The following is a 52,500-nucleotide window of genomic DNA, read 5'->3' as shown; positions in this document are numbered from 1 at the left end:
CGTGTTGGAGCAATGCCAAGTACTACTAACAAAACAAAAGATGCACAGGGTAAAAAAAATAATCATAAACTCAAGCCCAACAAAGATAACAGATGGGCATAACTGTAACATTACATAGTAATGATTACTAGTACTACCAAAATTTCTCTATTTTACTTTTCAACTCGAACTTGAACTATTCATCCCCTTTTTTCAGCAGCCATTAAGACAAAAAGGATGACACTTATGCATTGCATCAAACTGTGATGCACAAAATAAATTAAATTAAATCAAAACAATAAATAAAGTGTGCATTAAACAGGGGGCAGTGCAATACAGTACAGGACTCAACTGATATAGTGCAGTTAGGCAGCATAGCCTATAACAGCTGCTCAGCATCCATAGTAATCCACAGTCAGTGCCATAATCATCCAGTCAGTGTCATATTCATCCATAGTCAGTATAATATATATGATATCGTGCAGACCCTCGTCCTCCACCACATTAATTGGCCTGCAAGCTGTAGCCACACCCATTTAGCCCCCGCTGTTGAAAGTTGGCGTGTGGTGGACGCGGCCAGTGGTCTCCGTGCCACACCATCCAACGTGGTTGGACTGCTCGTACTCCGGTGGAAACTAAATACAGCTTTACAGTAAATGCATATCACTTTTGTCCTGTCAAGACTGCCATCTGGCAGGGTTTTGAAGTGGAACTTTCCATTTACAATTGACGCCTTATCCATGTTAGTCCTTCCTAGTGCTCATCTACGCTCAGTGTCTTTTTCTTTTTTTTTGTTGTGCTTACAAGCCGGCTGCAAGCGTGTGACTGTGTGCTGTGAGTCAATTCATTTCCCGTTTGCACAATCTACAGAGCGGCCAAAGGTTCAAAAAGCACTTTAATTAATTAATTGAATTAATTAACTATGTGGCAGGTGGGTTTGCCCCCAACTTCGCGTCATCAATCACACCTGCGCCGGAGTGCAATCTTTGCGTCCCTCAGTGCGTTTACATGGTACTAGAGAAATTTGAATTATTGCCTTCGTCCGATTATGATCGGAGTTTGAGAACTCCGATTGGGACACCCAGATAATGCGATTGGAATTCTAATTTCTCGGCCATGTATACGCCTTAGTCGGACTATTAACTGGACAACGTAAGTGCGCACGCGCCACCGCACAACTAAGTCGTCTAACAAAACAGACGACGCGAAACAACCAGCAAACGCAAATAAGAATGTTGACATTTGGAGAGAGGATGAGACCGGGGCGATGCTTTCTCTTCTAAAAGAGATGGACATATTAAAATAACACACAACAGAGACCTTTTTTAAAAGGGTAGCGCATCAAATGCAGGGCTCCGGCTTTGCGCAGCCCTGAACAAATACATATTCGTTCGTATTTATATTTCTACCTTTTCGTTCACATTTTTTGTAAGTTAGAAGAATTTCAACTTTGTAAATAAAAGCACAGCAAAGAGATGTTTTTCTGATTTGTTTTTATTTCGATAATTTTGCGGTTATTCTACTGGAAACGGCGTGCAGCGGCACGAGCTTCCTCCACGCTCGGCACTTTAATGAGCGTGTGTATAACTGAAGACACCGTTCCTTTGCAAAACCTGTACACAAACTCTCCCACCAGTCTGCTCCGAACCCAAATCCAACAAGAACGAGAGTTTGGGGTCCGTGGCGACGGCACAAAGCGTAGCATCGAAGACATTGTGTTGTTGTAGCCCTTTAATTTAAATGTTCTGCCATATAAACGAAAGCACCATAACATTTATCGTGCAAACACCATCAGCACTTTACACAGAAACATTTTTAATGTAAATCTAAAGTTAAAAAAAATGCAAATCCAAAATTAAAGCTTATTGCCAATGCCAGGGCATTACTGTTATCCTGTTCCTTATGAAAAATAAAAAAAATCTACCTCCAAAATCCTGAGCCACAATAATAACAGGCAATTTCTGAGGTAACAGCAGAAACATTTTTCTTTTATCAGGGAGCAGCATAACCAGTCTGCGTTCCCTTGCAAATGTCCCAGTTAGAAAGGGTGAGGCACAAAAACGTTCACTTTTGGGTTTTTCTTCACAGGGGACTAGAATGTAAAGTCCACATTTATACTGGAGTTCCTTTGGAGAATCTCACTCAACTCAGTGCAGTTTGTCAGTTCCTGGAACTTGACGGCCAGTTATTTTAAATGTACTGCCATATGAATTAAAGTGCCATAACATTTACTGTGCAAACACACTTTTAACATCAGCATTTTTGAACAATTAGCAGCTAAGAAAAAAAAAATAGTGTAAATTTAAACTCAACTTAAACAATGTTATCAAAGCAATACAAAATTAAAGCTGTAAGCAGCGTTTGCGGGACTGAGCCCACCTGGCCACTGCCTGCTGTGACGTCCGCCACCTGGCCACGAGTCCCCGACACCCGCCAACGTTTCCCAACGCCTGGCGATTCCGCCCGAAACCCGTCGATGCCCCATTATTGACGCCGACGCCTGCTGATGACACATCAAGCACTGACTTGACATTACTGACTTGACATTTAGAAACATTTGATTTCTAAATGTGATTGATTACTGTATCATTTTGGAGATAATAAGCCTTAAAGTTGGCTTTTTGTTTTGTTTTGCGACAGCTCCAATATTCCATTTTTACTGTACAATAACATCAAATTGCTCCATAAGCTCTGTCAATGGTTGGTACAGTTGACTTCAGGACAACCTTGAATATATCTTCTCTTAATATTCTTGAATATTCTCACTTAATGTACCAGCTCCTTCCTGTAGACATGATATGTACAGTTAGTTATTCTTTGTTTGACGCAAGTGTTATATTAAGTTCCTTCTATCTGTACCGGTACTTCTTGTTAATTTGAAATAAACACTAACAGCATAATGTCAAAACAAAAACCGAACAAGTCAAACAGGAGCAGATCACAAAACAAGGAGGCTTTGTACTAAAATATGGATAAAATATAAACAGGGAGTTGTCTAATGTCGTCAAGGAAGCCAACATTACGTTACCTGTTGATCAGCATGTTGACTCAGAAAATCCTCAGGCTCCTGCTGCGACATTTCATTTGGGGCGACGGTTGTGACTTCACTGCTGGTCCCGTGAGAAACTCAAATCGGTCCTTCACGTTTGTGTTGCGTGGCATGGGTTAGGACATTGAGAGGCATTATAGTGTGGTAGTGTGCACCAAATCGGACTCGGCTTCTAGCTCGATAGCCGTGCATAATTTACGCAAACGCAATGCTCTGTTTATGTGAACTCACGGAGTCCGACTCCGTGCACGTGCTCATCTCGACTCAATGGATTTATGAGCTTGATGACAAGTGTGTATTTTGTATTGGATTGATGTACTGCAATTCTAGTCATGTGAACAAGCAATTAGCATTCCTAGTTATATGTGGCATGACGAAATACTGTACTACCAAGTTTGTATTGCAGTATCTTCAGTTTATGGGGTAGAGGGTGCTCAAATTGGATTGATTGAAGATGTAGTTTAGGTACAATTTGCTTGTTTTTTATCAAAATTTAAGTTGATTGCAGTTCAAGGTGGCACAATCCTATCAGATGTTGTCATTTGGTCACAAAGAACACTGGTATTTGATGATTATTACCATAAGTACCACCATGTTGCAGGCATTGTGGTTACAAGTTTCACTCCAATTTTGATTGTTGTCTGTATGACTAGCAATCCGTTGAGCTGTCTAGGGTTATCATTCAGATAAGGTGTCACAACTTTTAATTGCATGGGAACTTTGGGATCCATGGCAGATGGGCATTGTAAAAAAACGGATCTTGAGCCGGAAGGCCAGCTTGTCCTAATTGTGACCTTAATATGATGATTTTTTTTTCCCTGCCAGATTGAGGAGAAATGAAATGGACATCCAAACCGGGGCCAATAATGGATGAGCTGGATGATGTCACAGTATCAATTTTAAATGGTATGTCATGTGTAGGTATGAAAAAATTTCCATTACTGTGATTTGTCCGCTAAGTAATTAAAATAAGTGTATGCTGACACTGATTTCAAAAAGAAGTATTTTACAAATTTGAGACAAAATGTCTAAACTGAATTGCATTTACAATTAATTCTGATAACAGAAATTGGCACAAAACAAACTTGGTTTGACTTGTCAAGTTGAATTAAATTCATTAGTTAAAAAAATGTATGAGTTGTTAAGTCTAAAAGGTTTGTTAATGATTGGACTGTCTTTATAGCTGCCAACATCAATGAAGTCTTGCTCCACACCCTCCGTCGTGATGATTTGAGAGACCTTTTTCCTGGACCAGAACACTTTCTCAGGAGGAAACGGATTTGGGCCCTTATTAGTGTAGATGTGATTGGTTACCTACTTTGCTCTGAAAACATCGAGCATAACACTTTTTTTTTTTTCTTTTTTCCTAATTGTGTCTATTGTTTCTCTCTTGTTCATAATGTTTTGGATCTGGTTTCCTCTCGGCTGAGAATTCCACCGTACCAAGACTGCACCGAATGAAGCCAGGAACTGTGTCTTCATTCTGCATCCATTTGACTGATTTACTGATTTGTCTCCTCCATTTCATCAGCCAAAGATGGTCTGACAGCACAGGCCAGACATTATCAGACCCTGCAGGAGCTGTACAAGAAACCAAAACCCAACCAAGATGCTGTCTCCCAAATTCTTGACCTGCAGTTTCAAGCAAGAAGATCCTTCATTGATAGTGATGTTCTGAAAGAACAGGACAAGGCCAACAAAGATCCTGGATGCATATCCATGTGTCAAGGATCTTTATCGTGTAAGTGATTAACTTGTTTTGGTTTATGATGAAAAGCAAGCATTGTTGCAGATTTTAACACTGACTTGCATTAATAGGCGATGAATGAGCTGCGGCGCATTCTGGATAAGGGCAACAGAAAATTCATTGATGAACTAAAAAAAGAGATGGGAAGACTTCTGCACCAATGTGTAATTTTATGGTGTTTGGGAAAAAAATGAAGTGATGAAGCCACGCATAACGCTGGATGTAGGTGAGTCATTTTGCTGTGTCTCTAATTGACTGTGTAGCTGTTTCCTTGGACATAGGATGGTTTATGTTGCGCTGAATGAATAGATGCAGAATGGTAATACTCTTCATGCTGAAAAAATAAGATTTTTTTTGTGATCAACACAAACCTAATAAGACTCATTTTTAGGAAGACTAACTTTGAACTCAAAGTTGATTTGTTCTATTCCAGTGGAATATTCCATCGCGCTGCTCAGGCCACTCCCCACACTCTTTCCTTCACCAAGTCCACCACCGAAGAAGCTGGGACATGCCAGTGAGGCACTGCTTCATGTCATTCAGGTGAAAGTTTGTTCGCATTTTCTCACATTCAACACTTCATAGTTCCATGCATGGATGTGGCGTTTCCTTCTTCTTTTTCTTTAGCCAACAGAAGATCCCACAATGTACTCGCAGAAGAGGTCTTTCTGCAGGCCTGTGTTGCTGTTTGATGGGACCCGCTGTCTCATCTGTCTTGGAGCCACTCCCGCCACCACGCTTGCCAAGGAAGACTTGAGTGACGGTCTGCTTCATCTGATGGATTACTACTATGCCCTGCACCTCACATATCCAAAAGTGTGTGGCAACCCTTCTCTCTGTCATTCAGACAGAAGTGCTACAGGACACTATCCATGAGTGAGACACCACAGCCTCATCCAAAAAAGACCATGGCAGAATGGAAAGATTTTATTGGGGAGTAGAGCTGTGTACTAGGCATAGGTAGTGATAAACTCTCCTGGTAGTTGTAACTTGAGGGTGGGTGGAGTCTGTTGGAACAAACATGTTATCAGTATATATCAACACTATATGCTGTCCCCATGCTGTTTTTTTGTTTTTTTTTGTGTAACTGAGTGTCATCTGAATCAATATTCAATAATGATGACGGTGAATATTGTAACAATTGTTACTTGCGTTCTAGAAATGATTGCTTGAGATTGTTTTAAGATGCAATGCCTTAGTGACGTTTTTATTACAAGGCAGTGAAGGCACTGTCAGCAATTTAAGTGAATAAATAGTTGTTGACAATATTAATTCTGTTTGCTGAATAATTTTTTTTGGGGGGGAATGGGCGTAGGGGGGGTGGATGCTTTGTCTCATTTTGAGAAAAAAAAGCTAATATTGTGAACACTTAAATTAAGAAGAATTGCACTGTTAGTAGGTCTGGTTTTAAGATCTTTTCATTCAAATTAAGAAAGAAGCAAACGTGAAAAAAGAATTGAGAAGCTAGTATCAAGTTTATTTGACTTAGTACAGTCCTTGGAATGAGTGCTTTACTGTTTATTTCAAGAGTTTTTCCATTCTTCAAATGCCTAGATATATCGTCTTATTTTAAGAAATCTTACCAAGTCTAAATATCTTACTGCATTGGCAGATAATTTGACTTGTTTCTAGCCTGTTCTTTCTCAAATTAAGTGTTTATTTCTTAGATATATTTTGCAGTGTGTGGACACCGAGGGGAGCTCTAGAATTGGCTCATTCAACCGACCAACAAGCCAATCAGCAGCGGCGTCACAGGCCCTCCTCCTTCTTTGTTCTCTCTCTCACTTTGACTTCTGCACTGGACAGCCAGGTTTGTGGAGGGAAGGTTGGAACAAGGTAAGGACGGGGTACCCCATATATTCATGTACGTAGAGTCACTAAGTCTTAAACTCACCAGGTTTGTATCGCTTATCGATAACCCTAATGCCATACAAGTCTATGAGGGTCAAAGGTCAACTTTGTCCTAAGGGACATGGGGCCACTTTCAGGTTCATCAGGATCCTCCTGGACACACCCATGCCAAATTTGGGGCTTCTAGCCCATGAGGAACCCCAAAACCCTCACTCTAATTCCAGCCTTATCGCTAAACCCTAATGCAGTGCAAGTCTATGAAGGTCAAAGCTCAACTTTGTCCGAGAGACATCAAGTGTTTTTTCATGAATCATTCATAAATGTTAAGAGTTTGCTTTGTGGAGAATTCACAAAAAAAATACATTGACACTGTCAAGATGGACTCAAGCACTATTATTGAACTATACTGTATTTTTTGAGTGATGTGAAGCTTTTGACAAGCGCTGCGCAAAGGAGGCCCATTTGTTTTTGTTTTTTTTCAGGGGGCCCAAAATTCCTGGCGGCGCCCCTGAGCGTTCATCTCCAGCACTAAGGCAGTGGAGCTGCCGGCCACGAGAGAAGAATTAACCAGTCCATTGAAACCATTTGTTTGGTCTAGTGAGTGGCAACAGTCCTTTGAGGATCTTAAGTGCCTTCTCAGCTGTAACCCTTTTGCGTCTGCTCCAAATTTTTCCTCATTGGCTAGAAGCCCCAAATCTAGCGTGGGCGCTTCTTGGGGGCTCCTGATGAAAAAGCAAGTGGCCCCATGTCTCTAGGACAAAGTTGAAAATTCACCCCATAGACTTGCATTGAATTAGGGTTAACAATAAGGCTGAAACTAGGGTTAGGGTTAGGGTTAGGGTTATCTGAAATTAGGGTTAGGGTTTCAGGGTTCCTCAAGTACTAGAAGCCCCAAATTTGGCGTGGGTGCTTCTTGGGGGCTCCTGATGAAAAAGCAGGTGGCCCCATATCTGTAGGACAAAGTTGAAATTTCACCCCATAGACTTGTATGGCATTAGGGTTAGGGTCCAAGAGTAGACATACACATTTTCTTTTGCTTTATTGATTTAAGCTCATCGTCTCCAGCTGCAAAGGTACAGAAACCTTTCTGTGTTTTGATGTCGTGTGTGAGAAAACATCACTTTTTTCTGTAAACTTGTGTTATCATTGTCCTTCATTGAAAATGACACAATCTTTCATTTCATTGTTCAGATGCCGAACACCAAGGCATTCCGTCGCTCTCTGGCCATGAAACGACGCTTGGAGCAAAAATGGGATTGGACACCTTTTCCACCTCGGAAGGACTTTGAACGTCGTGAGTACTTCCACGTTCATGATTTCATGTTCTGCCTGTGTTGTTATGTTGTATTCCAAATAAATCTTACAAAAACATATTTAGATTTTTCTTTTTTGTCAATTTACACAGGGCGCGGTACTGGTCAGCGACCTGGGTGCGACGATGGCCCGTTTTGCTCCTGACTGACAAAACAGTGCAAGTTCGTTCTTAAGGCCCAGCAACCAGACAAGAAGGTATGGGTCGTGATTTTGTCAAGCCACGAGTTTCTTTATGTTTTTGTTCTGGTGGTGGGAGACTCACATCTCTGTCCACTTGTGGATGGTTTTGTGTTCTCGGCCCGGGCAACAACCTTGAACACGGGCTTGTAACAGACTCCGCCCAGGATTTTGCTGCGCTACTGGCAACTGTGTTGGACCGCTGGCCCAAGGTTTGTTTATCTGCTGTGACAAACAAATTTGAACACATGAATGTCATCGCCACTTTGTTTTATCAATATCAAGTAATTCCATGATCCATAGTTCAATAACAAGAATATTCATGAATTTATTTTGCATTTTTATGTTTGTTTGGTTTTTTTTTTTTTTTATACAACTATTTTGTAGGTGTTTGTGCTTGACTTTCCACCTCACCTGACTGTCAAGCCAGAACTACAAACAGCGCTACGTCAAGTATATCATCGTGTTGCTGCACGCATGGGTGTGTAAAATACATATTTTTGTTGTATTTTTTTCTCTTCAGTGACACTGTGCTAACAGATATTTCTTAGAATTGTGTGATTACATAATTGATTATGTGACACTTCTTCCAGGTTTAACATTTGTGTATATGGCCGATCACCTCCCCCTTCGTCAGCTGTACATGGTGGTGTTATGATGGTGTAAGTTTTGCCTTCTTCAGCCTTACTTGCTCTTCATTTGATATGACAAATATGTGTTAACATGTTGTTTTCTGTTTAGGTGCACCTCAGGACTGATTTTGGTGGAGCGTCTGCATGCTGCATGCTCCATCAGCTCGCACCCCCTTCACCTAGGCCAGGGGTGTTGTGCCACAACCAATCATCGCCCAGGATGTCTCCCAGAGTGGTTGTGACAGGTCCTGTCCACATGCCAGTGTATGGACCTGCTCCTGAATGGACTTTTGTTGGACAGGAGGTTGAGGTAACCTGTTCATCCCTCTTTTTTTTTTTCCCCCCCCAATCGTGTATTTGTCAAACTGTGCAACTTTTTATTTTAAAAATGAACACTTATCCTAAGTTGACTCTGTTGACTTTATAGACAGTACCAACAGCTGTTGAGACTGCATTTCACACAGACATCCCGTCCAATCCCGTGTGGTTCAGTGAGGCTGTGCTGCTGGACCACATGGAGACCGTCGTGGAGTCATCTGGCAGGGTTTCCCCAGCTGCCACGGTAACATTCACACAATTATTCATACACTTATCAACTAGGGGTGGGTGAAAAAAAAAAAATCAATATTGCAATATATTGTTGTCCTTTCTGTTGCAATAAATAATCGATACACTGACTGCAAATATCAATATTTTTTTCCAAACACCACCTGTCCACCTGTCCCGGGAAAGATAAAATCTCTCCCGGGACACAATTTGTCCCGTTTTTTATGGAAAATGACAAAACCTCATTTAATTTCCGTCTGTGGTCTAGATAGGGTTGCCAACCCTCCCGTAAAATACGCGATTGTCCCATATTTGGCAACTAAAAAGCCTGTCCCGTAATGAACTGATGGGGGACGCACTTCACTTTGTCCCGTATATTTTGGGGACGCGGTTATTTATTTATTTATTTTGTCTGCATCATTTTTTATTGATTTTCAGAATCGAGGCAGTGAAAGGATTCTTTTCCCTCTCTCATCTTCCCGTCGGTTTGTATATCCCAAGTCCCCAAGTTGAGATAAAACAAGTTGCTACTGACTTTACATTACCAGAAAGCACTGTCCTTGTTTACATGAAAGTTATTAATGTTCATGCACTTTAATATGTTTGCTTGTGCAGTGCACGTTTGTTTGTACATTATACAAAGTTTTGGAATAAATGCAAGATCACAGGCATTTTCCTTTTTATGGGTATTCTTTTCTTTTTCAGTCACATATCGTCTGCAAAATTTCGAAGATATCGAAGATATCGTGTGTCGTGATGTTGTCATTATCGTGGGCCAAATATCGTCACAGTATCGAATCGTGGGTTAGCCGTATCGCCCCAGCCCTATTATCAACACAAGATCACATATGTACAGTACATGTACAGTTTAATTAGTGTGTTACTTTTGTAAGACAGTCAAATCCACATCCTGAAGTGTTTTCTCTAACAATGGAAGTTCTTCAAAGACGGGGGTTACAACTGTATCAATCTCACCTATTGTAATTAACTAACATGATTTACATGTCGCGGGAAAGGAACCCCCGAGGGCCAAAAGGTATCTCCTTGTGTTTGTTGGATTTGCATTCAGGGACTGTCTCTGCCTTTTGTTTAGAACTTTCCTTTGAAATGTTGTGAGTGTCAGTGCGAGAGGTATGAAGGTCTTGGTGATCTATTGTTGCTGTGGAAAATTACCCCTGATGACCAAAAGGTTCCCGAGTAGGAAGAGTTGATCTGATTTGAATCTTTTAAATATGCATTTTAGCAGTGTCTCTGTTCTGGGAGGATATTTAAGGGAAGGAACAAGAATCTGAAGGTCTCTTCTTTTTTCTCTCTCCTTTTCTGGGACCCACTCTCTCTCTCTCTCTCTCTCTTTTTCCTCTTTTTCACTCTCTCTCTCTCTCTCTCTCTCTCTCTTTCTTCTTCTTCTTTTTCTTTGACTTCTTGATTTTTTTTACCATCATTTTTACACAACCGGTCTGTTACATTTTTGCTGCATTTTTACTCTGGACATCGCAATAAACTGGTATGTTATCCATTCCCCTTCAATATTAACTTGTTGAGACTTTTGTTTCTATGTGGAGAGCAATCTGACATCAGATATTGATTTAGTCTTCAGTTATATGGTAAATTCATTCGAGTAATGCTTGTACTCTTTACCTCTGAGTTGAATAGAAAAGATTGAGTGTCATGTTTTTCTAACTATTGAGTTGGAAGATATAAACCTCTGAACATCTCAACCTAGATGTCTGGGCTGTTCTTCTATGTTAAGAAGGTCACTGAATGCTTTGTCTATATCTGCCATCACTGAACTAAGATAGGGATTAATCAGAATCCCAAAGACCTTAGTTATATGGTAAGTTTCACTGGACATTATTCAAACCCTTAACCTCTGAGTTGGTCAGATAAGATTGGGTATCATGTTCAATAACCTCTGAATACTCCAACCCAGACATCAGGCTATTCTTCCATGTTTAATGAACAAACTGAATAGTTTTGTTAATTTATAGAAGCCATCCCTGAACTGAAGACTAATGTCAGATCACGAGAATTTTATTATTATTGAGTCTATATTCTTAATTATTAATCAAGTCTTTCTCTCAATCAATGTATAAAAGTAAAGTTATTATTATCAAATGGAGTCAGATTAAATTAATTATTATGTATTTTACTTTGAAATTCTCACCTTGACACCGGAACGACGGAATACGTATTGGGGAGATATTACTATTTGTGTCTAGATATTTCCTCCCCTACACTTTGTTTATGAATTAATTTCTTTATGTTCTTCCAGATGTCCAGCCTGAGACGTCGATCAGCACGCGTTGCCTCAAAAACCAAAACAAACAAGTGACATGTTGGTATTTGGGATATGTGTATTTCATTGTGTGCATCTTTGTGATAGGACAATAAATGCAGTTCTTTAAACGTTACTTTGTGTCCTTGTATTTGCAGGTGTGGGCAACACGTTCAACTGTCCACATGACTGAGTCTGCCTCCAGCAATGTCACAGCAGTGCAGCAGGTTTGTACTTATTCATTTCCACTTCATCACCTGTGTGTGTTTTCTAGGCTTTACACCGATCTTATCGGCTGTATCGGATCGGCCGATATTTGGCATTTTTAGAAACGTTCATGATCGGGCGTCATGTCATGAATCTCCGATCAATGACGTCATGGTCGTGTTGAAACTTTTTTAATCTGTCTCATTTCCTCCAAAGTAGTTTCACAGCATCGACATGTTTATTTGTTTGTATCCGAGAGCTAATGATTCATGATTCAAAAACCTTCATTTTCGTCTTCGTGCCTCTTCCTGTTTTGAGTACTGTCGCTATGTGACGGACAATAAAGTTTCTTTGAATCTTCACGACAGCAACATCCATGGGCGACACAAACAAACGTGTCGGGGGTGTGGAAGTTTTTCAAAGTGAGAGAAACAGACATGGCACAAGCTACCTGCAATATATGCAACGCTACAGTACCTAGCGGGGGAACTTTGGTAAAAAAATTCAACACCGAGTGTAACAGAGTGTAACTTCTCTCCCCTTGATGTTGATGTTTGTTTAGACCTTTGCAAAAACTTGAAGATTCATTTGGACCGTGCGAGTTTTCCAATTTCTGATTGCAAAGGCCCATTAGGTTCGCCGTGTACAAATGAGAATGTAGAGGCTGATGGAAACTGCTTCTTCAGAGCCATCAGTCAACCTGTGACTGGTTTATAGACACAGAAGTGGAAATTCAGGTTGCAGCAGATTGTTTACGATTAGATGTGTACACTTTTATCGATGGTCATGGGTTGAAGTACAGCTCTTGCAAGAAACAATTCTCACATTGTATATATTTATGGATGTATTTGTTTTATATGGAAGCAGTTACCATAATCCAAATTAAAATAAGAATATAATAACAGAAATGCTTTTTCATTTTAAGAACGAAACTGCATTATTTGACTCATAATTAAAATCATTAATAAATATTCCTCTATGCATTTTCATTTTCTTATTCGTGTCGCACCTTTTATGACACAATCAAAAAGAAAACTGAGGGCATTGCTTTTTAATTTTCGTGGTCCTGCTCTGCACAAGAGTTACCACAACTCGAAAACGAAATCGCAATCTCAAAGTAAGCGCGCGGCGCAGGAAAGTGACGTCAGCAGCTCTCCAGCTGTGGGTATGGCGGTATGACGCCAAGTGTCATTTGCCTCCTGTTATGTGTAAATTCTAATGTTTGTGAATTTAATAAATGTATATATATATACTGTATATTTAAAAAAACAAAACAAAACAAAAAAAAGGTATAGCGGTATGACACCACTTTGCCATCGTTACTTTTCACGTCATTGAAGTTGCCGGTAAACAAGATTTAAATCGCCGAAAAACGTGGACCACTGACGGATCTCGTTGGTCGGACAGATTTGAGCATGGCGCACATTGACACAATTGTTCAAACCCTGCTGGATTTAGCTTCCCAGGTGGAGTTGAATAGTGTATCTGAATCTGATGCTCGGGACCGAGTTGAGCAGGTATTCTGCCGTCCCAGATACGGACGCAAACAAGGTTGCCCTAGCCAACCTGTTGTCAGTTATGGAACACCTTGATGCACCAGCACAACATCAAAGCTAAAGCTATTTGTTACATGGGTGGAGTAACAGCTGTTCGGCGTCGGCCACCAGTCCATCCGACGAAGGATGCGAAGCAACAGATCAATCCGTCGACTGGTGGCAGATGCTGGTGCGAGATCTGTCAGTGGTCCACGTTTTTCTGCGATTTAAATCTCGATTACCGGCAACTTCAATGACGTGAAAGAAGTAACGATGGCAAAGTGGTGTCATACCGTCATACCTTTTTTTCTTTTCTTTTCTTTTTAAATAAAAAAAAGAAAAAAAAAAAAATATATATATATCTATATATATATATATATATATATATATATATATATATATATATATATATATACATATATCTTTATTAAATTCACAAACATTAGAATTTACACATAACAGGAGGCAAATGACACTTGGCGTCATACCGCCATACCCACAGGTGGAGAGCTGCTGACGTCACTTTCCTGCGCCACGCGTTTACTTTGAGATTGCGATTTCGTTTTCGAGTTGTGGTAACTCTTGTGCAGGGCAGGACCACGAAAATTAAAAAGCAATGCCCTCAGTTTTCTTTTTGATTGTGTCATAAAAGGTGCGACACAAATAAGAAAATGAAAATGCATATAGCAATATTTATTAATGATTTTAATTATGAGTCAAATAATGCAGCTTCGTTCTTAAAATGAAAAAGCATTCTGCTATTGCTTTTTCATTTTTGAATTTTACATTTCATATTGAATTTTGGTAACTCTTTGCTGGTGCATGTTTTGAAAATTAAATCTCAAATGTGTTTTCCTTCATTTGAATTAAGTACAAGAACGAGCAGTCATGAATAAGAAAATGAAAATGCAGTTTGGATTATTTATTAACGATTTTTTTTATGAGTCAAATAATGCAGCTTCGTTCTTAAAATGAAAAAGCATTTCTGCGGTCATGTTTCACCTCCAGTCAACACGCAGTGGTTCACATGAAGGTCCAAGAGGCCTACAGACCTACACAGAGTCTGGATGTGGCAGCACAGTGGCATCATTGTCTTTGTTGTGTTGTTTGGTCATTGTGATCCAATGTAATGTGAGAGAAGGACGAGTGCAGTTCTATTGGAGTGAGTTTCTTACAAATACAGATCGCACGATTTCTATCCCAATTGTTAAGTGGGAAAGAGACCTGTCTCTCCAGCCTCACTCTAATTTCTGGAGAACAATCTGCCTGAACACCTTTTCACTGATAAAACAACCTATTCTACAATTAATACATTTTAAAGTACTCCACAGGATCCACTACACTGGACAGCGGATGTTTCAGATGGGCATGACCGCCTCTCAGACCTGCTCACACTGCACAGTTAATGTCCCAGATAATTACCTACACGCTGCATGGCATTGCCCACCAGTAAATAAATTCTGGCACGTAGTATGCAATGATCTATCAGCACAGGTTGGTTACAACATCACAGCCACTCCTTCTTTTTGTCTCTTAGGGGACCTCAGTGATATCACATCAGATAAGGCAGAATCTCGCATGCTGATCACCTCCTTATCTATCGCTAAGAAAACAATCCTCACAAACTGGAAAACAAAACAACACCTGCACATTGCACAATATAGGAACTTACTGTTAGACCACACCTCCTTGGTAGGAATGTCTGCTTCATCCTATAACTAACTAGTAATCAATCAATAGCTGAGGCTGCTGGTTGATGTGGGCAGCCGTGGTGGGGGGTCGGGGGTTGGGTGGGTGGTGCTCTGGTCTGGGGGCCCCCTTGTTGGTGGGAGGGCTGGTCCGTCCCTGTGTCTGGGGACTGGCGCTGGATCGTACGCGGTGGGGTCGCATGCCTGGGGTGGGGCTGCGCGTTCGCCGGCTACCGCTCCTGTGTGCCCGGGTGGTGCGGTGCGGTGGGGGGCGGGCCCCCTTTGGCTCCTGGATCCCTGTGGTGTCCCCGGCCCCGATGTCGCTGAGGGGGCGCCCTGACCGGGAGTCCCCCCTGGTCACATAATAGGTGTTTTTTTTTTGTTTTTTTTTCCTTAAATTTTTAATTAATTTATTTATTTTCTTCTGTTTCAGGGGATTTGTGTCTTGGGTGGTCGCTGCCCGGCCTTCTGGCCTTAAGACCCTCTCCAATCTTAATAGCATTATAGACACTTAGGGCCTGGGGGGGTGGTTCGTGCACTGCGGCCGCCGCCCTGCTCAGCAGCAGTGTGGTTGCCCCAGGGCCTTACCACCCCTCCATTTTAAACGCACCATAGTTCAACACACCAGCAAGTGCACATATACACACACTGACACCCCTACACACAGTGGGGTCGGCCTGCTAGCGGGGGCGGGATCCGGCATCTTTCCCACTCTGGATGGGCCCTGTGCAGTCCGGTGCCCCTGGGGTGCGAGACCGGCTGGGCCTATGGGGACCTCGCCACTTGCAGCGATGCGCCATACTGGGTCCGTAGGGGGGGGGCATCTGGGTGCCCGGGCCTGCCTTGGGTACCGATCCTCCCGGTGGGTGAAGGGGATGGGTCCTGTCATGGGGATGAGTCCGGTCTCACTTGCCCCGGGGGGCCCCGTCCGGAGGACGGGCTCTGCTGCCTGTCCGCCCCGGGTGGTGTCCCTTCTCCTTGGGGTATCTGCCTCCCTGTCATCTTGCCCTGGCTCCTCGTGGGGCGGGTGCCCTCCGGTCCGGGGGCCTGCTGCTCCGGGCCTCTTCCTGGCCGGCATTGCAGCGGGTGTGCCGTGTCCGGGCCCCCCCGCCCTGGACTCGTCGCTGGCGTGGGGCGGTTGCGGCCTCGGAGGCCGCACTAATTGGCAGCCTACTTCCAGTGACGTACTTAAACACACCCACTCCCACATTCAGGTACACACACCACCACATCCACACACACACACACACACACACACACACACAAACACACACACACACACACGCACGCACGCACGCACACACACACACACACACACACACAGGAGCAGCAGCTCTAATTGGCTGAGAGCTAAATATCTTCTTATCTTACTGGGTGTAAATGAATCTGTCCATTTTTTAAATGTCGAAATTTAACATTTGGTTTCTATTTTTTCAGATATTATTTCCGTCAAATTCATTTGAATCAACAGAAGAAGAAAATCAGTGTGTAGTTCAAACTTTGTGCGTCTTTGTGTTCAGTTTTTCTGCTGTAGTTGTGCTTTTCTTTTCATTCCAGATGAATTCCACTCAATTTCCTTTTCAAACCTTGTAGGTGTTGAGTGAGCTGCAGCGCCCCCTGGCTACAAGTTTCATACTGTGACTCTGCCGACCGAGGTAAAAAACCAACAAACTCTGACACTTTGCTGAGGACCTCCTGGAGGAGCTGAAGGTGCAGAACCTTCTCAGGCCTCTCTGAGGAGGAACTTGCGGCTGTCGGTCCTCTGCTGCCCCCTGCTGGTCACACAGGCCTCTTACACCTCCGTTTGTCTGTTCAGCACATATTACATTTTTGAATGGCTCTATAAACGTCACTGATGAGACGATTTTATGATTCCTGCAGTTAAATGTTTTTAATTCCAAATCTGCAAAAACCTTTTGATCAATGAAGACAGAGTTGATTAAAATGATTTCAAAATTGACCCGTTTGAGAAAAGCTGCACTGTGGCATTGTTTGCATGTTGTTTTAGCTCTCAGTGGCTTCATTTCGCATTTTTCTTAAAAGCTTCGTTTAGTGGTCCATTGTGGTCAATGGGACACTGAACATCCGATTTGTGTGCCCGAGTTTTAAGAGGATCAGGTGCGGACATTTTAGCATTTAAATTATTATGGCTTATTAGCATAGGTACGTAGTACCTCACCTGTCCGTTCTTTTTACAGTGCTTCCTGAACACCTCACCGGCACACTACAGCCGCCTGCGAGCACAAAGCTGCGCAGAGCCTCCTCGTTGTTCTCCTCACCTGGAGGACGCTTGGTGATCAAGACCTGTGGCCCAAAACTCGGTCCTATAAGATAAGTGCAGGAACACTGCCGCTTTGCCCGCACTTTATTGTGCTAGTCGCCCCGTACAGACGGTGGACGGTGCATGTTGCTTCCGTCCCGCCTTGGTTTTACTTGTTGTTTTTCCGTTCTCGTTGTGTTTTTCTTCGTTTGCTTACGTCGCCACTGCTGACCCTCAGACAGCAGACGTTACACTATCAAGTCGCCGGTCCAGCCACAGTGGTGTGTGTGCGTGTATGCGTGTGCGTGGTTGGTGGGAACGTGTGTGTGTGTGTGTGTGTGTGTGTGTGTGTGTGTGTGTGTGTGTGTGTGTGTGTGTGTAATTGCATTGTTTGTTTGTTTTTCTTGCTATTTCAGTACATGTGACAGATTTTAGGGAACTTTTAGTAACCAACTGTTTATCTTTTCTTTTGTAGTCGCTGAGAGCTGCTGGTGGTGGCGGTGTCCCGGGTGGTGGGCCCCTTCGAGTGCTGTGACCCGGGATTGTGGTTGTTTTCTTCTTTTTTTTTGCACTTCACTTTCTTTGCAGGTGTGTCACGTGTGAGTGGGGTGTTCCTTGTTTTCTTTGGTTCCTCCCCCGTTTGGCCCCCTCATCGGTAAGCCTCAGTTTCTACACCAAGAATAAGGAGCTCAGTAGCTCTGTTTTAAGTGTTGGTCTGTTTGTTCCTTTTATTTTTAAATGCTGAATAAAAGTTGGTTTGATATTTTAAACATTCTGAACCACGTCTCCTACTCCTTCCTCGTAGAACTTACCTGTGTGCCTAATTATTACTTTTGTGTTTAGTAGAACTCCCTGGGTGAAATTCCAAGAGGGGCGTTGTCGGTTCCTTTTCATTTTGTTAAATTCCCAAGATTAAATCTTGCTTTATCAGATAGCCATAACCACTCTCATCGCCACAGGATATTTGAGTCAACTGAGTCAAACTGTCGTGTCTACTTCCCAGTCTCAATAAACATGTTCACTACTGCTTTGTGCGAGCTTCTTAAATGGAGGTTTGTTGGGGTTTTTCCCTTTTTAGAAGCAAGCCACATATTTTGTGTCTTTCCACCACAAGACATTGGCTTTTGTCACTCTCATTGGGAAAAAGTGGCATATCGGTCTTTCCCGCCGCGAGGCGCTCGTCAACATACTGCTGTGAAAGAGGGGTGACGTCACAGAACGCGAGGTGCATTTAGGTGCTGCTGCGTAAAACGCAAACATTTTCCTGGGCAAATATTCATTTGACAGACGTAAACGAAGTGAAATATGACTTCAATTTAAGTTTGTTTTAGTTTGTTTTTATAAACACACAAAAAAGTTTGAGTTAGTTATCGTTTTTGAAAAAAGTTCTTGACTTCTACTTTAGAGATATTGATGACGAGTTGTTGTATATAAACGGTGTGACAATGTGGTTCGGCAAGCGGTGGTGCTGTCTGTACATAGCTTAGCAAACGGCTAGCGCTAGCACCCCCTTTCAATGCCAGAGTGAAAAGATCCACACGGAGTGTTATGACCCACGGGTGGGTCTAGGTGCCTCTATCTTTGTGTCTGTGTGTGTGTCTGGATGTCGGCTGCTGATTGGACGCGCCACGGCTGAGAAGGAGGAGCAGTCGAGCGAGCCTGACAGTTGTCCCTCCTCCGCTCCCAACTCTGCAGTTAGTCACTTCTGAAATGGTGTTAGAGCACGCAGCCGTAGGTAGTGATGGCCGATCGAGGCTTTGTTGAAGCTTCGACACTTGTTTCAAAAAATGGTTCATTACTCGAGGCTTCAATGACACAGTGCTCGAGGAGGTCATCTAGTGCTCAATAAAATGAAGTGCAATGGAAACGTGTTCATCGTTTCATAGGTTGTTTGGGATTTGATTCGCCATGCATTCTTGTTGGACAACACTACATGCTTGTATGGTTCAATGCTGACACAATAAAATAAAAATGAAAAATAAAGACAATGTCTCTTTTTTGGCACGACTGATTGTAGTAGACTATAGCTCTTATACTTAGCCTGACAGTTTGTGCAATGAATTATATTATATCCTAAAACAAGACTAAATAGCCCATAGTTTAAAAATATGTTCAATAGTAAGTGTTCAGTGGGTCAGATGTCAAATGTGATCTATTTAAAATGTAGAATAGATGAGCTAAATAACACATATATAATACACATTGATGGGAATTGAACCGTCGCCTCAGTCTTGCAAGTCCAAGATTGTCATAATGTATCACAAACCCAAATCACACTCCCTTTTTTTCATCTAAGCTGTTTGAGTAGCGTTAGCACACCGTGATTCCTCATCAACTACAGGCCTACACTTCAAATAATTATGAGAAAAATCCAACGTAAAGAGAGCACTTCCATTAGGAAATAGTCAACATGAAATTTCGTCCTCTACTGACACCTGCTGGTCAAATTGAATAGTTGCAAATATTGTGAAGAAGTTGTCATCTAATTCTAATCCTAAACAATATGGCCATTCGAAGTCAAGTATTAAGACAATTAATCAGGTTTGTACTGCTTGATTGAACACATTCATCCCGTTCCAGTGCACTAAAACCCACTTCCCTTCAGGACCGTGTCAGCGAAGCCAAAACTTCCTTGAGTGACGCTGTTTCCCAGCATGCAATGCGAGCTAGCGATTCATAATACTATTTCATCACAAACATGGATGTAAAAAATAAAAAGGGAAAAAGGGAAAAATGAAACTTCAGGAACAGCAACCATTGCAATACAAGCAGAACTGGGCCGAAGTTTTATATTATGTACACCATAATACAGCCTTCTGGTGGACAAGCCATACTATTTAATCCGTGTCCTCCTATGGCACTTCCGTGGGTGGAAGCTCATCGTAGAGGTCACGTGCTGGTTGTGCGTCACTCCTCGGGGCCCTTGTAAGGGGATCTGCAGGGCAACTGATTCATGTGAGTATATGTAAAATATGGGTTAATGTAGTCAGTTGGAACATGAGAAGCTTGCTGGTGAAAATAATAAACTACAAGTGAATGTCACACTTTTTTTTTTTGTTTTGTATGAGCATTTAAAAAAAACAACAACATACTAATAATATGGATTTTGACCATGTATGTTTTGGAGTTCAATGAAAGAGGTTAATATATATTTATATGTATATATATATATATACATATATATATATATATATATATATATATATATATATATATATATATATATATATATATATATATATATATATACATATATAAATATATACATATATATATATATAGAGTTAGCTGCTTTCAGTTGACATATTAAATCTATTATGATATGGAACGATAGTTCATAATGTACGTGTTACTTGCTTTGCAGATAAGGTGTATCCTATTTCTTGTGCTCCTGGTTATTTTAAAAGGCAGACAAGAACGTTGTTTGCTGTTGGAGGGCTACAACAACACTTCGATGCTACGCTTTGTGCCGTCGCTACGGACCCCAAAATCTCGTTCTTGTTGGATTCGGGTTCTGCGTAGACTGGTGGGAGAGTTTGTGTACAGGTTTTGCAAAGGAACGGTGTCTTCAGTTATACACACGCTCATTAAAGTGCCGACCGTGGAGGAAGCTGGTGCCGCTGCACGCCGTTTCCAGCAGAATAACAGCGAAATTACCCAAATAAAAACAAATCAGGAAAACATCTTTTTGCTGTGCTTTTATTTACAAAGTTAAAATTCTTCTAACTTACAAAAAATGTGAACGAAAAGGTAGAAATATAAATACGAAGGAATACGTATTTGTTCAGGGGTGCGCAAAGCCGGAGCCCTGCATTTGCTGAGCTATCGTTTTAAAAGGTCTCCGTTGCGCGTTATTTTAATATGTCCATCTCTTTTAGAAGAGAAAGCATCGCCCCGGTCTCATCCTCTCTCCAAATGTCAACATTCTTATTCGCGTTTGCCAGGTTGTTTCGCGCCGTCTGTTTTGTTAGACGACGTAGTTGTGCGGTCATGAGTCGCGAGAGCGAGGCGTGGCGCATGCGCACTCGCATTGTCCAGTTAATAGTCCGATTAAGGCGTATACATGGCAGAGAAATTCGAATTCCAATGGCATTATCTGGGTGTCTCAATCGGAGTTCTCCGATTCCAATCGGAGTTCTCAAACTCCAATCATAATCGGAGTAAGGTGTTTACATGCACGTGAGTTCTCCGATCATAATCGGACTAAGGCAATAATTCGATTTTCTCTAGTGCCATGTAAAGGCACTGAATGTAGTGGTTCAGACCTGACGCGAACAGCCGCGCGGCTCGTGCCATTCATTTCAATGGAAGCGGAAGCGCCACGCCAACGAATTTCACGAGCGAGGCTCCAACTGGTTCACACCAGACGCGAACAGCTCCGCGACGGTCGACAAGCGCTTCTGCTCAGCTGCACTCTTTTTTTCACTCCCACTTTTTCACTTCTTTTTTTTTCTTTAAAAAAAAATTAAAATAAATTATCGACAGGTGCAAGAGAAAGGGAGGAACTTTCAAGATCGTTGAGTTTTTATTTTTTATTTTTTTAGTTCTGATGAAATAAATAGACCAATCATTTTATTACTTTGTCTGCTTTCCAAAGAGGTTATTAGTTAAAAAAAAATATGTGTGGCAGTGCTGTTATGGTCCATAGAGAGTTGCTTCAAAGAATTATCATTTATTATTCAGTGGCACATTGCTCACTTGTTTAATACACAAATAATAGTATATTATTATAATAATACTATTTTATTAATATAATAATAATAATAATAATAATAATAATAATAATAATAATAATAATAATAAAATAATAATAATAATAATAATAATAATCATTATTATTGATAAAATTTTGAAACAACAATCGTCAGTTGTTCTGTAAAAAATACATTCATTTCCATGTTGAATTTTGTACTGTTCGTGAGCGCGCACGTCTGTCAGTGACGATCTCCACACTGACACAACTGCGCATGCTCTATTATCCCATCAATGCGGAAGTCAAAAGGTTTTTGGGAGCCATGCGCTGGGTGAGCAACTTCATTGAAAGGAATGGGACGCCATCTTGGACTCTGGTTGTGACGTAGCGGGCCGGCGACGCCGACAGGTATGATGTGAATGATTGATAGCTACCATTCGTTCCCGTTAGTGAGAGGATTAAAAACAAACAGACACCATAATGGCATCAAAATGGACTTATCCCAGCGGTGCGGAAAAACGGAAGGAAAAGAAAACTGATCAAGAAAAACTTGCAAAGGGGAAAGGTAAGTTATTTGTTTGTGATGTGGGCTGGAGAGGTGGAGGTGAAACGCTGTTGTCCCCCCCCACCCCCCAAGTTTGTTTATTTGTCCTGCTAGCCAGCTAGCTAGCGTCGGATAAATGTTACCTGGCTGGCTAATATTTGTTTGTCATGAATCAGCGTTTTTGTTTGTTTTATGAAAGTTGACCATATCCTGTCAAGTTGGCCTATCCTGCCATGGGAATGACTGATTGACTCCACACCCGTTCATTCACATTCTAACAGGGAGGGAGGGAGGGAGGGCATGTTGTAGTTGTTGTTGTAGTCAGTCCCCTGTTATTGTTCAGTGGAAGTTGTCTCTCACATATTTGACTCTTAATGTTATTTTAGCCTTAACTTAGGATGAATTTACTAAGCTTAGTTTGTATTTTGTAGGCCCTTCATTAGAAATGTGCTACTGTTTTATAATTCAAAGAAATATTTTATGGAAATACTTTATTTGGCGGCCCTGCGATGAACTGGCGACTTGTCCAGGGTGTCCCCTGCCTTCGCCCTAAGACGGCTGGGATAGGCTCCAGCAGACCCCCGTGACCCTGACCTCGGGACTAAGCGGGTATGGAAAATGGATGGATAGATGGACTTTATTTGGCATGGTGTTGACTATTTTAGACTATTGTGGTAGTGGGTCATTTATCTCAGTTTTATTACTTTAACTAGTACAGTGTGTAAAGTAATGCCAAAAACTCTTAAAAGTGACACTTTTGTAATTGGGTAAAAGCTTTAAAGGGACACTACAATCATAATGTTTAATTTAAAAACAAATAAATTTTTAATTTTCCTATATTACTGCAACATCACTGTAATAATAAAATAGGAAAATGTGCTTCTGATCTGTTTTGCTTGATGATCGAGTGAGCTTTGTCTCTGCAGGAGCAATTCTAAAATATGTTGGCGCTGCAGACATTGAGCCCGAGGGATCTCCCGAACATCCTGACCAGGAAGCTCCAGGACCAACACGTTCCTCAGAACCTCCTTCTGTCCAGGTGAATAATGTGTGTTATTCTTAGTAGCTAAGCTGATAAGTGTGGGACGAAGCTAAGGCAATTAAGCATTATTTTGATTGTTGGTTTGCTGGATTTTCTTATTTAAAGTAAGCATTTTTTTTTTTTATGAATACTCAATCTGTTGTATTTATTGACATATAGACGATTCTTTTCCTAGTATTATAGTGTTTGTTTGTTTTTAAATCACTTTAAATTGCCTGAGTTGCTCAACTGAAGATGTTTAATTTTACCTGTAGCCTGTTTTGCTCACGAGGTGTAATAGATTGTGGAATCTTAGTAGACCTTAGACTCACGCTGCTGAGAGTGGCAGCGATCAGCTCCGATGACCGTGGAGCTTGTAAATAACGCATATGCGCCATCTAGTGGGACGCAACATGTTTACTCGTGTTGGAGCAATGACAAGTACTACTAACAAAAAAAAAGATGCACAGGGTAAAAAAAATAATCATAAACTCAAGCCCAACAAAGATAACAGATGGGCATAACTGTACTTAATAATGATTACTAGTACTCCCAACATTTGTATATTTTACTTTCAACTCGAATTTGAACTATTCATCCCCTTTTTTCAGAAGCCATTAACACTAATAAATTAAATTAAATCAAAACAATAAATTAAAGCTGCAAGCAGCGTTTGCGGGACTGAGCCGCCGTGGCCGACGCGATGCCCGATGACCCCCGATGACGCCTGACCCCTGTCGACGCCCGCAATTGACCCCCGTCCTCTGCCGACGCCCGGCGACATCTGCTGAAAGAAGTCTATGCAAATGATGCAGATTTCTCACCTCCATTTTTTTTTTTTTGGAGGATGCTGTCAAATGCTTTGATGAGACAAACACGTAGGTATTTGAATGATGTCTGTAGCACTTTTCTAAAGGAAACTGCAGGCATTTGTGTGTTGACAAAGAGGGAGAAGAGGTCTAATCATCATATGCCTGTGTATGCAAATGATGCATATTTTTGACCTGCATTTTTTTTTAAGTGGCTGTCAAATGTAAAATATAGGTCTTGATGAGACAAACACATGGATGTTTGAATGACGTCTGTAGCACTTTTGTAAAGGAAACTGCAGCCATTTACAGTATAGTGTGTGTGTGTGTGTGTGGAAGTAGGGATGTGCGATACCACTATTTTTCCTTTCGATACGATACCAGGTGATACCAAGGCTAGTATCCCGATACCAATACAGATACGGATATGAAAATGATGACTTTTACAACGAAAACTTGTGAATGTTATTATAAAAAATGTATTTTATACCTATGTATAAGAATTAAACAAGCTGCCAAATATCAGACTTTGTTTTAATTTTAATCAGAGAAATCAAATCAACAGGTCAACTGAAAATCTGAGCAAATCTCTCTCAAAAAAGAGAAAATAAGAACAGCTGCTCTCAATTCAATATAATTCTTTTTGGACCAGACAGAGTGGTCTTCAGGTTAGAACTTGACAGAATATGTCTGTCTCTTTGGGAGTCATCTATGAAAAATTTAAATATTCTTGATGTAAAAGGAAGTCTTTTTATGGGAAGTATAACTCACATACCACCACAAATAGACTAAATAGCAACAGTTTTACTTGAAATGTGCCATTTAAGTAATTTAATTATTATGCTTTTCCAACTTAAAAGTGACACTGAATTGTGTTAAGATGATGGCAGGAATGTGAGTTAAATTAACAAATACATATTGTGCTGGGAGGAAACATTTTTATCTAACTAAATAAATAAAATATGTTTTAATGAAAAATTGACAAACATTCTGGTATTTTATGTAAATTTATCTTATCTACGTCTATATGCCTGTGATGGTGGGCACTGGGATGTATTTTCACTCCACCTGGATATTGCCTTTCTCTCTGCAGTGCTGGTTGGAAATTGCGCTAACGTTGACGGCGGGGGGGAAGCACGCTATCGCGCTACGCTAATGTGTTGGCAAAGTTAACGTGCCAAGTTTCGTTGCGGGGGGGGGGGACTGGACTCCAAGATGCTCCTGCTGATCACTGCTATGCTGGAGCTGGAGATGTGGCCTGTGATGTCTGCACTGGGAGGAAACTGAAGGCCCTCAAGTCCTGTCTGGTCTGTCGGGCCTCCTACTGTGACTCTCACCTCCAGCCTCATCGTGATGCTGCTCCCCTACAGAGACACAAGCTGGTGGAACCCAGCCAGCAGCTCCAGGAGAACATCTGCCCTCGTCATGATGAGGTGATGAAGATGTTCTGCCGCACTGATCAGAAGATCATCTGTGCTTTATGCTGTATGGATGAACATAAAGGTCATCAGACAGTGTCAGCAGCAATACAGAGGCCTGGGAGGCAGAGAGAGCTGGAGGAGACCAGGCAGAAGATCCAGCAGAAGATCCAGCACACAGAGGAAGACCTGAAGGGGGTGGAGTCCATCAACGGCTCTGCTGATAAAGCAGTGAAGGACAGCGAGAAGATCCTCACCCAGATGATCTGTCTGCTGGAGAAAAGACGCTCTGAGGTGCAGCAGCAGGTCAGATCCACACAGGGGGCAGCAGTGAGTGGAGTCAAAGAGCTTGAGAAGAAGCTGGAGCAGGAGATGATGGAGCTGAAGAGGAGAGACGCTGAGCTGGAGAAGATCTCACACACACTGGACCACAGCCAGTTTCTCCACAGGTTCTCCTCACTGCCAGCACTCAGTCCGTCTCCAGTCTCCTCCAGCCTGGAGATCCGTCCTCTGAGATACTTTGAGGACGTGGCAGCAGCTGGACCAAGTTGAGAGATGAAATACAGAAAGTTCTGCACAGTGCAACGTCTGTTATTATCTGAGGAGAACAGAAAAGTGACATTCATGGAGGAAGTTCAGTCTTATTGTGATCATCCAGACAGATTCACTGACAAGAAGCAGGTCCTGAGTAGAGAAGGTGTGACTGGACGATGTTACTGGGAGGTTGAGTGGAGAAGGGGGAGGGACTTCTGTGGTTTATTTTAGGGGGTTGGTGTAGCAGTGGCCTACAGGAACATCAGCAGAGCAGGAAGGTCAGAGGAAAGTAGATTTGGATTCAATTGCTGTGTCTCAATTCAGGTTCTGCATCCTTGAAGTGCGCATTTTGAAAGGAAGTTGCGTCATCGCACTGCGCGAAGGCTTGTCCCAATTCCCGAGGCTGTTTAGGACGCTCAAAATGCGCACTCGTAAATACGCACTCGTTTTAGCCGATTCCAAGGATACACCGCTACTATCCTTTGCGTACTTGGGTATCCCATGATGCTTTGCGTGCTGCTGCAAAGCATCGTGGGATCCTGGGAAGTCAGCTGAAATTAGCGGCATGTACTGGTTAAGACACGACATATAAATCTAAATATTGACGTTTCACATAAAGTATCCAGTTTTTAACGTAGAATTTTATTTATTTGAACATTCAACGGCATCGTTAGATGGCAAACCAATGGTTAGCGTGATACTATAGAAACGTCACTTCCGGGGTTGGCCAGCCAGAGGGAACGGCGGTGACGAAACGAGGAAATACGCCGAAGGCTAGACCGTCCCGAGTACCGAGTTACCGGGGAGGCGGGGTTTGGTCCGTCCTTCTAGGCTGGGAACTCTAAGAACGCTTCCTTCAGACGGAGGACACTCGGCCTCAAGGGTGCAGAACCTGAATTGAGACACAGCAAATGACAAATCCTGGAGTTTATATTGTTACCCAGGTGAATATTGGTTTCGTCACAACAACATGAGTACTCGTGTCTCAGGTCCTCGGTCCTCCAGAGTGCGAGTGTACCTGGACCACAGAGCAGGTCTTCTGTCCTTCTATAGCGTCTCTGGAACCATGGAGCTCCTCCACAGAGTCCAGACCTCCTTCACTCAGCCGCTACATGTTGGACTTTATGTTCCTTCAGGTTCTTCAGCTGAGTTGATGAAAGTGTGACTGAAGTCGTCAGAGAGACTCTGAGCTGAATTCTCACCTTTGATTCTTCTTCTGTCTTCACGTTTGTTGCCCAGTGTCTCCGGCTGTCAATCACAGGGTGGGCGGGGCCTGGACGCCACTTCCTGTTGGTGCTCCTGGTGACTGTTGTCCACCTGCTGGATGTTTGTGCCACGTTGTTTCTCTTCCTCTGCAGCCCATTCATCCCGCAGATTAATAATGTGTCATTAGTCCACATGACAACTTTATTACTGTGGAAACACAGCTGAGGTCTGTTTCCACTCTGGACCTTTCCGCCCTGACCTTTGACCTTTCAACAACTCATCCATCTGATCAACCTTCTGACTGTTGATCCGTTTGTCAACAATCAGATGAATGCATGTAAATATTGTGAGAGAATTTTGTCTTTTGATTCTGCTTGTTGGCTCAATGTGACAACAGTCAATCAATAAGTCATGAAATATACCATCAGTCTATACTGCATAACAATGTCAAGTCAATGATCAACTGTTGAATTGAAGCAATAAAGCAACAAGACAATCCAGATAAAGTCTCTGCTTGTTAGTAGATTTCTCTTCTGTCAAGATTTCCATGTATTCACCACAGACATTTAGAAAGTCAACACCATGAAGACAAGATCAAAGTTTCAAAAGCACATCAGTCAATGTGGGAAACAGCTGATATTTATCTGGCACACACACACACACACACACACACACACACACACACGCACATACACCACTATTTAACAGAACAAGTAGAGAACGGGTACTTTACTGACTCATAGTGTATTTACTTTATTGCATCATAACCAATGTTCCCTCTAAGCTGCTTGCTTGCGCAATCGCGCACTACTTGCAAATTCTCAGCGCACAAGGAAATCTATGTAGCACATAAAATAAAATTCAACAGAAACGTATTAATTAATAATTTTAGAGCTTTTATTAGGCGGCGCACCGCTACGCCTTCAGAATGATGATTTTTTTTTTTTTCTTCCAGCTGCACCGTATGAGTCCAAAAGGCAGAGAAAGTTTCCAGGCTTTAACAGCCAAGCGGTGAACGCACAACCATCACGCACACACAGTGTGATGTATTGGTGTAATTAGTCAGCCATACCACCAGGGGGGGGGGGGGGGTGCGGTAAACGCACAACTACGTGCAGGGTTCAGGTACACCCTCTCTCTCTACAACAAGAATAAAGCATGGAGTACGTAACTACATCGGTGTTGGTCGGCTGTCTTTTCATTTAATGTGATTTAGTATATTGATACTAACTTGAGTAATAGGAAGACATTACAAACTGGCGACGAGTCCAAAGAACCTACTGGTGCTGGTTGAGTCGGAGGAGAACCACGTCGCGGAAGCTGCTATTAGTGACCAAGCTGTTATCGGCGCGGGAGAGAGAGAGAATGGCGGCGATCATCGGACGTATTGACGCCTTTGATGAGTCCGCGGAGCAATGGTCATCCTACGTCGAGAGGTTTGAACATTTTGCCCAAGCAAATGATGTCCCAGCAGAGAAGAAGGTTGCCGTGTTTTTAAGTGTAATCGGAGCTACAACCTATGGACTACTCCGTAGTTTACTGGCTCCGGATAAACCTGGAAGTAAGCAGTACGCGGACCTCGTAAAAGTTCTACATGACCACTTCTCACCGAAGCCGATTATAATCGCCGAGAGATTCCGTTTCCACAAGAGGAATCAGGAAGAGGGAGAGAGCGTTGCGCAGTACGTGGCGGTCTTAAAGAAACTGTCTGAACATTGCGATTTTGGCATCCATTTGCATGACGCCTTGCGTGATAGATTCGTGTGTGGCCTCAGCAATGAAAGTATTCAGAGGAAAATGTTAACTGAGGAAACATTAACTTTTCAACGTGCTGTGGACATTTCGATGTCAATGGAAACGGTGGCTAGAGAAGCTGAACATCTTAAAACCTCCCTAAAAGTGCACGCAATGTTCGCCTCTTCACCACAAGGGGGAGATAAATGCTTTCGCTGTGGCAAGTCAAATCATAAAGAAAGTGACTGTTACTACAGAGAGCAGCCCTGCCATAGCTGCAAAGGAAAAGGGCACATCGCTCGTATGTGCAGAAATAAAACGAAAGACCAAAAGTACTCAAAAGAGAAACATGAAGCTAAAATGAAACCGAGGAAACAGTTTGACAAATCTAAAAGAGGGAAAATTCATAAAGTTGATGCCAAGACTACTGAAAGTGAAAGGGATTCTACATCTGATTCAGACACTGAACTGACGTTGCATATGGTGACAGCCATGGTTGAAGAAATGGAAAAAGGGATGGCTGTTAAAAAGCAAAATGCAGCATCATCTTTGATGATGGTCAGACCCAGAATTGAAGATCATCTCATAGATATGGAACTCGACACTGGTGCAGCTGTATCCCTGATATCAATGGAACTGTACAAAACCAAATTTGCCCATGTTCAATTGCAAAAAACTGACGTGGTGTTGAAAACATACACAGGAGAAGTGTTGTTACCTGAAGGCATGTTGAAAGTTTGGGTGGAGTTAAATAAGCAGAATATCAGATTGCCATTATATGTTGTGAAAGGAAATTCACCCTCACTCCTTGGCCGTGAGTGGCTAAGAAAAATTAAATTGAACTGCCGTGAAATAAAAACAATAAGAACAGGATCAAAACCAGACGAGACACTTGAAAATGTCTTGAAGTGTCATGTACAAGTTTTCAGTGAAACACTTGGAACATTGAAGGGGTTTGAAACGTCCCTGACATTAAAACCAGGCCAACACCCGAAGTTCTGTCAGGCGCGTGTGGTCCCATACGCATTGAGGCCCAAGGTGGAAGCTGAAATTGATCGATTACTTCAACAGGAAGTGATCTCTCCAGTGCAATTTAGCGACTGGGCGACCCCAATTGTTCCAGTAATTAAAAAGAGTGGTAGTGTGAGAATGTGCGGAGATTTCAAGGTTACCATCAATCCGGCCCTATGTGTTGAACACTACCCAATACCCCGGATTGAGGATCTTTTTGCTTCTCTCTCCGGAGGACATCGGTTCAGCAAGCTGGATCTTTCACAGGCTTATCTCCAGGTGCCCGTATGCGAGGAGTCGCGTAAATATCTCACCATCACGACGCACAAAGGCCTGTTCCGTTTTAACCGATTACCTTTCGAAATAACGCCTGCACCTGCAATTTTTCAGAAAACCATGGACCAAGTGTTGCAGGGACTCCCCAATGTCCATTGCTTTTTGGACGACATCCTTGTGACCGGCAGAGATGACGCTCACCATTTAGAGAACCTGAAAGCAGTTCTCAAGCGATTGGACCAGTTTGGTCTGAGAGTAAAAAGAGAAAAGTGTGAGTTTTTCAAGAGTTCCCTGGAGTATCTTGGACACGTGATTGACTCGAAAGGACTTCATAAGTCACCTGACAAGATTCGCGCCATACTGAACGCTCCTGAGCCAGCCGACACAAGTCAGTTGCGCTCCTTTTTGGGACTCATTAACTACTACGCACGTTTTGTCCCAAACATGTCTACCGTTCTCCATCCATTGAATGCCTTGCTGCATAAGGAGGTGAAGTGGGAGTGGTCAAAAGAATGCAACAATGCCTTTTGTAAAGCAAAAGAACAACTTGCAAGCAAAAGTGTTCTAACCCATTATGATTCCACATTGCCAGTTATCCTTGCCTGCGACGCTTCACCATATGGGGTGGGAGCTGTTATTTCCCACAAACTGCCGAGTGGTGAAGAGAAACCCATTGCATTTGCATCAAGAACATTGAGCAAAGCTGAGCAAAACTATGCTCAGATAGAGCGAGAAGCACTGGGAATCATCTTTGGAGTTAGGCGCTTCCACTCTTACCTGTATGGTCGCCACTTCACTTTGTTGACTGATCATCGCCCCCTAACAACCATACTCAGTCCCAGCAAGGCGATTCCCTCCATGGCAGCTGCGAGGCTACAGCGATGGGCACTACTGCTTGCAGCACACAACTACACCATCAAGTCCCGGCCTGCTGCTGACCATGGCAATGCTGATGGTTTGTCCCGTTTGCCTTTACCTGAACAACATAAGGACAAACAGGGGACAATTGACACGTTTCTTATCAACCACCTGGACTGTTTGCCGATATGCTGTGCGGATGTGAGGCGAGAAACCCGATCTGACTGTAGACTGTCTCAAGTTATGAAGATGGTTTCCACTGGCCGTTTTCCTACCACCAAGACGTCTGACCAGAGTCTTTCGCCGTATTTAGTACGGAGAAATGAACTGACTCTGATGCAAGGCTGTATAATGTGGGGTAACAGAGTGATTGTCCCACCAAAGCTGCGTCACCAGGTGCTGGAGGAGCTGCACACAGGACACCTGGGAATGGTCAAGATGAAAGCCATGGCACGAAGCTATGTATGGTGGCCGGGTCTTGATGCTCAAATTGAAGAAAAGTGCAAAATGTGTGTGTCCTGTCAACGCATCCAGAAAACACCTAGTTTAACACCATTACATCCGTGGCCCTGGCCCACAGCTCCGTGGCAGCGAATCCACATTGATTTCGCTGGCCCTTTTGAGGGACGTATGTTCCTGGTCGTGGTGGATGCGCACTCAAAGTGGCCAGAAGTCATGGTGTTGAACTCAACCACATCTGAGAAAACTATTCAGGTACTTAGGGGTCTGTTTAGTCACTATGGTGTGCCTGAAGTGCTCGTGAGTGACAATGGACCACAGTTCACATCGGTGGAATTTGCGAACTTTTTAACATCAAATGGCGTGAAACATGTGCGCTCAGCTCCTTTCCACCCGGCTACAAACGGCTTAGCGGAACGTTTTGTGCAGACTTTCAAACATTCCCTTAAATCATCGAAGGGGACCTCAACTGTGCAAAAACGTCTTGATGCCTTCCTGCTCCAATACAGGAACACTCTGCACACAACTACTCACGAGACACCTGCGATGCTGTTTCTTCACCGCAAGCTCCGTTTTTTTAATTAATAACCTCTTTGGAAAGCAGACAAAGTAATAAAATGATTGGTCTATTTATTTCATCAGAACTAAAAAAATAAAAAATAAAAACTCAACGATCTTGAAAGTTCCTCCCTTTCTCTTGCACCTGTCGATGTGTGTAGCTAACACAAATTTGCAAATATTTTGTCGTCCTCATGGAATTAAACAGTATACCATGTTAATTTATCAGTGAGTGCTCTCTCTTTTCATGCAATTCATCACTCTTAACATGTAATGCTGAATCATGAAAGCTATGGAGCAAAAAATAATAATTACATAAACGACGAGTGAAATAAATATGTCATTCATTCAATAAAGATTTCATTCATTCATTCATTCATCTTCTATACCCGCTTATTCCTATTCAGGGTCACGGGGGTCTGCTGGAGCCTATCCCAGCTGTCTTAGGGCGAAGGCAGGGTGACACCCTGGACAAGTCGCCAGTTCATCGCAGGGCCACATAGAGACAAACAACCATTCACACTCACATGCACACCTACGGACAATTTAGAACGTTCAATTGACCTCACGTGCATGTTTTTGGAGTGTGGGAGGAAGCCGGAGAACCCGGAGAGAACCCACGCAGACACAGGGAGAACATGCAAACTCCACACAGAAAGGTCCCAGGTCCGGGCCCCGGAATCGAACCCACGACCTTCTTGCTGTGAGGCGGCAGCGCTTTTATTTCATTTAACAAAGCATATCATTATTTCATCATGCATTTAATTGTTTTGTGGTCCTGTGTTTTAGTGCTTGATAATTGTATTCTGTTGTCAAATTTGCCCATCAAAGTCAGATTAGTAATCCTGTACATCAGTTTAAGGAAAACCAATTCTAGGTAATGGATTGCAGATCTGGTAGTGACCTGTTACAATGGAAAGAAATGTATACATAATAAGTACGTCTGTGTGCCCGATATTTTAGCTAACACTAAACTTTCTGCACAACTGTCTGCATTGTGTTTAAGTTTAAATTAGTTAAATATGTTTGCATACTCAATTTTAAGTAAAATTACACAAAAAAAAATATTGTACATTTATTTTTGGAATGTTTTGCTTTTTACAGCTTTCCTTTTGGGGACAGAAAAAGGTTGCACAAATGGGTGGAAAATGTGAGAAGAAAAAACTGGACACCCAATGACAACTCCAGGCTGTGTGCTCTTCACTTTGAGGAGAAATCTTTCATTTTGCGTGGTGAGAGAAAGTGCCTAACTTCAACAGCTGTCCCAACCATTTTTAGTTTCTTCAAATCAGGTAAGAGCATGGCTACCAAACAAAAGGTAAGTGAGTCACACACACACCCACACACACACACGTGATTTTGATCAAATCTTTGACCACACATATTCTAAAAAATGTAAAGAGGTGTCAGAGATCTTGGAAGAAGACCGTTTTCTCGTGATTCAGGAACCATGTGACAGCCATACTGTGTCTGATGTAGATGTAGAGGTCACAAATGATGTACAGATCACCAATGATGAAGAGGTCACAAATGATGTACAGATCACCAATGATGAAGAGGTCACAAATGATGAAGAGGTCAGAGCAACAATGAAGGGATTTTACATTGACTGTTCAGTTAACATGTTCAATGTTAAAATATTCACATGAAAAAAACTTGAAAATCATTACGGCAGACGTAAAAAAAAAATTGTAAGAAAGTGTTGAAAGTTATCTTGAAATCATTTATGAGGATACTCATTATAATATTGATGAAGTGTTATTTCATGTTTTGTTGGCTGTTTCAAGGGTTTATTTAGTTTGTTGTGACACAATCTAAGGTTCAATTTGTAAAGAAATAAAAGTTCTTGTGAAAAAAGATAGTGGTCAAAGTGATATTAGTGTTATTTGTGTTTGTGTTTTTTGTAGTCGTGTCTGGATTTGTCCTGTTCGTTTCTGGTCTGTGTTTGTGTTCCCACTCTTGGCCTGCACCTTGTCGTGGTGAGTGGGCTTTTAACTAAGACAGGCCAATTATATATATTGTGTGAAGCCAGCAAAACAGTCATTATTATGAGAATTATAACTGAAGCACACTAAATAATACACCATCAGTCACATTTTGCTTTTCTGTTATTAATCTAATGTGTGTTATGTCAAGCCTCCACAGTGGCGTGCTGCAGTCAGGATGAGACGAACAAGGTGAATGGATGGACGGATTGATGAGCCCAGTGAGCCTCCACCATCCACAGACAAGCCAGTTCCATTTTCCACCCAGAAGGATGTCTCTTCCATCTATCTTTGCCTGCCAGGGAAATGCAACCAAACATAGTAATTACAGATGGTGTTGTCTCTGTTAAAGTGACACATGAAAAAAAAAAAAAAAAAAAAAATATATATATATATATATATATATATACATATATATATATATATATATATATACATATATATATATATATATATATATATATATATATATATATATATATATATATATATATATATATATATATGTATATATATGTTTTGTGATTCATGTTCATGACAATAACAATCGAACAGATTTTCTTCATTCTTCCAATGAGTTTCGCAAACAAACATGGAATTTTCCCTGGATCATACTAATACGTTTGTAGATTATATAAAGAAAATTATAAAACACATTTGTTGTGGTTTTATATTAAAGCAGATAGTCAAACGTAAATGTAGCGTGGTAATGTTGCGAAGACACATTTATTTTTGTTTTTCTTTGTTTCTTTAGAAGCTTTTATTTTGGTTTTCTGTGGAAGCACAACAGACAACACACATGTTAACGTCCGCTACTACGGTTCGCTTCATATAGGTCTCACGAGCCACTTGAGAGACTTCCTCTCGAGCGTTATCTACTTTTTACATTTCAAAACACAGATCCATACCCGACTTCGACTTGAACTTATTAATCATGTCGTTTCCCACATTCAATCTTACTCGTATACATTTAAATATTCACATTTCTACTGAATAAACATCCCATAACGTTAAACGAACACTAACGTAACCGAGCGTCAACCCCGCCTCCTGGTAACCTAGCAACGGGCTAGCCGTTGTTTCCTCTTCGCTAGGTAATCACTCGGAGACGATACATTCAAAACGTAAATTTAACTCACATACCCTCGATCTCAGACTTCAATTACGAAACAGCCACACATACATTTGCTCTTATTTTCAACCATTTCCCCTTCTCACCTGTGGAAGCACAACAGATAACACACACGTTAACGTCCGCTACGACGGTTCGCTCCACATAGGTCTCACGAGCCACTTGAGAGACCTCTCTAGCGTTATTCCCCGGGGCGAACACAACCTCCACTGGTAGAAGTGGGTAACTGCACCCTGCTCACTGATCACTCTCACACACGCCACAAACCACAACAAAAGCAGGAACAGTGCTTTGCCACAATTATGCTACATAAACACGTCCTGGTCCCCTCTGGATCCTCTTTTCCGGTCCTCGCGATCACTCTCTTGGCTGCGGTGGGCATGGTTCTGCCCGCGGTGTCTTCCTTTGTCAGGGCATTCTCTGGCCCAGTGACCCATGCGGCCGCAGATGTGGCACGCCCCCTTTTCGCCTCTGTCTCCGCTAGTCGCCCTTCGTCGGTTGTCGTTGTTCCTGTAGGGCCGTCTCGCCGTGTCACTGAGGTGCTTCATCATGGTGAGGGAGGCACGCTTTATCTTCTTGTCCTCTGCATCGCTGGCCTCCTGCAGAAGCCTCTCAGCGTGCACTGCATGACGTCGGACCTCTGTCAGCCGGGCATCTTCAATCCCCACGCAGCAGCTTCTGTTAACTGCTTTGGCGATCTGGGGGAGCAGCCCTTGTCTGAAAGCAGTGATGAGGCTGGCCGTTTGGTTGACGGCAGTCCTGATGAACGTGGCGACGCTGCGGCGTCGGTGCTGGAGTGCGCAGGGTTGTACGGTGGTAGCGTTGGATGAGGGCAGGCGGGAGGAGGGAAGACAGGCATGTCCAGGAGAGGGTCCCTCGGGCCTGTAAGAGAAGGATACAAACGATTTGGTGCATTTGAATGCTCGTGTGTGAGTGGCTCCTTTTCTCCCTCCTCTGGGGAGTGTGTGTGAGCGTGTGCACCCTCTGCCGTTATCTCTGTCACCCCTGTGCTCCAGCGCCCAGCGCTGTTCACACCTTTCTTTACTTGTTTCCTGTCCCTGACCTCTGCTTCAGGTTTCCAGAATGAAAAACACCTTTCATGATCTTTGATGATTTGAATCTCCCACCTGTTTGGGTTTTTCTTTTTTGTAACCTTTCCCTCGGCTATATTCAGTTTATCCCGGAGGTTTCTCAATTCCTCCATACTCAGTGATCCCCCCTCTGGGAAACCATACTTTTCAACCCAAACATCCAACATATCAAGACAATCTGGACCGTATTTTTTCCGCATGTCGTCCACAATTTGTCCCCCCTGGGGAACTGCAGCAGCCACTTTGCTCTGGTTCTTCCCCATCCCTGTCTAGACTTATTACTTGTAGCTGCACAGGCGTCCCTGTGCCCCCTTTTTTTACTCAGGCGCAAAAAGGTAGAGAAAAAATTCACCCCTTCAGTACTTAGTCACCAAAGGTTTTGCCCGCTCAGCCCTCACCAACCTTCTTGGATATCTGGTGAGCGGGACAGGCCCGCGATATGACCTTGACTGGCGCGATATTATGATTTAGCGTACGTTACGCTCAACGTCATTCCGTGCGGCAGGTAAAAAAAAAAGGTGGTGTTGTCCCGGGTGTCCCAATTCCATCGCAAGCCGATCGGAGCCGATTATCACCCGGGTCGTTTGTCGGGTTGGTTGACCCGTTTTGTCGTGCAACAGCTGCAACTGCAAACTGCAGGCTTCAATTTACCGACGCCTTACACATGTGATAGCATGGAGACTGTGCATTGTAGCAACATCAGTCCCCTCAGAGAGAATCTTCTCCAAAACAGGGCAGATATTTACAGAGAGAAGAAACAGGATCAGCCGCACAAAGATGAGGCTCTTGGTTTTTCTCATTGTCAATCTTCACTAAAGGCCAAAACTGTTATCTGAATGCTGAGTTTTTTTTCTTTTTGTTTTACACATTTTAATTCATATTTTGTTGTGTGAGTTTCTGTAAGCGTATGTTGTTTGACTTTACATTTGTGTAGTAGTAAAAAACTAAACGTTTAAAATTGGTAATAGTTATTTAGATAGAGGCACCTAGACCCACCTGTGGGTCATAACACCCCCTCTCTTAAGAACTAAACCCTATTAACATACCTACAAACAAAACTAAACAAGAAAAACCTCAGTTCCCCTGAAATAAGAATTCCGCAGCTCGTCCACATGTACACGTGATAATGCATCTGCCAACACATTATCAACCCCCCTTCCTGTGGCAAATCTGGAGATTGAAGTCTTGCAGGAGCAGAGACCACCGCATCTACGGCTGGTTTGATTGCGCATCCTATCCAGGACCACGAGGGCGTTATAGTCTGTAAAAACCTGACCCCAAATTAACATCAAGATGGGCATTGTCAGAAGGAGAGCCAAAGCTTCTTTCTTAACTTCCCAGAATGGACTCTGTGTGCGTGCTGCTTACTTGTGGCATGTCCCTCTACTTCTATGTCATGGTGCAAAACTGACGTACGGCGGGGGTGGTCAGAAAACAATAGTGGGTGGCTCTCAATTAATTTAACAATATCATGACGGGCTGATGCAGGCAAATGGGACAAAAACAAGCTTAAGTTATTCATAATTTCAGAGTTTCCCAGGCGCGCCGAAGGAACACCGATTTTTTTTTTTTTCAATGAGCCCTCCCTCCGCCAATGGGCACGGAGGGGGCGGAGGCTCACCCCTGTTTTACACCAGAAGCGTCAGCAGAGCGTCAGCAGAGCGTCCGTGTCGACGCAGTGAAACGCGGCCACTAAAGTCAATGAGCAGGTTTACACCAGGCGCAGAGCGTCCGCGTTTCAGAAGCGTCCCAGAAGCAGTAAAACGCGACCCGCTGGAAAAGAACGCCAGAATTTATTCTTTGACGCTTACTGCGTCAATCGCAGCAGGTAGGATCGTTCAGACAGGAAGTCAATGGTGTAAAAACACGGTGGATCCGGTTGATTTTCATCATAACACAATGTGCTGGATTTTGTACTTATGTGCTGTACTTTACTGTGAAACATCAACGTGACGCATCGGCTTCAACGCTGTTCAGGTCGGCCGTCAAACAAAAACAGATTTCACTTTGAATCTCAAACTATGATGAACAAAATGCATCTATACTTTAAATACCTGCATTTTGTATGATGCCAGTAGTTTACTTTATTATTATTTTTCTTTTTTACACACATCGATACTTCGAGACACTGTTGGGACAGTGTCTCGAAGTATCGATGTTTTGTTTCATTGTTGTTTTCTTTAAAAACACGCGAAAACTACCTGGGTTGTCGCGCGATCTTGCAATCCTCGCAGGAACTGATCGAGCCGCTGCACGAGACGCTCTGCTCGTAAAACGCGTCCTGTGTGGGAGGGTGCTGGAGCGTGAGCAGAGCGTCAACGCGGTCGCTCTGCAGACGCTCTGCAGACAGATACTTCGAGACACTGTCCCAACAGTGTCTCGAAGTATCGATGTGTGTAAAAAAGAAAAATAATAATAAACCGAACTGCTGGCATCATACAAAATGCAGGTATTTAAAGTATAGATGCATTTTGTTCATCATAGTTTGAGATTCAAAGTGAAATCTGTTTTTGTTTGACGGCCGACCTGAACAGCGATGAAGCCGATGCGTCACGTTGATGTTTCACAGTAAAGTACAGCACATATAAATACAAAATCCAGCACATTGTGTGTTATGATGAAAATCAACCGGATCCACCGTGTTTTTACACCATTGACTTCCTGTCCGAACGATCCCACCTGCTACGTTTGACGCAGGCGGGACGCGGCAAGTGTCAAAGAATAAATTCTGGCGTTCTTTTCCAGCGGCTCGCGTTTTACTGCTTCTGGGACGCTTCTGAAACGCGGACGCTCTGCGCCTGGTGTAAACCTGCTCATTGACTTTAGTGGCCGCGTTTCACTGCATCGACGCAGACGCTCTGCTGACGCTCTGCTGACACTCTGCAAACGCTTCTGGTGTAAAACAGGGGTAACTTTTCAACATTTTGACGTGGCAGACTGGCTGCTAATAGGAGTCAATGCGCCAAGAGCCATGGAACCATGGAAGGTAATCAGCAGCCAGGGTAGTGGGCCTGCTGTGAAAACCTTGCTTGGATGGGTCATCAATGGGCCTCTCAGTGATGATGGGAATGATGGATCTCTGCAGTGTAACAGAATATCAATTGAAGAGCTGCTGGTTCAACAATACAACCAAGATTTTATTGAGCAATACTACGAAGAAAAAAAGAAAATGTCTATTGAAGACCTTGAGTTTATGAAAATAGCCTCAAGCTCCGCTGTTTTGAAAAATGGACATTACAGCCTAAGGCTGCCCTTTCGTAAAGCTGATGTACAACAAAGCTGTGGCCCAGCAAAGAGCACATCATCTTCTGAAAAGGTTCAAGAGGAAGGACAAGTTCTTCAGTGAGTACAAAGATTGCATGAAAGATGTTTTTGCAAAGAATTATGCAGAAATTGTGCCAATAGATGAATTGGATCATGAAAGTGGAAAGGTGTGGTTTATACCACACCATGGCGTCTATCACCCACGCAAAAAAAAACTTGCGTGTGGTATTTGACTGTACTGCCACCTACTGTGGAACATCATTAAATAAAGAGCTCCTGCAGGGTCCCAATTTGACAAGTACACTGCTAGGTGTGCTGCTTCGTTTTCGCCAAGGCCCTGTAGCATTCATGACTGACATTGAGGGAACGTTTCATCAAGTAAGAGTTTTCAACCAGGATGTAAACTTCTTACGCTTCCTCTGGTGGCCAGATGGGGACATTACAAAGGACCTACAAGAGCACAGGATGCTAGTCCACATCTTTGGGGCAGTGTCATCTCCAAGCTGTGCTTCATTCGCCCTGCTGAAAGCAACCGACAACAATCAGCATGACTTCCCAGCCGAGGTTATAAACACTGTTCGTCAAAATTTCTATGTGGATGATTGTCTAAAGGCCGTCAGCACGGTGGAACAAGCGATACATCTGTACCAGCAGCTAACAGACCTGTGCGGTAGAGGTGGATTTAAGCTCAATAAGTGGGTGAGCAATCATCGCTCGGTGCTGGCCGCCATTCCTGAAGAGCAGAGAGCTAAAGAGGTAAAAACACTTAACCTTGACAGAGACCAGCTCCCTATGGAGAGGGCCCTTGGAGCTCAGTGGGATGTTCAGCAAGATACATTCACATTCAGCATCAGAACCAAGCTGGGATGAGATGAGGAAATCCCTCAGGTCATGGTACATCCCATATATAGTTTTTCAAGCGCCAAACTACAACAAAGGAACTCATCTATAACAAATCTACAACCTTGTAAGGGCAAAACCTACTTATTTTAATTCTGATTAATAAACTAAAGCTTATTCGATTTATTTGATTATCATTATGTTATTGTTTTTTTTAAACGCTCATACAAAACAAAAAAAGTGGAGGGAGAGTAGTCTGAATCATTGCTCCACCTTATCCATCGCACTCATTTGCCAGCCGCAAGCGATTCCAAGTTAGTTAGCGTCACATCCACTTGTAGTGCATCATTTCCGCCAGCAAGTTTCTCCGGTTACGACTGCCCACGCTGACCCATATTTTCCATATACTCACTCACCTGTATCAGGTACCCTGCAAGGGCAACGATTAGGCTCTTGTCTCAGACCTTCCCCGAGGTGATTGGTGGAGTGACGCGCAACCAGCACGTGACCTCTACGACGAGGTTCCTCCCACGGAAGTGCCATAGGAGGACACGGATTAAATAGTATGGCTTGTCCACCAGAAGGCTGTGTTGTGGTGTACATAATATAAAACTTCGGCCCAGTTCTGCTTGTATTGCAATGGGTGGTGTTCCTGAAGTTTCATTTTTTGTCCCTTTTTATTTTTTACATCCATGTTTGTGTTGAAATAGTATTGTGAATCGCTAGCTCGCATTGCATGTGTAAAGGGTTATAATTGAAGAGTCATGTAATTGATCACAATACTGCGTTAATGTTAAAAAAGATGAAAAGTGTTAAAAAGAAATGTTAGAAATGGTTAAATTGAATAAGATTTAATTCATTCATTTAGTATTTTATCTTTTATATTTTTTTGTTGTTGGTGTTAAAAAGTAATGTTAACAGTGATCCGCACGGCGATCTGAATCCAGGAGTCTGTGATCGATTGTGTTTGCCTCCACACCGTACCCCACAGGAGTCGCAGTGTCTTCCTCATTGCAATAAACACTCTGATGAGGAAGCACTGTCATCACCCTGTGTGATAACTTCTCCCTGCTTTCAGGTGTGTCGTGAGCAGGAAAGCAGTAAAGGGGGTGTGGGAATATTATAAAAATGTTTTGGACGCTAAGAGCGTGTTATGGAATATTTTCGGTTTGATCGAAAGTAATTTTGCTGCGTGCGCGTGTGCGTGCGTGTGTAAGCGATTAATAATAAATAAATAAATAAATCTCATTGCAATAAACACTCTGATGAGGAAGCACTGTCATCACCCTGTGTGATAACTTCTCCCTGCTTTCAGGGGCGCAACATTTTGGAGGCACCGCTGGGATGAGCGCTACGTGGGCTAACTTTTATTACGAAACACGCCCCGTTGTCGTTCAGCCTACCCAAATCACCCAGTCCAGCGGCATCTGGTAGTGAAGTAACTGCAGTGAACTGCGGGATCCCTGATACAGCCTGCTTGCAATCTGAGGTACAATAAAGTTACCAGGAGAGCTGACGCCGCTAACTCGGAGCTAACGCTATCACGGCCTACTTATTACCTCGTCACTACGCGGAATATGGAGTCACCAGAGCTAGAGAAACTACAGCTTGAGGTAATACAAGGATTGTGCACACTGTCAAAGGACCACCTTGTGAACTTGTGTGATTTCTTGACAATCTCCGGTCCAGAATTTGAGCATGTAAGTGGCAAGAACAAAACATCACTGATTTCAATGATAAGCAACCATTTGCAATGAGAGGAGTTAAGAGAATTAGAGGATGATGGTATGGCTGAACTCCTCCCCCTAATGGATAAAATAATTCAGTGCCAGGCTGTTAGTGAGAAAACTCTAACTGGGAATGTATCTCAACCTACTGAACAAGTTAACATGTCTCAGAAACAAGATGAACGCCAGCAAATGAAAAAAATGAGGAACAGATGCGGTTGTCTAAGGGAATTGAGGCACTGCAACTTCGATTGTCGTTGATGAAGAGACAAAGTGAGTGTGAAAAACCATCAAGGGGAGTCACCACACACAACAGATTGTCAGCCCCCCATACCACCCTCTCTCAAGCTCCACATTCATGGCATAAAGATTTTAAAATATCTGGCCAAATTGGTGAGCCCGGACAGAAAGATCGCCTTACCTTTTCCAGTCTTGCACGCCAAATAGAGCATGGTTTGAGCAAGGGCTTCCCCGAGGTGGAGATATTGGATGCTGTGATAAGGGCTATTGCTCCTGGGATGCAACTCCGCAGTTATCTAGAGGGTAAAACTAATCTGACATTGCCCACACTGAGACGTATCCTCAGGTGCCACTATCAGGAGAAAAGTGCAACAGATCTTTACAAGCAGTTAAGTTCTGAGGTTCAAGGTGCTAAAGAGACCCCTCAAAATTTTGTTATTCGTGCATTGGACCTGAGACAAAAGATTTTATTTGCATCACAAGAATCTGAGTCTGGATTAAAATATGACCCTGGTCTTGTCCAAAACATGTTCCTGCACACAGTATTGACTGGTTTGCAAAGCGACAACATTAAACGTGATCTTCAACCATATCTTAAGCAGCCAAATGTTTCTGATGAGCTGCTATTGGAAAAACTAAACACTTCTTGTGCCTATGAAAATGAGAGACAGGACAAGAGGAGAATGCTAACGCCACACCGTTCTGCAGCCATCCATTCTGCACAGACCTGCGACAGTCCTGGAGAAAAGAAAGAGAAAACAACAGTCCAGCAGACCAGCAGTAAGATGCAACCAGACATCCTGTCTGAGCTCAAGGAAATGCGGTCCAACATGGCTCTTCTGAACGACCTGAAAGCAGAAGTTTCTGAAATCAAAGAGTTCATACAGAAACCTCAGTGCTCACCTTCGCCAAACACCAACCAAGTAGGAGGTCCACAAGATAATGTTATTCAGCAGATGACAGTCTCTTCCCCATCACAGATGCCACCGCCAGGACAATGGTCTCTGCCAGGCTATGGTCAACGAGGCAGTCACAATCGGTATAACCACATGGTCGTCCCCCAGCCCGCATTCCCAACGGCAGCCCCTCGACGCCATAGGAGATGCTTCGCTTGTCAGCAAAACAACACTGAAGACTGTATGCATTGCTATGGCTGTGGCAGCAGCGAGCACTTCCTGGCCGGCTGCAGGATGAGGGAAGCAAGGCAGGTGAGGAGCAATCCTTTAAACGGAGTCGGGTCACTCCAGCGAGACAGGGAGTGACTCATCCAACAACATTGTCCCAGTTCTGTGTACACTGTGGCAGAAAGGGTAATAACATGAAACTCAGACAATGCATGTCATGCAAAAAAGTGCTGTACTGTTCCAAGTTCTGCCAGGCTGAAAACTGGACTGTTCATAAAAACCATTGTGCACAAACATCATGTGAGACGGTCCAAGCAAAGTCATCAAAGCAAAAGACACAAGTAAAAATGGCTCCACTAATTGGAAAAAAGTATCTGATCGACTGTTACATCCAAAACAAAATGACTAGAGCTCTATGGGATTCGGGGTCGCAGGTAACAATAATCGACGAGAAATGGAGGAGGGAAAACTTGCCAAATGTGGTGCCCAGAGACATTAATGAAATACTGGAAGCTGACAACAGCCTAGATATCACTGCAGCTAATGGAGAAAGTATGCCATATGTTGGCTGGGTTGAAATTACATTCAAGTTAGCTACTGATGGAGCTCCAGTGACAGAGGTTATCGTCCCCACACTTGTCATGAAAGGCACCAGTCTGGCCCGGCCCATCATCGGTTCCAATGTAATAGGGCTCATTGTTGACACCGAGTTAAAACAGTCTAACACAGCCAACAAGCATCAGTTGATTCAGTGTGTCGTGGCAGCATTTCCTGGATTTGAAACAAGTGATGTTCAAACCTGTGTGGAACAAGTGAGCACAGAACAGACATATGAGTACATGGTAAAAACAACAAAAGAGAGACTAAATGTGCCTAAACACACTTCTATTAAGGTAGAATGCCGTGTACAAACATCTCCCTTTCAAGAGGAAATCACCCTCATATTTGAGCCTGATGTAAACCCACAGTGGGCAGAGGGGCTCGAGTTCTGCGACACCCTTGTGAAACTAAAAAAAGGAGTGAAGCCATTCATTATCATTGATGTACAGAACCCCACGGACCATGATATTGTGTTGGCTGGGAGAACAGTTGTAGGAACAGGGCAACCAATTCAAGCTGTTTACCCTGCCTCAGTCTTCGCAAATTTCCACCTGTCTCTACAGCCGTGGTGAGTCAAGTGGATGTGGAAAAGGATGAAGCCTCCAGTGATGCTTGGGACCCCCCAATTGACCTAAATCATCTTACTGAGCCTGAAAAAGCAGTGGTACAAAAAATGTTGAGAGATGAATCAGCTTCCTTCTCCAAATCAGAGAATGATATTGGGTGTATAGACAAGCTACAGCTCTCTATCTCATTAACAGACACTGAGCCTGTTGCAAAAACTTACCTGTCTGTTCCCCAGCCATTGTACAGAGAAATGAAGGACTATCTGCATGACCTGATTGCACAGGGATGGATAAGAAAATCGAACTCACCGTATGCATCTGCAGTCGTCTGTGTCCGCAAGAAGTGTGGTGGCTTGCGGTTGTGCATAGACTACCGTGAGCTTAACAAAAAGACAATCCCTGACCGCCAGCCAATTCCAAGAGTGCAAGACATCATGGATGGCCTGGGAGGCCACTCTTGGTTCTCCTTGTTAGATCAAGGTAAAGCATACCATCAGGGCTTTATGGCTGAAAAGAGTAGACCTTTAACTGCTTTTGTGACCCCCTGGGGTCTGTATGAGTGGATCAGGATACCATTCGGCCTGATGAATGCACCCGCTGCCTTCCAGCGATGTATGGAGGACTGTCTGGAGGGTCTAAGGGATGAAATTTGTATCCCATATCTCGATGACACAATAGTGTTCAGCAAAGCATTTTTAGCCCACGTGGAGGATGTCAGAACAGTACTAAGGCGGCTCCGACACAATGGCATTAAATTGAAGCCCAGCAAATGTGAGCTCTTCAGGCGGGAAGTGCGCTACCTGGGACGCATAGTATCAGCAGAGGGCAGTAAAATGGATCCGGCTGACACTATTGCAGTGAGAGTCCTGAAAGAGAAAAGACCTCGCACAGTAGGAGAGCTTCGAACCATTATGGGCCTCCTTAGCTACTACAGTATATTAGAGGCTTCTCCTGCATTGCCAGCCCCCTCTACAACCTCCTAAAAGCATTCCCAGATACGCAACAGTCTGAAAACAAACCAAGAGGCACAAAGAGAACACAGATGAAAGTAAAATGCAAAGGGGTTCCCTCAAATCAGCCCATTACATGGACTGACAAACATCAAGAACTACTGGAGAAGTTGATAGACTGTTTAGTAGAGCCACCCATTCTTGCATTTCCCGATTTTAGTAAACCTTTTGTTCTACACACAGATGCCTCCAATCAAGGACTCGGTGCAGTTTTATATCAAGAGCAAGCTGGAAAGATGCGAGTCATTGCATATGCATCACGCACACTTACCGAGTCTGAGAAGAACTATCATCTTCACTCAGGGAAACTGGAGTTCCTGGCTCTAAAGTGGTCTGTCTGTGAAAAATTCAGAGACTATTTGATCAGCTCCTCTTGCACTGTCTATACAGACAATAATCCGCTCACTTATGTGTTGTCAACAGCCAAACTGAATGCGACTGGATGTCGGTGGGTAGCTGAGCTGGCAGATTTTCACATCACTGTCAAGTACCGTCCAGGCAGAGAGAATACAGATGCTGACACTCTTTCCAGGATGCCTGTTGATATTGAGACTCTGATGGAGGAGTGTACAGAGGAACTCTCATCTCGATCAGTACAAGCCACAGTACAGTCTGTTGAGGAGCAGGGCACCATTCTATGGCCTATGACCCTGTCAGCACAGTGTACAGCAATAGGTGACTCAGCGCATCAGCCTATCCCTCCTGAAGAGATCCGTCTGGCCCAAAGAGAGGATCAGCACATTGGCCCTGTGGTTGAGTCTATGATGTCTGGTATCAAGCCCACAATTCAACAGTTGAAGTCATTCAGTATGCAGTCTAAACGGCTGATGCGTGAATGGGAGAGGCTGATGCTGGATGATGATGGCATTCTGCGTCGCAAAACAGCTGTAAGAACACAAATGGTCCTTCCTGAAAAGTACAAAGACACAGTATTAAAAGCACTACATAATGAGATGGGACATCAAGGAGCAGAAAGAACAACCTCATTGGTAAGAGACAGATTCTTCTGGCCACAGATGCAGAGAGAGATTGAACATTATGTGTCTTCAAGTTGCTCCTGTCTGAAAAGCAAGAAGCCCAGTAGAGAAACGAGAACACCTCTCACCAGCATTATCACTACTCAGCCTTTTGAATTAGTGTCTGTTGATTTCCTGCATCTAGATAGATGTTCGGGGGGATATGAGTATATATTGGTAATAATTGATCATTTTACAAGGTTTGCACAAGCCTACGTGACCACATCAAAGCATGGCAAAACAGTAGCTGACAAAATATTTAACGACTATGCCCTGAAGTTCGGATTCCCCTTGAGAATACATCACGATCAAGGAGGCGAGTTCGAAAATCAACTGTTTGCTCAGTTGACGAAAAACTGTGGCATTGTAGGCTCAAGAACGACACCATATCATCCAGAAGGCAATGGTCAAGTTGAGCGCTTTAACAGAACGCTCCTACAGATGCTGAAAACGCTCACAGAGAGGGAGAAAGCTAACTGGAAGGAGTCATTAAACAAGCTCATCTACTCATACAACTGTACGAGGAGTGACGTCACGGGATTCTCCCCCTTCTACTTGTTGTTTGGAAGAGCTCCACGACTTCCTATTGACTTCCTATTTAGACTAACACCAGAGACTGGAACCTCAGACCACCAGCAATATATGAAAAAATGGAAGAGTGGGATGCAAGAAGCATATGAGATTGCCAGAGAAAGGGCACAAAAATCTGCAGATAGAGGAAAAAGGAATTATGACAACAAAGTCAGGAGCTCTGTGTTGGAAGAGGGTGACCACGTCCTTGTCAGAAACATGACTCCCAGGGGTGGGACAGGCAAACTCCGCAGTCACTGGGAAGACTGTATCTACAAAGTTGTGCGTCAGGTAAACAAAGAGCTTCCAATCTACGAAGTTGTGCCTGAGCAAGGGAGAAAAAGAGACAGCAGGATCCTGCATCGGAACCTTCTTCTTCCCTGTAATTACTTACCATTGGAAATCCCACTTAAAGTTGTTAAACCGCCAAAGAAAAAGAGCATCAGTGATGACAAAGGTGACAACACAGTACAATCTGAAAATAGCAGTGACGATGAGGATGAGGATGATTGGTATTGCTACTTGCCAGTACAACCTCCACCAGCAATGCAGTCTCAGGCTGATGACAACACAGTCCTAACCGAAACCGAATCTGTGAATGATACTATGAACGCTGACTCCAGGGAGGAACCGATGGAACGGATAAATGACAATCAAAGTGAATCACACTTGCTGGATCAAAGCTGTGCACCAAACCAGGTAGAAATTGTCTGTCCAGAGGAGGTTCCTGCAGAGGACAGTACACCAGCACCTGCATCACCTGTTCCAAGTGGAAATCCCAGTGAGGCTCTGCAGCTTTCCAGAAGGCCGATGAGAGAGAGACAGGCACCAAGAGTCTTCACCTACAATGAACTGGGTAAACCAGTTTGTTACAGCGTCGGGCCACCAGCTCATCCTCAATATTTACACCAAGTTCTGCCTCATGAACGAGAAATAGCAGGGATGCAATGGAGGTATGCTGTGCCGGTTCCCCACCATCAACCGGTACTCCTACATGGGTACTGACCACAAAGCACTCACACTCATACATTTCATGGACTGTTGAGAACACAGAACACACACTCATACATTTCATGGACTGTTGAGAACACAGAACACACACTCATACATTTCATGGACTGTTATACACACACATGCACTCTCATGGACTTTTCCAGAAGCTGAGTGCTACCACATACATTCATGGACTGTGTAAAAGCCGAGTGTGACAAACACACACACACATCCCATACACGCATGGACTTTTGAGAAAGCAGAGTGTTAATACACACAAATACACTCACAATGGACTGTTGAAGCAGCTTGATCTGCGCTACACACATATTGCAAACACTTAAGGACTTTAAGTAGGCCAAATGTCTGCATACGAACTGTTTGAATATTTTGATTGGATGATATGCATCTGCCCTAATCGTTTCATGTCGAGGACGACATCTTTGTTGAGGGGGAGTGTGTAAAGGGTTATAATTGAAGAGTCATGTAATTGATCACAATACTGCGTTAATGTTAAAAAAGATGAAAAGTGTTAAAAAGAAATGTTAGAAATGGTTAAATTGAATAAGATTTAATTCATTCATTTAGTATTTTATCTTTTATATTTTTTTGTTGTTGGTGTTAAAAAGTGATGTTAACAGTGATCCGCACGGCGATCTGAATCCAGGAGTCTGTGATCGATTGTGTTTGCCTCCACACCGTACCCCACAGGAGTCGCGCAACACATGGTGGGAAACAGCGTCACTCAAGGAAGTTTTGGCTTCGCTGACACGGTCCTGAAGGGAAGTGGGTTTTCGTGCACTGGAACGGGATGAATGTGTTCAATCAAGCAGTACAAACCTGATTAATTGTCTTAATACTTCACTTCGAATGGCCATATTGTTTAGGATTAGAATTAGATGACAACTTCTTCACAATATTTGCAACTATTCAATTTGACCAGCAGGTGTCAGTAGAAGACGAAATTTCATGTTGACTATTTCCTAATGGAAGTGCTCTCTTTACGTTGGATTTTCTCATAATTATTTGAAGTGTAGGCCTGTAGTTGATGAGGAATCACGGTGTGCTAACGCTACTCAAACAGCTTCGATGAAAAAAGGGAGTGTGATTTGGGTTTGTGGTACATTATGACAATCTTGGACTTGCAAGACTGAGGCGACGGTTCAATTCCCATCAATGTGTATTATATATGTGTTATTTAGCTCATCTATTCCACATTTAAAATAGATCACATTTGACATCTGACCCACTGAACACTTACTATTGAACATATTTTTAAACTATGGGCTATTTAGTCTTGTTTTAGGATATAATATAATTCATTGCACAAACTGTCAGGCTAAGTATAAGAGCTATAGTCTGCTACAATCAGTCGTGCCAAAAAAGAGACATTGTCTTTATTTTTCATTTTTATTTTATTGTGTCAGCATTGAACCATACAAGCATGTAGTGTTGTCCAACAAGAATGCATGGCGAATCAAATCCCAAACAACCTATGAAACAATGAACACATTTCCATTGCCCTTCATTTTATTGAGCACTAGATGACCTCCTCGAGCACTGTGTCATTGAAGCCTCGAGTAATGAACCATTTTTTGAAACAAGTGTCGAAGCTTCAACAAAGCCTCCATCGGCCATCACTACCTACGGCTGCGTGCTCTAACAGCATTTCAGAAGTGACTAACTGCAGAGTTGGGAGCGGAGGAGGGATGACCGTCAGGCTGGCTCGACTGCTCCTCCTTCTCAGCCGTGGCGCGTCCAATCAGCAGCCGACATCCAGGACCGCACCTGCAAGGCGTCATCCACTCTCTCTCACACACACAGACACAAACATAGAGGCACCTAGACCCACCCGTGGGTCATAACACTCCGTGTGGATCTTTTCACTCTGGCATTGAAAGGGGGTGCTAGCGCTAGCCGTTTGCTAAGCTATGTACAGACAGCACCACCGCTTGCCGAAACACATAGTCACACCGTTTATATACAACAAATCGTCATCAATATCTCTAAAGTAGAAGTCAAGAACTTTTTTCAAAAACGATAACTAACTCAAACTTGTGTGTTTATAAAAACAAACTAAAACAAACTTAAATTGAAGTCATATTTCACTTCGTTTACGTCTGTCAAATGAATATTTGCCCAGGAAAATCTTTTAGTTTTACGCAGCAGCACCTAAATGCACCTCGCGTTCTGTGTCACCCCTCTTTCACAGCAGTATGTTGACGAGCGACTCGTGGCGGAAAAGTCTGATATGCCACTTTTTCCCAATACGACGAAGAGAGTGACAAAAGCCAATGTCTTGTGGTGGAAAGACACAAAATATGTGGCTTGCTTCTAAAAAGGGAAAACCCCCGACAAACCTCCATTTAAGAAGCTCGCACAAAGCAGTAGTGAACATGTTTATTGAGACTGGGAAGTAGACACGACAGTTTTGACTCAGTTGACTCAAATATCCTGTGGCGATGAGAGTGGTTATGGCTATCTGATAAAGCAAGATTTAATATTGGGAATTTAACAAAATTAAAAGGAACCGACAACGCCACCCTGGGAATTTCACCCAGAGAGTTCTACTAAACACAAAAGTAATAATTAGGCACACAGGTAAGTTCTACGAGGAAGGAGTAGGAGACGTGGTTCAGAATGTTTAAAATATCAAACCAACTTTTATTCAAGATTTAAAAATAAAAGGAACAAACAGACCAACACTTAAAACGGAGCTACTGAGCTCCTTATTCTTGGTGTAGAAACTGAGGCTTACCGATGAGGGGGCCAAACGGGGGAGGAACCAAAGAAAACAAGGAACACCCCACTCACACGTGACACACCTGCAAAGAAAGTGAAGTGCAAAAAAAAGAAGAAAACAACCACAATCCCGGGTCACAGCACTCAAAGGGGCCCACCACCCGGGACACCGCCACAACCAGCAGCTCTCAGCGACTACAAAAGAAAAGATAAACAGTTGGTTACTAAAAGTTCCCTAAAATCTGTCACATGTACTGAAATAGCAAGAAAAACAAACAATGCAATCACACACACACACACACTCTGGATAAGAAAATCGAACTCACCCTATGGATCTGCAGTCGTCTGTGTCCGCAAGAAGTGTGGTGGCTTGCGGTTGTGCATAGACTACCGTGAGCTTAACAAAAAGACAATCCCTGACCGCCAGCCAATTCCAAGAGTGCAAGACATCATGGATGGCCTGGGAGGCCACTCTTGGTTCTCCTTGTTAGATCAAGGTAAAGCATACCATCAGGGCTTTATGGCTGAAAAGAGTAGACCTTTAACTGCTTAATGCTGACACAATAAAATAAAAATGAAAAATAAAGACAATGTCTCTTTTTTGGCACGACTGATTGTAGTAGACTATAGCTCTTATACTTAGCCTGACAGTTTGTGCAATGAATTATATTATATCCTAAAACAAGACATCCATGATGTCACACACACACTTCGACGGAAGCAACATGCACCGTCGACCGTCTGTACAGGGCGGCTAGCGCAATCAAGTGCGGGCGAGGCAGCAGTGTTCCTGCACTTATCTTATAGGACCGAGTTTTGGGCCACAGGTCTTGATCACCAAGCGTCCTCCAGGTGAGGAGAACAACGAGGAGGCTCTGCGCAGCTTTGTGCTAGCAGGCGGCTGTAGTGTGCCGGTGAGGTGTTCAGGAAGCACTGTGCTGAACAGACGAACGGAGGTGTAAGATGCCTGTGTGACCAGCAGGGGGCAGCAGAGGACCGACAGCCGCAAGTTCCTCCTCAGAGAGGCCTGAGAAGGTTCTGTACCTTCAGCTCCTCCAGGAGGTCCTCAGCAAAGTGTCAGAGTTTGTTGGTTTTTTACGTCGGTCGGCAGAGTCACAGTATGAAACTTGTAGCCAGGGGCGCTGCAGCTCACTCAACACCTACAAGGTTTGAAAAGGAAATGGAGTGGAATTCATCTGGAATGAAAAGAAAAGCACAA

General features: G+C 43.1%; 1 long non-coding RNA gene across 1 annotated transcript; it reads left to right on the top strand.

Annotated features, from left to right (window-relative positions):
- The first annotated feature begins 38,715 nt into the window (after positions 1 to 38,715).
- On the top strand, positions 38,716 to 39,041 carry LOC142881044 (uncharacterized). The gene is made up of 2 exons (XR_012925502.1): positions 38,716 to 38,746; positions 38,950 to 39,041. It is a non-coding gene; the product is annotated as an uncharacterized LOC142881044 (long non-coding RNA).
- Positions 39,042 to 52,500: the final 13,459 nt, after the last annotated feature.

The sequence above is a fragment of the Nelusetta ayraudi genome, unplaced genomic scaffold, assembly GCF_046127955.1.
Source record: "Nelusetta ayraudi isolate G7.1 ecotype Tasmania unplaced genomic scaffold, CSIRO-AGI_Nayr_v1 ptg000179l, whole genome shotgun sequence".
Classification (NCBI taxonomy): domain Eukaryota; kingdom Metazoa; phylum Chordata; class Actinopteri; order Tetraodontiformes; family Monacanthidae; genus Nelusetta; species Nelusetta ayraudi.
The sequence above is the reverse complement of the archived record's forward strand: the minus strand, read 5'-3'. Positions and strand labels throughout refer to the sequence as shown.